General features: G+C 40.5%; 2 pseudogenes; both read left to right on the top strand.

Annotated features, from left to right (window-relative positions):
- The first annotated feature begins 31,292 nt into the window (after positions 1-31,292).
- Positions 31,293-32,220, top strand: LOC149141086 (aminomethyltransferase, mitochondrial pseudogene; annotated as a pseudogene).
- A 1,374-nt stretch (positions 32,221-33,594) lies between these two features.
- On the top strand, positions 33,595-43,971 carry LOC149141085 (aminomethyltransferase, mitochondrial pseudogene; annotated as a pseudogene).
- Positions 43,972-72,089: the final 28,118 nt, after the last annotated feature.

Genomic DNA, 72,089 nt, shown 5'->3' with positions numbered 1-72,089 from the left:
GGTATATCTCTAAGTATATGGTAACTGAGCCTTCATACCAGATGGGACTCCTACACCAAATGGTGTGAGGTCTAGTTGGGACTTCACATCGAGGAGATCCCCTTTGTTAGTGAGATCTAATCTTGATGATGAACCACAGAGGTTGGTTCAAAATGTCAATTCAAACAAACATGAATGCGATGACCCTGGAAGATAACACTACATAGAGTCCTACACCATCAACAAAATGGCGCTAGAAGGAGGGCAAGATGATAAACTAAGCCCATAGAGTCTAGTTTGTATCTCTAATGTAAAAATGGCTCTTCTTGACATTGTAATCCTAGGATTTCTTTCTACAAGGTTTGAATGTACCATTCTCATGGAAGTTATCTATGACATGTCCAAGTTAAAGTTCAGTGGTGAGGGTGAACCATATTTTCGTGTGTATGTGTGGCAAGTTATAAACTTTTTCCTATGTCACAAGATAGAGTATCAAGGTGTATGAACTGTATTACTCACCCTCACATTTGAAGGTCGTGCTCAATGTTGGTGTTACACATTACCCTTTGCCTCTATTGATTCATTTCATCAGCTTACCGAAATGATGACTAAAATTTTCGATGAGAATAACCACTGAGATTTATGTGAAAAATATGCCATTTAAGACTGGAGCCCAACAAATTAGTTCAGGAATTTGTTGATCACTTCCTTCACCTTTGTTACGAAATTCCTAAACAACTTGTGAACTTTGACTTCTTGAGAGAAGAGTTTAAACAATTGGTTTATATTTCTCAATACGGTGAACCTCCTAATTTACCTTCCTCTTCAACTCTTGTGGATCATGAGGCACCTCAAATTGTAGAGGAGGAACTCAACACACCATTTGTTCTTTTTCCTCCTCCCTTTTCGTTCCTGATGTGGGTGCCACCTTGTGGTGATTGCAAAGAAAAGAAATCTTCACAATGTGTCCCTTGCTCATCTTCTTATCTGTCTCCTACTTCAATGGAGGAAATTCCAGAATGACTTAGGAAGCCTACAATTAAGACTCACCCGTACATTCTGCAACAGGATGTCACTGTTCATAGCTCAAGTCTCAAATATAGTTTTCATCTCTTCCATCCTCCATCATCTACAAGTCATGACTCCTTGTCCCATGATTCACTTTATCAATCCACTTCACTAGCCAGTTGTCCACAGCCTCTTGATTCTCAAGCTGCTAGCTCAAATTACAATGAGCTGCAAGTTAGTCACATTACATAGGAAGAGGAGTAGAAATGTGAGGACACTCTCAATATTCCCTCCCTATTTCAATATTGTGTGCATCAAAACAATGAGCTTCCATTCTTGAACGATTTTGAATCTGCTAATATCGGTGGAATATCTCGTAGAATAATTTTTTTTATAAACCCCCAGTCTTGGGAAGTCATCACTCCCATGCTTCCATATGTCATGATGAATTCCCAAGCACATCATGTGATCTTCCGTTCTCTCATGAAGAGTGTAACTCAGATCTAGAATGTACTTTGGTAAAAGAAAACGTTCATATCAAAACTTCCTATTTACCTAACTTACTTGTGTGTCCCACCATTAACAACACATCCACATGTGTTAGAGATAGTCCACGTTCTCTTGTTTATTCATCTGATGAGTTATCTCCTTAATTAACACAAGGCAATGAGGTTTTCCATGATAAAATTGAAAACTATCTAATCACAAATTGTTATTCCCATTCCACGTCATCTCTTCTTTTGCATGAAGACAACTCTTCAAACCAGCTTGCTAAAGCTAAAACATCTTGTGAAACCTGTGACAGAAATGGCTACCATCCTAAGAACAATGTTGAAATTAGCACAACAATGAATGATCTGGCTCAAGCTTCAAAATATGATCTAAAATGATGGAATGTTTTGGGACCTATCAGGGATGCGAGGCACTTCAACATTCGTTGATGGTTATGTCAGGACCTCACGACTCTGGTAAGCCAGCCAAACTAAATTAGATATGGTTTCTCATGCACAATTTATCTATCTACATGGTTTCATTCAGTGCGGATCCCTGTGCAAAAAAGAATTGGTATTCCATGTGTGATCTTTCAAATTTTCAAAATTTTACTTACGACTACATCCGTGAATCTGTTACAGTACATTGGTCTTCATGCACATCTCTTACATCAAAATTGGGTTGGGAATGTCCATCTCTCATGAAATCATGGAATCGTGAATTTGATCATCTCAAAGACTGTCTTTTTCCCACAATCATACTTAAAAAAATTTCCCTCTCATGATCAACTCCTTAGTCTTCTTGTGAATCTTGGACTGCGAATATGCCCACCTATCAGACTATAAATCCCCATGTGTGATGATGCACACATGAGCTATCACATGAATCAAGTTCCTCACTCTAATTGATTTCATGCATTCACAATGATGGCATCTCTTTTAAATTCCTTTGATGACCATGATGCTTGCACAACTTTTCACCAGTTGTAGGAAGGTGGTTTGTCATGTCTAGCTTATAGCGAACATGGTTCCATTGTTCAAGGCATTCACAAGATTGTTCAAATGAATTTTTCTTAGTTCATTTCAAACTAGGAATATGACGTCTCAACTAGCTCATCTAGTCATTCCTCTATCTTGTGTAACTATCACTTGACTTATCATTTTCCCATCAACACATCCAATGAAGTTTCTTTGTGCTCTCTGATCTTGACTATTTAACATCTCTCTCTTCATATTTCCATCAAGAAGATGGGACACTCCAGCCTGTGATGATGGTTATGGAAGCTCCTCACTTTCTTGGCACGTCTTTTGAGGATGATTAGATTTAATTCTCCATACGATATTCCAATGATGATCCCCTATGTCAAATAAAAAATCCATATTTTCAAAGATCACGAGGCTTTCTAAAGAACCATCATGAATTTTATGATCTAATCACTGAATGGCTGGAACAATCTTACTTGGCAAGCCATGTTGTAGGAAACAAGTTTCAATCCTTCCTCATGCCTGTTGATAAGCTCAGTGCAGATGAGGATTCACCCGTAAGAATTTTTTGAGGTTTGTTTAGCAAGGTTATGCATCAAATAGGTAAGCACGTGTATTGGGTGGTTGTGATGTATATTTCTTCCCAAAAGAAATAACTTCCTTTCTGTGTGTAGCTTATTCTATTTTTTGTATTTTTTTTTGCACCCTACTTTTCATCTATTTTAATCACTTGTATCTTTTTGGATGCAGGTTGGGAGCAACTAAGATGGATTCACTAGAAATTTCATTTCACATAACCCTGATTGTTTAGTTGTTAGGATAGGAGTAGGATTAGTTACATCTCAATTTTCCCTTCCTTGCACTCATCTTGCACTCGTATTCCTCCATGGTTTCCTTATCTTACATCCTGTTGCTTTAGTCATTTTTCTTTCTTGTCTTCTGGTTTTGTTTCCTTGTTGTGTACGCCTTTCCTCTTGTCTTGTTTTCCTTTTGTGTTGAGTTGTTCGTTTGTGTACACTACGCGAATAAGTGTTGTGCTTGGACATATTTTCTAGCTGAAGTTCAAAGAGTCTTGTGACACTATAGCACTTGGCCAGTCCTGTGTCCGTCTTCTTTGTGCTTGGTTGTAACTTTTTGTAGATGAAGTCTTGATAGAAAATATGATCTGTCTATAAGGAAAGTTTTGGTCAAATCGTGAACCAATTCCTAGTCTCAGAAACCTCATGCCTATACTCAATTTTCTTCTCTATGTGTTCAAGCTCATCCAACTAGTAGAAAGGGAAAAGGGGAAAATCTAAATAAGAACACCTAAATAAGAGGTATCTACATGCTTCTTTGAAGGAACAACCTCTTCTGCTCTCAATAAGTTTGGATCCCTCTTCCGCCCCAAAAATAAATAAGTGCCTATTCACAGTCCTCTTTTGAAAATAACAAAAGTGAAAGAAGAGAAAGGCTTCCTACGCAGAGAGGTGAAGCAAGAAACTCCACCGAGGTACTATTGAGGCTCATTGGAAGTGGAGAAATGTTTTTTTTCCTATGTGACTCCATTGGGGTACTATCCAGACCTGTTGGAAGCAGAGAAACACCAAAGATGAAAAACTATACTCTAAAAATATTAAGCTCGCAAGCTAAATTACCCTTCCTTATTTGAAACATTATAAGCTTGTTGAATTTTTTAAGTGGAGAAGTTGAAATGATCTACACAATCAATTAATAATCCCTGAAAGGCCAAGGGCCTAAACTGAAATGAACCAAAACAGAGAAGCTAGTATTCAACCATTGTGTCACCAAGTGTTGTAGCAGTTGCAACACCATCAAAAATTTTGGCTTGCATCCAAATTTTAAAGCCTTCCTTGTTTTTTCCTTTGATGGTTGCAAACACTCGAGCTCACCCCATGAGCTCTTGTGAAGTCTTTTCCACCTTGCCTAGTGGTCGTCTTTCAAAATGTTGATTTCTTTTTCATGCTTGCAATCTTTCTCTAGTGAGTTTAAAGGTTTGTATTTGTGTGTTTGGGTTGTCTTCAGCATGTGAACACCTGTCCTACTCACACACAAAGTTGTAAGCACTATCGTGCAAGTGTTGTCACATTCTTCCAAAGGTATATCACAAGTGTTGCACTTGTATCTCTTAGCTCTAAGACAGTCTCATTGAGGGCATGTTTTGTCTTATGGCCTTGGTGTTCTATGTTGCCTCATCATCAAGTATGCTAAGTGTATGTTCAAAATTTCAAGTTCGTACAAGTTCACTTTCTTTTGAAACTTATCCATTTTCCTGAAAATATGTCCTACCAGACCCCAACTGAGCCGCACTGCGTAGTCTCAGCCCTTAGTGACCCTGATCTGTTGCCGGAACTGTACAATGCTTGAGGCTATCCACCAAGTCAGCTGCATTGCACAATACCAGAGGTTAGCAACCTGTCTGCCTCCTAGAACTACACATGAAACTGCCTACATGTCCAAACCGAACTATGCATTTCTCAAGCATAATCATCATGCCTCCTTCTTTCCTGCTAGAGTCCTACACTACTTTGAGACCTGGGTCTACACTATTCTTCAAAACTGTGCAAACATGCCGAGCTAGTCCTCTACTGCCTTACTCTGAATTGTTCTTAGAAATTGCGTAGAACTACCCAGTTGACCCTTGCTTCCTTGCTCCACACTGGCTTCATGAATTATGTAGACATGTCTAGTACATTCCCTATTGCTTTTCTTGCACTATTCTCCAAAATTGTGCAATCAAGCTTAGAATCTCCCATGCAACTTTATCCTGCACTTCTATTATAAACAACACTGAACTACCCAATTGTCCCTTTGCAGCCATGCTCTATCTTCCCTCTGGAAACTGCATAGAAATGCCTAGTTGTCCCTCTACTGCCCCACTCTATCTTCCGTCTAGGAACTGCGCAAATTTTCTCCCCCTTAGGGTCCCACATTGCAGCTGAAACTAGGGACCTTCACTACGTAATTCTACCCCTAGTGCTCACTGCACAGTTTTTCCAAATAATGCAGGTTGTCCTCCCAGAGTTCCTCAGTGAGCTGTCCTTCCTCCCTCTCACCTAGAGCACAAGAAAAATGCATCATGCTAGACTAGGAGGTTTTGGATTTGATGTCATCCCATCTCGAGTGAATTGTAGGAATAGGTACACTAATAGATCATGGCATGACAATAAATTAGATGAAGAATGAGAGCACATGCTAGAAGACTTGCTTGCATCTAGATGGGCGTACCAAGCACATAAAACAACAAGTGAAAGGAACACATGCATTGAACCATCAAGAAATACCAAGACCATCGAAGATGCTGCAACACTACAACATGCTGAGGAGAAAACAAAGCACACCAAGAGTACATAATCACTCAGCAGCATAGCATCTTGACACAAACACCACATTTAGCCAATACATGTCAGCAATATCATGTCAAGTTGTGTCATGAGCTGTCTTGGCCACATAACCACTATGGGCCATATTCGTTGTAAGTGAATGTAATGTAAAGTGAATTCCAATGGATGCACACAAAAGTTGAAGAGTCATGCGAGCTGAAAATTCATGGGAAGTTGAATAGTCACTAGGGTAGTCCAAGAGTCACAAGGGTCAAGCATCACCCTTGGCTATGTATACCCCTCCCATTGTATGAGCAAGGAGTTTTCACTTTGGCTCCTCCCACATAGCCTTAAGAGTCTGTAGTTTGTTCTTTGAGGATAAAGGAGCAGCTCCAATGTCCCACTATTGGGCCTACTAATGTATGGTATACATATGTGTCTTGGGACTTTTTATTAATTCAAAAGCTTGTTATGGTCAGAACATTTTCATGCATGTTTTGTAGATGTTTGTAAGACTACTCTTTAAACGTTTCTAATGCGTGTTTTCTTAACCTGTACTAAGATACTTGAACTACTTTGGTTATTTTAGTACATACATTGTTCAATATGTGTTGTATTTCTTATCATCGTTGTCCCATCCCTCCGGAATACTCTATGGGATAATAGATAGACCACCTTTGTGTATTGGCTATCACCACTGTCAAATCCTTGTGGACTACTTTGCAGGATACTCCACATACCCTCTTTTTTTTCTGGTTATGATGACCTTCACATCCGTGTGGACTATTCCATTTGGTGGTATACATGTTGTCCCCTTCACCTCAGTATTAACAACTTCTACATCCAATGTGGACTATTACACTAGGTGTTGGACATTCCTTTCTATTTCATGTGTCTCTCTTCCTCAGTGGTCCTACTACCTCTCATTTAGAGGCTCACTTTTCTCTCCCCCTTTGAAGTAAGAGAACCTCAACATAGTTACATTAAGCACTCACTAGGCACATGTACCTTGTTGTTTGAAGACACCAACATAACATTGTCATGTGCTGACAACTAGGCCAATGAAGATCTCTAAGTATATGGCAACTGGGCCTTCATACCAAATGGGACTCCTACACCAAACGGTGTGAGATCTAGTTGGGACTTCACATTAGGGAGATCCCCTTTGTTGGCGATACAACAATGTCAACACTACCCCACCATCTAACAGGAGTAACTCTTAGGGCTATATGCAGTGCTAATAATATTTTAGATTATGGTACCTATTCTTCATATTCTTCAAGAAAAATATTTATATCACCCAAATCATCATAGTAAGGAAAATTATATACCTTAGAGGTTATATAGTGAAGTGACTTAGTCACTCTTGCACATCGCCTTGTAGTCACTCTTTCACATCACCTTGTAGACATTTCATATAACTTGTTTTTCCAGTTTTATAATTCTTCTTCTGAGCTTCAAGCACAGGATTTGTCATGCTCCCAACTCAACTTTCCATCTGCAGTGGGGTTAATCCATTCTTCTTATTTGGTTGTCACTTTATATATGTTATCTATATCAGTTGCGTTGTACTCATCTTTCATTGGTTCAGTATACCTTGCTCCTTCTAATGGATCCAAGGGAACGAGCACTCTCATATTGTTGGTTTCAAATAAAATTTTCCTATTTTTCAAGTTGTTTATATCCATGTTAGAAAATTCCCAACCCAATCCAAGTAATGAAATATAAGGGTTACTTTCATCCACAATTTCTATTACCTCAAAATTTGTAGTGGTGCAGACCACTTCAATGTCCACTGTAATGTCTAATAATCTTCCTAGATGAACAATATTCTATTGATTCACCATTCTCAGCTGAATAGGTGACCATTGCAACTTCAGTTTACCCATTAGTTCCCATGTTTGCTTCATCAGTACATTAGCTTTAGATCTCATCTCTAAAATAACTTGGTCCATGTCATATTCTCCTATTTGTGCACTAAGCCTCATTTACTTTCCAGTTCTCTTTTTTCTATATGAATTATTTACTTCACACATTTCAATCCGCAGTACTTCCTTAGATGCACAAGGGTTCATCAATTCCTGTAGTTCTTCTACAACTTTCTGGTTTCTCAACAACTTCATACAAGTTTATAAGAAATATTATCAGATACCTGGATCCATATCTTGTGTCGTAGTTGCTATTATGTCATTGTTGTTCTTCTACTTCAACTGTGTGCTATATTTTGAAGCTCTTGCATCCATAAAGCTTTGCTTTGCTTCCACGAAATCTTATTTTTCCTTATGAATATCGAACATCGACTCTTTTTCTATATTCTTTCTAACCCATGTATCTTCAAGTATCTTCTTCCCATTTTGTTTATCATTTCCCATCACATATCCACTCCTTGTTACAATATTGATGTGAATTTCATCTATCCTTGATTCCGTCGTCATCATCTAGATGTTCTAGGTCAGCTGTGGATTATTCATTTCTTGCATTTTTGCTACAAGTACCTGAAACTCTTCTATTACATTATCAAATTGTTTGCAATACTTACATGTTGTAGTCATATTCTAGAAGCATCTTACGAAGTGACCTGGATGGCCACAATTATAACAAATAATCTGACCTCGAACTTGACCAGCTTCGCCACCTTGACCTCATCCTGCATTACCACCTCGGTCACCACATTGTCCACTTCCGCCATGCCCTTGTTCTTCAGCTTTCAATCTATATGTATCATCATCGCAATCGATCATCAATTCATAAGCTCGAAAATTATTTTCATCATGCCCCACCGACTTACAATCTTGCAAAATAAATTCTTCGTAGTCTACACATATTTTTGTAACAAATAGAAATTTTTAAAGCGATGTTCACCTTTATTTTTTCATATGTCGCACGATAAACTAGATACAACATTCAAAGGATTAGGTGCTCCACTAGCTATGTAATTTCTGAAAATAGGACATTTGTCTTTAGAGTGACCTTTTGGGTTACATTTTGTACACCATACCTCTTCGCGAACTGCTCTAATATTCTTCATGTCCTATAACTATTGAGTCCAATTCAAGAGCTGGTTTTGTATCCATTGCATACTCACATTTCTATCACCTATCGCTAAAGCTTATAATCTCATTGCTAACTCGAATGCTTCGGCTTGAGTCTCTAATTTTTGTCGTGTTAAAGGTAATCTTATGTGTGGTAGTAATGCAACTATAACCCACACATTGCGCTATTGTGGAACTATATTGAAGCTCACTTGATCCAAAATTACCTTGAAACTTTGATTAGATTCCCATACTAACTCAGTCATCCTTTGTTTGATATCCTTTAGTTCGGTGATGCACTGCAACTTAGATTTTGGTTTCTTGAATTCATTTATCAATGTTGATTTAATGTTTGCATAAGACCTAATCTGGTTGCTGAAGTATTTCAGATACCAACTTATTTCTCTATGAATTTTGTGGCGAGATGCACCTTTTTCACATTTTCATCCTAGACCTACTTCATGGTCCATATTACTTTGCATAAGAACCAGAACTAGTTTTGATCCTTTGATCCATTCCCTTTGAATATTGGAAACTTGATATCATTGACCATTATTCTTCTCAGGGGGGAGGGGGGAGGGGGACGAGGAGGGGGAGAAGGATTCACAAGGGGAGGGGGTAGGCAGGGTAAGGGGGCAGTGAAAACCAAAATTTGTTTGACTCTAGCTAGATTCAAGCTTCAACGCACTTTTAGACTAAAAGGGTGAATACTTCGGAGTTACTTCAAGATTCTCAAGGGAGTTTCCTTCACCTTCGGATTCATTCAGTAGAGGGCTATAGTCAGTCTCTAGAAAAAGTTTCGGATCTTGGGCACGAGATCTCTTCTTAGTGTCTACTCTATACCTTTCTTGAGCTCTGTTGCACTAGTTCCTTACTCAGATATTTTTCCAAACATAATCTATTAATATTAATACATTCGAAGAATTCTCTTTCCACAAAAAATCATTTTAATTGAGAATTTCAAAGATCTCAGGTACTTACCTGGCGGTCCCTTGAAACGTTTTTGTTCAACTTCACTTTAGGACACTATCGACTATACTGCGAAATCAGTAATAAATCCTCCCAAAATATTTTCAACCTAGAAATAAATAGCTCTTGAAATTCTGTTATCACTGCTCTTCAGTTGTCGTATCAATTCTAGAGTCCAATGTTTAGGTTCGTCTCCTTTAAAACAATTCTTTCTCTCTGTCAATCTTGAAATCCACTCATAGATTTCAATGTGAAATGAGCCAAAAAATATTTCATACTGATATTTAAATATATACTTCTCTAACCACCTTTTAGATGAAATTTTAGGGTTTCTTTCTCTCTTGATCTGCAAATTCCCGTTCATTTCATTCTACCCACTCTTGGATTTCTTTCTTTGACGGATGCCAAAACATATCCCTAAAACATTTCCTGGTCCCAAAAATGGAACCATTTGTTGGCTTAGGTGGGTTGGACCCAGGTTCAAAGTGTATTACGCACCAAAAAAACCCTCAACCACTATGCCTCTTAGCAACGATCTGCAGCCATATCGCAGTGTCACCCGAAGTGATTATGGGAGGTTGCAGAACCAGGTTTCTGCAACCTGAGGGATATTGCATCGTGGAACCTGTCTTTTTCTTTTATGTTTTAATTCCTATAAACAAATTCACATTAATAAATAACTTTACATGTAAACATTACTTCCCATAATTACATTCATCTGTTAAGCATAACATAAACATTCATAAACTGTGCAGTACAGAAACAAGTGTAGATAATAAGAAAATCAACACTGAGACACATATTTTACCGTGGTTCATCCTAATGTGGGACTACGTCCACAAGAACTATTTCTTATAATGTGAATTTGCTACAACAAACATTTTTTCCCTGCACACACAGTAGGAGCATGTCTGTGCACTAAGTTGCAGATGGTCTTCACACTACGTTGTAGACCCAGGTATTCACACACACAATTATGGAGCCTCACCCTTCCTCCAAATTACATACCACAAAATATCACATGAAGGTATATTTGGATCAATTCGATTGATTTGATTGATTCCTTCCTTCTTTATTATTCATCCCTATATATGTTATTATATGAGGGATTTTCATCGCTACATTACCATGGACCCGATACCATGGTTTCCAAAATACACGGGGCTATGGCACAAAACCAACAACTTTACAATATTTTAAAGCTTTTACAAAAAGGAAGGGGCTTCATCATGAAGCCTAATGCTGCACGGTGACTTTGTTGTCTGGCCTTCATCATGATCCACTTCTCCTCTATGCATTTCACTTCGTACTCCGTGACATCCTTTCTATTTTGCGCTTCTACAAAACTTGGATTTCTTCCCAAATTTTTCCCAAAATATGGCCAAGTTGCATTGTGCCCAACATATGCATACTTTAAAGAAAAGGAAACATAAAGGCTACCATCAATAAAACAACACACACAACTTGATAGCGGAGTTCACCCAACATGGGTTATCTATGTGAGTCCAATATCAAGAGTGGGGAGACCACTTCATTAAATGTTGTAAGATGATGATGAATATATGATGTATTCTTTGTCAATACAAGGAAGAAATCACTTAACTAGAGTGGCATGTCTCTCCATGAAACATTCTCCTATAATAACACTCACTCCTAAAAGCTCTCTATTTGCATGATAAAATATCAAACTCTAACATGAAGTGGCATACAAGGATCCTCTAACATAGTAGAAAATAAGGATCTCAACATCAAAGCATCATCTCAGAAAAAATCAAAAAAAGAAATGGCATCAGTGCATCTTATACCTCCATATTTGGGGATGGCCTAAAAATTCCCAACACTGTAGAAGAAATAGATTGCATGGTTGAATTCTTGGAAAAAACCCATGAAATGTCACTGTAAATATAACCCCTTTCTGACTCAGCCAAATTTGGGCTTATAGGGAATGTTAAATATTCCATAAAGATTTTCTTTTGTGGGCTAACTAAAATTTGTCTTCTTAGATGAAGAAACTGATCACACCATCACATTACTTGTAAAAAATTGAGAAGAATGAATATAAAGTCGGCCTGGTTTTGAAACTGTCATTTTCGGGCCTCTAGGGAATCTTTCAGATTCCTTAGGATTCCAATTTTTTCTTTTTTTTCTCTTTTTTTTCTTTTTTTTTTTCTTGCAAGTTGACTAAAATATTGGTGCTCATATGGGAACCTGACCACACCACCATGTTTCTTGTGAAAAATTGAGACGAATGAGTATAAAGTCAGTCTAGTTCTGTTACCTTCAACAATTGGCCTCTAGGGAATCTTTTAGATTCCAAGAAGATTCCTAAATAACGGTTCCACTATTCAACCACTGTCTCTAGAGAAAACAGTTTCTTATATCAGAAATTCATTTGCACCATCAAACTCTTAGTGAAATTATGAGAAATCTAAGTATAAAGTTGGCATGATTCTGTCACTATTAAAACTTCAGCCTCCAAGGGAATCTAAAGATTCCTCTAAACCATCAAAGGATATTGCCATCGAAATCCATGCCAACCATGGTTCCACTCTATGCTGGGTTCCACCGCTCGACCTCCTCTATCTTGGCACACAAATGATGGTGAATTAAATACAAGCACAAGTGATGGATAAAACAAACTCCCTGCCTAACAGCGTGGTTGGTGGATAGAAGATGAGGTTGTTGTTGTCATGTACATAGTCATATATTATGTAACAACATCTCCCCTTGTACTAGGTGGTAAATCACCTCTTGGTGCAACAAGTACTACCAAAATTGTGACTCAAACCCATGACAATCCGAGTTTGAAACAAATTTCCAAGTCAACGAGTTTTTCCTACTCATGTGAGACAAACATGCCCATTGATAGTTTAACTCAGTCAACATGAGTTTTACTAGAAAGTAAGAGTATGACTTGGTTGACTGAGTCAAACTCCACTTAACCAAGTTAAACTTGCTTGACAACCTACATAGACCCTTCATTACCCCAAATTTGGTCACTGTTTGGTCATTTTTATCTATGTTGGGAAATTTTATACTATGAAAATTCAACAAACCAAAAAAAAGATCAAGATCAAAATATTTTTAATACATTTTATTATCAATAAGAAGCAGTAGAGTTTAGGAATGATTTTTGAAACAATTTTGTGGAGAAGCACTGGAGAACATGCCTTTGGTCCAGTCCACTGTCTACGAGGTCATGAGACTCGAACCCCCGGTGCCCTACCAGTATGGCAGAGCCAAGGAAAATATCGTTCTCGAATCCCACGACGGGTGCTTCAAAGTTCGAAAGGGCGTGCTCCTGGGCGGTTACCAGCCCTTTGCTACCCGCGATCCCAAGGTCTTTGTTGATGATCCGGAAGAGTTCAAGCCCCGTCGGTTCATGGGCGAGAAGGGGCAGGACCTGCTGCGCTACGTGGTCTGGTCCAACGGCCCGGAAACAGAATCCCCGTCCGTTAGCAACAAACGGCGCATCTTGCATGGAACCCAAATCCTGGAACTCAATGTTCTAAATCTGCTCAATGGGTTCACAGATCTGCCTTTATTACAGATCTGCAGCCTTCGAATCCTCAAGATCCGATGTCAAGGGTCATGGATCTGCTCTGAATCGAGAGTACTGACTATGCATGGTAGTCAGATGATCAGATCTACAGTTAAACCATCAAATCAGGAGCCCAGAAGATCTTGGGGCCTTAAAAAAACCCAGATCGATGGACAAGCAGCTTGCAGGAGGCAAGTTCAGACGAGATCAACTCTGAAGCAGCTTTCGATCGTGAACCAGCTGGATCTGCCGGAAGAACCTCATGCATTCTAGATCCAAGTTAATCTTTCTAGCAAAACGACAATGTTATGGGTTCACGCAACAGATCCTGTGCAGGATCTTCTGCAAAAACTTGAATGCCGGCTGGGGATTCCCTCCTCCTGCCTCAGATTGCTGTATAAGGGTAAGCAGCTTATGCATTCCCTTCCTCTTTCTTTTTACAGCATTCAAAAGGACGCGTCTATTGGGGTTTCTTTCCATCTAAGAGGTGGTTCATTTGGGCAAACCTCCTCTGCCCCAACTTTCTCTTACAAAGATGCAACATGCAAAAACGCTGCCCAACCTCAGTTCTGTTCAAAAGCATCCCAGCTACATGAAGCTCCAAAGCCGTTTCTGGTAGACAAATCAGAGTAAATTCCCTCCATCGACTTCTCTAATCCTAGGGTTGAAAGCCACTACCAGAGCTTTGCAGAATCCGCACTCATTTGCAGATTTAATGGCCTATGGCCTCGCACAGCAGATCTTTATCAATGGGTCCATTCCTCTTGGACTAAAAAGTGTAAAATCTTCTTATGTTCAAAAGGTTTTTTCCTGGTGCTTTTTGAATCAAGTGAAGACTACCAAAAAGCCTTAATAGGAGGCCCTTGGTTCTGGGGTTCAGCTGGGCTTTTTCTAACCCCCTGGTTTCCTGACTTCGACCCCTCTACAGCAGTCATCTCCAAGCTTCCCATTTGGGTCAGGCTCCCGAATCTTCCGGCACATTTTTGGGATTTCTCTGTCTTCCTAGCTATTGGAAACACATTGGGATGATACCTAGCTACAGATACCTCAAGAAGGGAAAATGGTCTCTACACTTATGACAGACTATGTGCAGAAATAGATATCAGCAAAGGACTGCTGGATCAGATTAATCTCAAGTTTGGAGTGTTACACTAAAAAATGTCACCATGGCTATTTACAGTTAGTATGGCTCTATCAACAGTCATGCTATCCTCTTAGGCAAGTCTTATGCCTCTGCTCTCCATGTCAAACTCCAAAAAGAGAGAAAGTCTTTATAAATGTATTTATCTCTGGGTACGCAGGTTCTCTCAACCTTACCTGTGGGTACGCACCCAATGTTCACAAAAGCTGCATCCTTGGACGCTCTGTATGTAAAGGGGCAGGTGCGTCCCCCTGTAAAGGTCAAAATGCGCAAGTTTCATCTTTAAAAAGTTACTTGTGGTCATTTCTAGAGCATTCTAGAAAGTTGTTCGACGTGTATTGAGCACCTCCAGATGGTTCATGTACCCCTACCAAAGAGGAACTTATCCCATCAATAAGGGAGCTATCCCATCCAAAGAGGGGATTATCGCATTGATGGTGGACCTGATTAACTTCCTCTTGGGCACTATAAATACAGGTATTGGGCCAGAAGGAGGAGAGGCTGAAAGCTAAACATTTCTAAGGGTAGATGCTACAGGAATTAGGACTCCCATTTAGAAGCTTGTGAGGAGAGATTGCCATCTTTGCTTGTTCTATTTGGAAGTGGGTGAGCTTTGTCAAAGTAAAGGAGAACTCTTGATGGACCCTGGGAGGGACTTGCACAACACCAAGGCTCAGGTTGTAATTGTTCCTTTTGTTACCTATTAATGCAAATGAGTCCATTCTTCTCAATAACTTGTTATTTATGAGTTGTTTCATGTACTCCTTGGTCTATATGTTAAATATGTTTTATTCTATGAGATTATCAAGTGCTATTTAATCGTTTGATTGTTAGTGGATGCAGGTTTCAAAGTGAAGGAGGAGCTCATCCGGATCAGCGGAGCTGGACTGCTACAACAGCGTGGGACTATAGGTAGGATCTAAACACTTGATTTCTTATATAGTAAATGCATGTTTAGAGAAGGATTGCTCTTGTTTGTCTTGTTTGTCACTAGAGATTCTTAGGCTCCTAGGGAGGTTGATTTGTGTCCACACTATCGACTCTTTCCACCTAACAAATTGGCGACTCCGTTGGGGACTCCATTGATGTGAAAGTCTTTTCCTTTGTATGCAAATTTGCTCTGAGAAAAGTCATTTATTTTCTGCTTTTGGCTCTGTGACTTTGTTTTTGGGTGGGTTAGCTTAGGGTTAGATTCAATTTAGTTTTTCTTGAATTTTCCAGTAGGACGCACCCTCTGAATATTGCACAGTGCGCCTCTGCACGCACTGTTGCTGTGTGCACAGAGCGGGCCCGCACCTGTCTTAACTGGTTGCCTGCGTCCCCTGCTAAAATTTAAGAAAATTCCTTTTTTTTTGCATTTTTTTCTCTTAGATTTTGCTTTTTCTTAGTTTTTACTGCCCAGATCCATTAGTCTCTTGTCAAAGATCTTCACCTGAACTTGTTTCGATAGCATTGAGTGTTTTAGTGGATTTCATAGAAGTTTAAGCCCTAGGGTTTGATTTTTGAGTAGGTCTTGTAGTGACTTTGGTGGTAGAAGTTGTCAAGCCTTAGATCTCTCTGGTTTTGTCAGCCTTCTTAGAAGTCAGACCTGTCATAAAGTCTACCTGTGAGAGCAACTTACCTTTGAGTTGTCTCTTTGGCAAATTTCGAAGTGCTTGTTGATTGAGTATTGAATTCCATTTTACGAAAAGAACAAAAAGATTTGAGTTTTGTTTTGACTGGTCTTTTGATTCTGCATTAGCTGGTCCTTGACTTGATTTTGGTCAAGTAAAACATCCTAGAATCATCTTTGTAGGCTTTTGCCTCGTTAGGTTTGCTTAGAGTAAATTTCTTTTTGGTTTGCTTGTGAGTCAAGTTTTCATAGATTTTATAGCTTTTGAGATTGATTTTCGTTAAAATAGATTTATATGCTTTATTAAATAAGAGAAAATACAAAAACATCTCCTTTGAAAAGTTTTGTTTCAAGTAGCTTTGAAGAGTTTTGAAAGAAAAAGAGTTTTTCGTGCACGTAAGGAGTGGTCATGTTTGTATGCTTGGAAAGATAAAGAGAATTGTTTCTTTGATTGTCTTTACTAAGAAAGTTGTTTTCTATAAAATTTGCATCTCTCAACTCTCTTAGTTAGGAATTTCATTGAAAAAGGAAAGTAGCGTAAATCATCTTAGGTGCATTTTTGTAGTGGTTTGAGTCGAGTCTACACACCATTGGTTTCACTTCCGCTACCTTTTGTCTTTAAGAAAAACCATAAAATTAACGCTTAAAGTAAAATCAACGTAGTAACTTTTATTTACTAGGGCTCTGAAACACCAATTTAGATCAGGCTAGTGTCTTGGAGTAGGAGAGTAATTAACTCTCCAAGACAACAAAACCAAACAAGTAGCTTATCTTGTGATAGAATAAATCCAATTGTCTCATTTGTACTCTGGGAAATCTCCTCTTAAAGGAGAAGCACGAGCTCGTGTCCGAACCAGTGAGGGGATCAATCCTCCCTCGTTGGGAACGACGCCAGACACGCACGTATTACAAACGGTAAACCTCGGATTAACCATTGTCGAGGAGCCAGGGGTCACTTATCGGTAAACCTTGGATTATTGTCAAGGAACCGGCAAGGGGATTGAGCTTGATACTCTGCCCTTGCGTGCTGTCGGAGTGTAGACTATTCCCCCAGGTGCATTTGTTGCGGTTGGTAACCTTAGTGACCATTATCTTTAGGATTCTACCGAGGTGACGGTGGAGGGAAGATCCCACTGTACCTGGAGCAGACGTCGGCTAGACTCACTTGGATTTTCCGGGGGGTTCACTTCACTCGAGACGGTTAAAGTGGAGGAACTTGTGCCGGTCTATTCATTAAGCAGGTTGCCGGGGTAACTGTTCCACCCGCCACTTCTGTATTGAATCCGACGATGTTGGGTTTCATCACCAACTAGTGCTTTCGGTCTGGAAGGCTACTGTTTGTGCTTGGTTTGACGCCCTAGATTCTTTAGGCGTGTGATTCAAATTTGTTTGGTTCTTTAGAGACTTTAGGTGGTTTGATTTGAGATTTTACTTTGTTCTCGTGTGTAGTAGTTAAAACTTTTAGCTGTGGCGGAATTACTAAGACAGTCCCGTAGACTTCGGGGCAAGTCACCTGAGATTGTTACCGGAACTGATTTGTTGAGGAAACTCCGTAGATCGCGGGGTGGACCTCCTGAAGACGTCCCGGGTCATCACGAAGGTTTGAAAGTCCTCGTAACTCCTCCTAGTGGCAGTAGAGTAGGTTCACCTGAAGAAGGAGAGTCTTCGTTGGTAGTCCATCCGGATTACCAAGGTTTAGAGACAGGTTACAATCCTGAAGCTGTTGCAGTTTCTGAGCTTGTTGGTAGTTTTTCGTCTACCAGTGATATAGGCGAAGAACCTGAAATATCTGAGCCTGTTACTCCGACTTCTAGTGTTCCTGATTCACCTAGGATTGAAAGAGTCATAACCGAGAACCTGATAGCTATTGAAGAACTTATTCCAGAAGAGGAAGTAGGCCCTGTTCTTGAAGATCAACCTACTCTTGACTTAAGAGAGCGTGAATCTATCTTTTACAGTCCACCTAGGAGTACTACTTGGTATCTTTCGTTAACTAATTATCTGGACAACTCAGGGATAAGTTTTTCTCCACCTCGTACTCCTTATCCATCCGGAGGTATTTATACTCCTGTAAATATGTCTAGTTCATCGTCCGTGTCTACTCCATCTCCTGAAATTTTCTTGTATGGTGGTCCTTCTGTTCCTACTGGGTATCAATCACTTTCTGGTACCTTTGCGGGAGCATCTCCTCAACCCATTGATCATGGGTTATTAGCTGGAAACAATGGTAATATACCATTGGGTGTAGGAGACATTTACATGATGTCAGGTTCAGTTCCCGTTTCCCAACCTCAAGGTGGTCAATTTCCGCCTGGGGGGCAGCCTCAATTAACGCCTGGGGGGCAACCTCAAGGTACACAAATTGCGTCTGGGGGGCAACCTCAAGGTCAGTATGTACCTATGGTGCAATACATGCCTCAAGGCCAACCCCAGCCTCAATATGTACCCCAGGGTCAACCTCAGTATCAGTATTTACCTCAAGGGTATCAACCCCAAGGGTATCAACCTCAAGGGTATCAACCTCAAGGTCAAGGTCAACCCCAGTATCAATATTTACCTCCAGGTTATCAACCTCAAGGTCAATACTCGAGTCAAGGTTATCAACCGCCTCAAGGTCAGTCATATGTTCAAGGTATGGGAACTGCACCTTTCAATTATCAATCCTATCCTCAATCCGGTTATGGATCTCAGTATCCTCAACCTGTTACGGGTCAATACCCCGGAATGATAGTGTGGAATCCTTCGCAAGGTCAACAGGTGTTGCAGCCAAGTATACAGTCGTTACCTCAAACTGGACAACCTGTAGTTTCTGGTCCACCCCAGCAACCGCAACCTGTCCAGTCAAGCGTTCAAACTTCTGTAACTTCGGTAGTTACTCAGCCGCCAATCGCGCCTAGTACTCCATCTCAAACGGCTGCTGCAACTACCGCAACATCTACCACACTTACTTCTGGAGTATCGACAGCTCCGGTTTCTACTGTCTCTGCAACCACCCCTCAGACATCTGTACCGTTGTCTGGATCTACGATTCAAACCACGGTCCAGATGCCTGTAGGGCAACCTGGTTTAAGTACTGTTGTAACAACTCAACCACAGTATACGTATCAACAGCACCAGGGACAGTACCAATACGGGCCTGCTGTCCAACAACCGGTTTACCAGTATCAACCGTATCCTGGATATACTTATCAATAACCTCAGCAACCCCAGTACGGTCCGGTTAATCCTGGTTTTCCAGGAGGGTATAATATCCCGAATGCGATTCCTGTTCCAAGTTATCCTGGGTATCCTCCTCCTGGAGCTGGTCTTGTGACTCAGAGTTTTAGAGATCCTAACCGGCAATTTCCGTTCATTGCAACTTTGGATTTACCCGACTTGACGCGCCTAACGAACGATCCAATAAATTATCTTTCATTTTGGCCGCCAATGCCAAATAAGTTGCCCAGCGATATACCCAAGTTCGAAGGTAAGTCTGGAGAGGATCCATCAAATCACGTGATGACTTACCACCTCTGGTGTGCTTCGAATTCTATCTCGGATGATTCGATCCGCTTACGTCTTTTCCAGCGTACACTCATTGGTCTCGTGGCCAAGTGGTACATTGAGTTACCACGGGCCTCTTTTTACAATTTTAGCCAGTTAGCTACCTCGTTCTTAACTCACTTTCAGTTGCCGGTCAGATACGATAACGGCACGGAGTTATTAACTTCACTAAAACAATCGACGTCCACGTATATTTCTGATCACATTCATGAGTGGAGACGTCGAAGAAGGTTAGTGAAAGTTTTTATTCCGGACCAAATCTTAGCTGAATGGTTTGTCAAATCATTATTACCGAAGATTACTGAAGATGTAGCTAAGGCCGGAGTAGTTACTGAGGAGCAAGTCATTGCTCAAGCCCAGTATCTTAACTTAGTTTATACTCAGTCGGGTACGTTACACGAGAAGATCCCAGATCTTCCAAAATCAAATCAAATCACTGCTGCTCCTTCGGGATCTCATGCTGCTGATGGTATGATTGGTACGGTGAACACAAAGAGTAAGAAGAAATCTTCCAAGAATTCTACTACTCCTATAATCACCTTGCCCGATTCCCCGACAGGAGAGTCTTCTCCTGAACTTTCCGCCGATATTCACGCTGTAGAGTCATCTACGGCCAAATCAAAAAACGGTGGAAAGAAGAAAGGAAAGAAGAAGGCTAAAGCAAACAAGGCTCCGAAGGAGAAAACGGAAAAGTCGGAAACCAATGACGAAAAGCACAAACCTCGATATCCTTGTCTTATTTGTGAAGAAGATCATTTTACAAGAGATTGCCCGCATCGGGTCGAGGTTGCGAAAATAGTCAAAGGTTCTTCCACTCCTGCTGTGTTGAAAGATCCTTTTCCAAAGCAGGAGAGTAAGATGATAGGTTCTTCCTCGACTGCCAGTGAAGAACCCATTTTGATGATGTCTCATGTGAGGATTGCGACTCGATCGCAAGATTATGGTAGTAAGGCTCCTGTTGATGGTAAGGAAGCAGAATCTTCTCATTCTATTCCGTCAACCTCAACTCCTGGTCCCGATCCACTACAGATCGAAAAACCTAACCCGGACTTAGTAATCAAACCGCCCGCCAAGGGTGTACTTCGAAGGTCTGCTTTCTATCCACATGCGAGAGCGGCCCAGAATTACAACATTGTTGAGGACTTAGCTGTTTCACCCTTAGCAATGTCGGCTTTAGAAGTGTTGCAATCATGCCCAGCACAACGAAAATTACTTTTGTCGGCTATAGGAGCTGTTGATATTCAGGACCCGAACCTAATAATCTTCGATCTAGAAAATATTACACCGCATCTCCCTCATCAGATGGCTTTCCAGATTCCAGTGATAGTCAAAAATAGGCCTATTCATCGGACTGTGATTGATGAAGGAGCTTCTACGTGTATTATGTCAATTCAGTGTTGGAGATCGCTTGGTTCTCCTTCACTGAACCAATTCCCGACCATCCTTAAGGCCTTTGATGGCCGTGGGTTCCGTCCGTTTGGTATTCTACAGGAATTGCCTATAGGGGTAGAAGGTAAAACCGTTAGTCTGGATGTGGAAGTGGTTGATGCCCCTCAAGACTACAACCTTCTTTTGGGTCGAAGTTGGTCATATGCTATGATAGCGGTCGTGTCATCGGTCTTCAGAGTAATCAAGTTTCCACATAACGGTAAGATCGTGACGATTGATCAGCTGACATACTTTTCATCCGACCCAGCCTCTTCAGAGAGTATCCAGCATGTCGGTACGACGACAATCCCTTATAGGGATGTTGGCGTAGGTTTAGTTAAAGATTCTGGTTTACTAGGAACTTTTCCTTTCCCTCCAATCAACGCAGACCCTTCATTTGCATCAATTCATATGATTACATCAGAAAACATTATTTATGATGATCCTTGGATCGTCCCATCTGAATCTGAGATAGACTCATTCGGTGATGCTATGCCTTTGAGTCCATATGAAATTGCTTATGAAGCTATTGTGTCTTTTACCGACTCACTTTCAACCCAAATCGACCAAATGAATGTGGTCAGTGAAGAATCACTTTTCACACCAACCTTAGAACGGATAGCGTTTCCCGAAGTCGTGTCATCTGACGAACAACTTCACGAAATCCTAAGTGTAGATGATCTACCATGGGAAGATCTCCATCACAGATCTTCGTTTTTACCTAAGGATGATGCTTTTGAAAATGATTTTTCATCTATCTTTACCGCTGAATATGTCAAAGACGCTCAGAATCCAACGAAACATCCTGATTCAGAGTTGAATTTAGGGAATATTTCTCGTACTATTCCTGTTGACATTTCAGTGAAGCCCGGAATTGAGGAGAACATTCATATAGGTGCCTCGTGTACAGATGAGGAAATTCAAAGTTACAAGGCCCTATTCCAAGAATTCCGCGATCTGTTTGCCTGGTCTTACGAGGAAATGCCGGGAATCGACCCTGCCATTGTTGTTCATGAAATAAAGACCTACCCGGATGCTAAACCCGTCCGGCAACGGTTGCATCAGATTCACCCTCAGAAAGCGGCTGCGATTAAAGCAGAAGTCAAAAAGCTGTTGAAAGCAGGTTTCATTTATCCAATACCGTTAACGGATTGGGTATCGAATATTGTTCCGGTCAACAAGAAACAAGGAACAATAAGAATCTGTATCGATTATAGGGATATAAATCGAGCTTGTCCAAAAGACAACTATCCTACGCCTTATATCGATCAAATTATTGATGATTGTGCCGGAAGTGAGATGTTTTCCTTCATGGATGGTTTTTCGGGCTATAATCAAATCAATATTCTACCTGCCGACCAACCAAAAATGGCATTCATTTGTCCATGGGGAACGTTTGCTTATTGCAAATTACCTTTCGGGCTTAAGAATGCCGGAGCCACTTTTCAACGGGCGATGTCTTACGCATTTCATGACATCAAGCACATTGTGCAACCGTACCTCGATGATTTGCCTGCTCATTCTTTACATCGAGCTGATCACCTTGTCCACTTACGAGCAATCTTTATGAGGTGTAGGCATTATCGAATTCGGTTGAATCCCCACAAGTGTGTTTTCTATATAGAGACGGGTCGATTGCTGGGATTTGTTGTTTCCAAAGCCGGCATTCGCGTCGATCCCTCGAAGGTTGAAGCTATCATCAAATTACCTCCTCCTTCGAGTTTGCGCCAACTCCAAAGTTTGCAAGGGAAAGCGAACTTTTTACGCCGATTCATTCCAAACTACGCCGAGGTCACTAAAGGTTTTACACGGTTGTTGAAACAGAACGCTCAATTCTTTTGGGATGAGATTGCCCAACAATCTTTTGATGCACTTAAACACGCGTTGACCCATGCACCGTTGTTGCATCCTCCCAACTACAACCAAGACTACTTCTTATACCTCGCAGCTTCGCATTCCACCATTGGAATGGTGTTAGTTCAAGAAGATGAATTCGGAGCGGAACATGTGATATATTATCTTAGTAGGACATTAAATCCCACTGAGCTAAAATATTCGCATGTGGAGAAATTGGCCCTGGCAGCCGTTCAAGCTGTCCAGCGTTTTCGTCACTACATTCTTCTCCGTAAAACTATAGTCATTTCGGATTGCAACCCTATGATTTATATTTTGACAAAACAACTGCTAGGGGGAAAGTACTGTAAATGGATCGTTATCCTGCAAGAGTTCGACTTGGAGTTTGAGAAGTCCAAGTCTAAGAAATCCTTAGTTTTTGCGGAATTGATGTGTGATTTCCCGTGTGCTGACACAGAAACTGTGGCAGAGGAGTCCATTGCGAACAAATCTTTGTTTCTTATCAGTACTTTAGATCCGTGGTACGAGGATATAATCATCTATCTCCAAACCCAAACCTTTCGGCCTGAAGCTTCCAAGTCGGAACGTCGAAAAATTCGGTTTCAATCCCAGCAATACAAGATTATTGGAGATACACTTTATCGCCGAGGGGCAGACTTAGTTTTTCGACGTTGTTTAACTCACGAAGAGGCTGAGAGGGTTTTGAATGATTGTCACTCTGGAGCATGTGGCGGTCATATGTCTGGGTATGCCATAGCTCAGAAGGTGTTGCGTGCTGGCTACTTCTGGCCATCTATGTTTAAAGATTGTATCATCGCAGTCCGGAAGTGCCACAACTGTCAAGTGTTTGATCGCAAGATGCGCGCACCACCTGCTCCTCTCCACCCTATAATTGCCGTTGGTCCATTCGCCAAATGGGGTATCGATTTTATTTCTTGTAACCCTCACTCGGCCGGGGGGCATGCGTATATCATCCTCGCGGTTGATTATTTTACTAAATGGGCCGAGGCGATGCCTACATTCGACGCAAGCGGCAAAACAGCTGCAGTTTTCGTATTCAATCATATTATAACTAGGTTTGGTGTCCCACAAGCAATCATTACTGACCATGGGAGCCATTTTCGAAACATCATGATGACTGAGCTTACAAGCCAGCTTGGTTTGCGCCACGATAGTTCTACTCCTTATTATCCTCAAGCCAACGGTTTGGTTGAGTCTATCAACAAAGTTCTGGTTATCATGATCCGACGAACCATTGGTATTCATCGGTCAAATTGGCATAACATGTTATTTTCGGTGCTATGGGCATATCGAACCTCAGTGAAAACTTCAACAGGGTTCACTCCTTTCCAGCTAGTTTATGGCTTGGAAGCTGTGTTACCCATTGAATGCGAAATCCCATCACTTCAAATGGCTGTCGAATTACTTCCAGCTACTTCCGAAGAGGAGAAGAGTTTATTATACTTAGCTAAATTAGATGAGACTCGACGTGATGCTACATTGGCAATCGAGACTCACGCGAACCGAATGAAAGCTCAGTATGATAGAAATGTGACTCCTCGAAGTTTTTCGGAGGGAGACCTAGTGCTATTATATGATCAAGCTAACGATAAGCTAGGTGCTGGAAAATTCGTTCCTATGTGGCATGGACCCTACATTGTAAAGCGAAAGCTAGCAAAAGGGGCTTATGAGCTGGTAGATTTTGATGGGGACTCTTTGGGTAAACCCAGAAATGGACTTTACCTAAAGAGGTATTATGCTTAAATGGTGGGTATGGAGAATTTTTAGTTAGGTTAGGTTTTCTTTCTAGCTAGTATGTTTGTTAGTTTAGTCAGTGTGCTTAGCTTAGAGAGTGTGTTTTTCGTCGTTATTCTGGCTTATCTTGGTTTTACTCTTGATATTGCAGATGTCGAAGCCTCTCCAAACATACATCGGATTTGCTGATGGTGCTTGTCGTAGTACACGGAATATCTCTTCCGCAGCCTGGGTTATCTATTCGCCCCCTGACGAGTTAGTTTCTATGCATGGGGTAAGCCTCGGTCAAACAACGAACAACATTGCAGAATACAGTGCAGTGGTTGAATTATTATCCGAATCTATTTCATTTGGAATTCGACGTTTGATAGTGAGGTTAGATTCTGAACTTGTTGTATTACAGCTTAATAGAGTATATGCCATTAGAAATCCTGTGTTATTAAGGTTATTTTTGAGAGTGCGTCTCTTGGAACGTGAATTTGATTACAGCATATTCCAAGGTCTTTAAATACATTAGCAGATGCAATTGCTTCTCGAATGTTAGACAGACATTTACGATAATCATGCAAGTAAATTTAAAAGCATTTCATCACATATGTTAAACAAGATAAGCCGGTAATAGTGATATATATATAGATAGAAGTGTGTCAAAAAATATACATCGTCTTCGATCATAGGTTGAAAAACACCTTATGATCGGCAAAATGATAAGTACAAAAAGTCAAAAATGTCATATGTGTCTACAAAGTGACTAGCCAATCACTGGTGGTGCTCTCTATACGACACCACTGCACGGGCTACCTTACACAAGAACCTCCTAAACGGCCCAGGGACTGCGACTACATAGCGCTGAAGTCTGATAGGAATATCATCTATGGTAGTCTCAGGTATATCCACCGTCAGGCGCTCTAGATCCTGCTCCAACTCAGCTAGTGACTCTGTAGCCGCGTCCTGTGGAGCCAGTACCGGTGCAACTGGATGTCTCCTCTCAAAAGGCCGGAGGTTGGCTGGGCGCTGTGGACCAACATCTGCATTTTAAAAATTTTTACTGTCAGTTTTGAGACGATATATATAAAAAACAAAAAAATATATATATATAATTTGAAAACTTGTGGAAAATAAAGTACCTCTGTCATCCCATTGTTCTCCCTGTGGAAGAACCATGTCCAGATCACCTCGAAAATCTACTCCGGCATACGGAAAGTCCTGGATCGAAAAAACCTGGTCCTCTAACCAGTGAAAATAACTATCAGGGAATCGAACAACCGCCGCGCCCTCGTCAGGATGCCGAGCCATCACCGTAACCCATCGTATCAGCTTTGGCTCCCGAGGACCCAAGATTTCAACAGTGAGGTGCTGAGGGATCAGCATCAGAACTCTCTCTAAGGCAAAGCTCACAACTAGAGGCCCATATCCAAAGGTCTTCAGTTGTCCGTTCTTTACCCTAGTCAGTTGGCCCTTCATATTGGCCGACACAGCATCACACCAGTTGAAAATGGTGCCTTGGAAACAGTCAATCGCCATCCGCATTTGGGACCCGGTGGCAATATGTAAAGCGGCTACACCGCAAATTCTGGTAACCGTGAAAGCTATAACCTTGAGTTCACGCAGAGAGATGTGTTTGATTTCTACGCCTTTCGCATGGTGTGCATTGGGTATGCACCAATCTGCCCGGAGACTAGCAAGGGATTGGCCACCCGGCCTAGTCCCGGCTAGATTGAGTTGCTCACCCCTATTTGGCAAGCCAGTGAGAAAGTATATGTCAGAGGGCTCTATCTCGAGCTGGTGCCCTCCGATGTAAAAGCATTGCTCATGAATGTTCCATCTCTCAACCAGCCACTCCAAGAATCTCACCTGAGCCCTCATGCCAGGTATGGCCTAGTATTTATATAGTCCGCATGCTTTTAGGGCATCAATGGAAGGTTGATGATTAATTGCGGCTAAATCAACGTCCTCGTGCTCTCTTTCTCTCCAATCCAACATGGTGAGTGCCCTACACACCAAGAAATGAAGGTTAGAATTGATTTGGGAAAATTCAAATGGTTGTTTGTGGAGTTTGGGGTTTCAAATTCCGCCTTTCGCGAGGGACGCACCCCGCGTTCAGGACACAGAGCGTCGGGACGCAGCTGGCCTGAAGGTGGGCTGCGTACCCCGACCTTTTTCCTGTGTGGAAAAATTTCGGGGGACGCAGGGCACCCTTAGGGCACCTGCGTACCCCGCAGAGAGATTTTTGAAACCTAAAACCCCCCAAAAACCAAAACTAAAAGCTAAAACAAACTTTTAATTGGATGAAATTGAAGAGGGGGATGTTGTGAAATACCTGGAAGAGACGGCGTTCGATTCTAACAGTCGGATTCTCCGCAGCGACCACGGGAAGTTTCTTGCCAAAAGCCTTTTTTTCAACCTCAACAGTAAAATGGTAAAATGACATGGTAAAAAGTCTTTTTATAGGTTTTTTGGATGAGTGAATGCTAGGTTTGTTCATTTTTTACCATGGAAGGATACTTTTCAATGCATTTTTGCCTATCTTAAACAGGTATGAGTAATGTGTCGTTTTTGTGCAGGACAAAGGGATTTAGAGGGAAAATTGTCATTTTTCACGAACCAAAATATCAGAGTCATCTTTTAAGCTCTTTGCTGACTCCTAAAATATGAAAAGATTGCCGAGCGTTTCTTTTACACTCGTTAAAACGGAATTAAAAGACGGTCCCCTTATAACTCTTTTCTGACCGTAAAATCAGGAAAAGATTGCTGGGTTTTTGTCGTTTCAAACTCGATATGGAAATAAAACGACGTGTCCTTGATCGCTTTTTACTTTTCAGGTCAGTGGCACTAATTATGAAAGTACCCCTTGGTCGCAAGATCAAGCGGTTCCCCCAGGTATTATTTTATACTTTTTCGGGCTTGAGGGACACAAATCTACGAAAAAGTTCAACTTGGAGTCTTCTTAAGTTTTTCAGACTCTCTAAAATTGAAAAACGCCGAGTTACTCCTATACTGGGCTCGTTAAAATTTCACAGTAAAGGACCTATTCAATTACAAACAGGAACGAACCACTCCTTCCTAGGGTTCGAATCAAAACTAGGTTGGACTCATCCGAAGGATGAGCTTATAATCAAGCATATGTTATCCTCCTCAAGCTTGTTAAAAATAAAGAGGTACTTGCCAGAAATGGTGGGGGAAAAGAGAGAAGAATGAGCCTATTTGTTATCTTTTGTCTCAGAAGAAACTTTATTACCACTCTTGGACACGACACTTTTCATTCACCTGGGTTGGGAAATCCTTTACCTCACAGTTGATCAAACCACTTTGAAAGTCTTCAGCCGGGTTCCAGGGATTAACTTTGAGTTATTCATCACCAAGCCATCTGTCGTGTCGTTATGTGTTCAAGAGGTCTGCAAGCAAAACTTTCATCTGCAAAATACTTATCATCCATTTGACCATCCCTGAGTCAGTCCTTACAACAACATTTCTTCAACTTGAACAATGATTTCGTGTTGTGGGCTTGCCTACGACGGGTCACTTTCTATCGACATCAGCACATTATCTAGAGAGATGACTTAGAAATCGTCAGTACCTTGAAGTCTGCATGCATCAATGGCAGGTTTCTCGCCTTTGACGTCAGTTTACATCATTGACTTTCGATCGAAGGACTCCGTGAAATGTTCGACATCAACTCATTCATTCACATCTCATGGATTGTACTGGGTACTTTGAGAACCATTGACATTACTGGTGGTCTCTCTCACACTTGTTAACAGTTTACATCATCGACTGGTAATCAAGTGGTTTCTACCATGTTCGACATCAACTCATTTATTCGCATGGCTAGAATCGTACCAACTCGAGAAGTAGAAATGAAGACCCTGGATCTAGTTTCCACCATCCAGGCTGCGAGGAGTTTTGTATTCATTGTCTAAGTAGACTAATCATAAACAGATGGCTGCGCCCATACTGTGTCTACAAAAGTCTATGATTATGATGTACTACAAGATCATTCCTATATCAGAGTAGTTAGTCTGTTAGTTAAAGTTTTGGTCTGAGTATGGGAATGCCTACCTCAGTGATGATATAATATTATACATGTATTTTGTGTTGAAAATTGCAGGTTCTAACCAGGCTCTCCATGAGATAATCCTTGAAATGATAAAGTGCTTCACCCTTCCTAGATAACACAAAACCCTAATCTATTACAGGCTTCGCACTTTAGGGGGAAATCTGTTACACTAAAAAATGTCACCATTGCTATTTACAGTTAGTATGGCTCTATCAACAGTCATGCTATCCTCTTAGGCAAGTCTTATGCCTCTGCTCTCCATGTCAAACTCCAAAAAGAGAGAAAGTCTTTATAAATGTATTTATCTCTGGGTACGCAGGTTCTCTCAACCTTACCTGCGGGTACGCACCCAATGTTCACAAAAGCTGCGTCCTTGGACGCTCTGTATGTAAAGGGGCAGGTGCGTCCCCCTGTAAAGGTCAAAATGCGCAAGTTTCATCTTTAAAAAGTTACTTGTGGTCATTTCTAGAGCATTCTAGAAAGTTGTTCGACGTGTATTGAGCGCCTCCAGATGGTTCATGTACCCCTACCAAAGAGGAACTTATCCCATCAATAAGGGAGCTATCCCATCCAAAGAGGGGATTATCCCATTGATGGTGGACCTGATTAACTTCCTCTTGGGCACTATAAATACAGGTATTGGGCCAGAAGGAGGAGAGGCTGAAAGCTAAACATTTCTAAGGGTAGATGCTGCAGGAATTAGGACTCCCATTTAGAAGCTTGTGAGGAGAGATTGCCATCTTTTCTTGTTCTATTTGGAAGTGGGTGAGCTTTGTCAAAGTAAAGGAGAACTCTTGATGGACCCTGGGAGGGACTTGCACAACACCAAGGCTCAGGTTGTAATTGTTCCTTTTGTTACCTATTAATGCAAATGAGTCCATTCTTCTCAATAACTTGTTATTTATGAGTTGTTTCATGTACTCCTTGGTCTATATGTTAAATATGTTTTATTCTATGAGATTATCAAGTGCTATTTAATCGTTTGATTGTTAGTGGATGCAGGTTTCAAAGTGAAGGAGGAGCTCATCCGGATCAGCGGAGCTGGACTGCTACAACAGCGTGGGACTATAGGTAGGATCTAAACACTTGATTTCTTATATAGTAAATGCATGTTTAGAGAAGGATTGCTCTTGTTTGTCTTGTTTGTCACTAGAGAGTCTTAGGCTCCTAGGGAGGTTGATTTGTGTCCGCACTATCGACTCTTTCCGCCTGACATGGAGATTTCCATTGGACTCAACCACTGGATTATGAGAACACAGCCTTCCGCTGTCGCCAATGTCATCAAACAGGACACCTTCAGAGTACATGTTCACAGCTCAAAGATAAAAAGAAGAATATGAATCGTACGGCCAAATCCAAGAGATGGAATCCTTTTGAACCACCCCGTCTGCTGGACGATTTAGGCTTCTCGAGTTTGGAGGAGGAGGAATATGAGGCAGATGTGCAGGTTGATGAGGAAATTGAAGCTGATCTACAGAATGAGGAAAGTCGGAAGGACGCCCCCTTGGCTCACCGGGAGGCTCCCTCTAACCAGCATATTTCTTAGAAACGTACCCATCTCTCTTCGTCCTCAGACTCTGACAAGGATGATCAGTCATCAGGACAAAATAATCTACAACTTGTCATGACACAACCAAACTCCACTGGGTGGATAAAAGTGAGCAAGAAAAAAGGCAAAAAATGTCGATTTGCAGGAAACAACCCTTCAGGGTAGCCTTTTGATCAGTACTTTCCTTTGTATTCCTTTGCTTCTATGACCTGTCCCTTGTCTGTCTATTTGGAGCAAGGTTGATTCCCTATCACCTTCGGCTCCATTGCTTCTCTGCTAAGCCTGTTTCCAGGCTTGATTGTACTATATTTTCCATCACTTAATAGAATTAGTCTTTACTCACAAAAAAAAAGAAAAAGAAAGAAGCAGTAGAGTTTATTAGCAATAAGCTTTCTCAGTTGGAAGGCTATCGTCCATTGCCTTCTTTCCTAAAAGGAAAAAAAACCTTTGTCGCAAGGGAGTTGTTTTAGTAAATTTGATTGAGATCTCTGGTACCAACATGCTCAAACATGCAAGTAAAATAGATGTTGTTTCTTAAAAAGTATTTTACATTTTGTTCAGATTGAGATGTGCTAAAACAACCCACTATAAAAATGAGTCGTGAAAAGAAAATTCTGTTCAGTTTTTCCTTATGTTAAATAAATATTCATTGCTCAAGATGCAATAGAAAAAATAAAAAAATTATTGTCGCGACATAATTTTCTATAACATTTGTAGCATATTTTACATAAATTGCAAGTTAAAAGTTATTTTACCCCTTGTATTTGTTCTGAATCTGTTGAAAGGAGTTTCCCCTCAGTCTGCATCAATTTTGGTAATAATTTCTAAGTGCAAGAAAATGAGTTTCGTCCTTCCATTTGCATTGTATCTGTATTGTCCATTGCAAAAATTGAAAAAAAAAGGTTGATTTTTTTTAAATTCTTTCATGTTTAAAGAACTTAGGAAAATGCAATTTTTTTGTCCTATCACAATCTTCGTATTCTTCTTATTCTAGTAAGTCGATGGTATGTGAACGAAATTGGCAATATGAGGATGGGATTATGGAAATTGGGAATATTGGTAAGGAGGAGTGCCTCTCAGGTTAGAAACAAGGGAATATGTCCAAACATCGCCTGAAGGACTTACTCTGATGAGGCCTTTTTGCAGAAAACAACCCTGTATGACTTTCATGTTCAAAATGGGGTAAAAATGGTACCTTTTGCAAGGTGGAGTATGTTCCTCCAGTATAACGACTCCATAATGGACTCCATTTTAACTGTAGGACTAATGGAAGCCTCTTTGATGTGTCTCATATCTGTAGATTAAGCCTAAAGTGAAAATATTGCATTCCTTTCCTTGAATAGCTCGTGGTTGCATATGTGGCTGGGCTTTCTCCTGGAATTAGAACTCTCTCTGTTTCACCAATGAGAAAGGAGGATCCATTGATAATTCCATCATTACAAAAGTGAAGGTTGACCATATTTATATAGTGGTGAATGCAGGCTCCAGGGAGAAGGTTCTGCCACATAATGATCCCCATATGAAGGCTTTTAAGGCTCATGGACGTGATGTTGACTGGTAGATACATGATGATCAATCTATTTTACCTCTCGAGATAATTTATAATGCCCTAGAAGGTGACAATCCTATAGCACTGATTTCAGGAGTATGGTAAAGAGTCATGTTTGGGTTAATGGGAAGATTTTATGGAGGTACTGACCATCCTACTTTCCACACAAGACTTTTAATGTTGTACATGATTATTGAGGAGCTTATAATAAAAATAAATTTGTAATCCATTGTAAAAGACATACACAATGATCCTCTTGTTTCCCCACCACTTCAGAAACTGTCCAAAGAAGATTTGAGTAAATTGTACTTCAATAGTTTTTGAATGATTGATATCAATGGATCGCCATGTTATATTACCAGAATAGTGCAAGCGAAAGATATGTTTGTTATACCATTCAGCTGAGTCAATAATTTTGGTATTTAATGTGGAATTGGAACTTCTAAATGGTAAATGAATTAAAATTCATAAAGGTGTGTGGATAAGTTTAGATTCCAAGTTTGTTATTTGTGCAAAATTGAAACGAAACTAAAGTTTGAACCATTTAGCATGGCCTCGGTAGAAAATAGTTTAGTTTGATCCTAAAACCAAAGTATAGTTTTAGGATTGTAGGGTTTAGAAAGGTGATATTTGCCAAATGTTAATATTTTCACATGTTCCATCAAGAGTCAAGAGACTTCATCCATAAGAAATGCATTCTAGTTTGTAGAATTTCACTAAACTTATGGCATTAGTTGCACAAAGTAAGCAAGCTCTAGACGAGTAAATTAGAAGCATCACTTAAACAATTTGCTAGGTGGGAGTGATAAAAAAAGTTTCAAATAAAATCTATCGTGAATATCAAAAGTGGAATTTCAAAATTTTGTTATAAGGTTGGGTGTGATGAGAAATGTTTCACATAAAATCTCCATGAATTTTCTAGTGTGGGAAGAATAGAAGGAAAGAGAAATATTTGGGAAAAGGAACAAATAAGAGGGTACGAGTTTTAGGGTTAGGCAAAAAAATGAACTTGGCATATTTCATGAGATGCACATGGTAGGTGTTTTTGGTATGAAATAAGCTAATAGGTGTAATTTTGGATACACATAACCTTTTAAAAGACCAAAATGATTGTATCAAAATTTCAATATACGAATTTGAAGCTAGTATCTGAAAGAAAATATCTAATGTAGTGACAATTGGAAGTATGGAAGTGGTGGATTAGATAGGTACAATAAAAGTCTAGAATTTGGAAGAACACAATTTTGAATGAAACTTTAATCAAAGAGATAACGGTGTACACCATGAAGTCCAGAGGTGAATTATGGTGTAAGATGTAGACCACCTCTTACAATGAATTCGGATCTAGAAATGTGGATATGCATTGGATATTGAACCAATTAAACCACATATTTATTAGTATAAATATGATCCACGTATGGCAACAATTCTTATAAACGACATGAAGAATACCAACTCTACAATGGGCTAGTGCATCGTACATGTAATAGTGGTCAGTGAATTGTAAACTAGAATTTGGTCTTTGATCTGTAATATATTTTCAAGTATAGTATGAGTATTGTTATATTAGTTGTAATTCTCTCTCTCTCTCTCTCTTACAGATCCATTGGTATAGTATGTCACTTTGGTATTGACTATAGATCTCAGGTGGAAAACAATGGTATATGTTCAAGCATCGCCTGAAGGTCTTACTCTGATGAGGCCTCCTTGTAGAAAAAAACCCTGTATGACTTTCATGTTCAAAATGGGGGTAAAAGGGTACCTTTTGGAGGGTGGAGTATGGCCATCCAGTATAACGACTCCATAATGGACTCCACTGTTAACTATAGGACTAAAGGAAGCCTATTTGATCTATCTCATATGTGTGGATTAAGCCTAAAGGGAAACTATTGCATTCGTTTCTTTGAAAATATCATAGTTATGGATGTATTTGCTCTTTCTCCTGGAACTTGAATTCTCACTCTTTTCACCAATGAGAAAGGATGAAGCATTGATGATTTCATCATTACTAAAATCAAGGATGCCCATATTTATATAGTGGTGAATGCAGGCTCCAGGGATAAGGATTTGGAACATATTGAGCCCCATATGAAGGATTTTAAGTCTCATGGAGGTGACATTGATTGGTAGATACATAACGATCGATCTCTTTTAGCTCTCCAAATAATTTAAAATGCCCCAAAAGGTGAAAATCATGTAGAAATTATTTGAGGAGTATGAGAAAGAGTCTTATTTTGGTTAATGGGAATATTTTACAGAGGTATTGGCCATCCTACTTTGCATTCACTACAACAAAACCAGCGATTAGCGTCCCTTTTTACTTCTTTTTTTGCATCTAGAGCCCATTTTTGGTGCTATTTGCATCCATTTATCAAATATATTGCAAAACTTGACACAAAATTTGCATCAAGTTTTGCACCAAATCTTACACCAAGTTTAGCACCAGGTATTGCAATAGGTTTTGCACCACGTTTTGCACCAAATTTTATGCCAAGTTTTGTGTCATCCTTTGCACCAGGTTTTGTTCGAGGTTTTGCATCAATTTTGGCATCTATTTTTGTTTGACATACTTTTGCATCCTCATTTGCATCCACTTTTTGCACCTACACTTGCATCAACTTTTGCATCGACTTTTGCATCCTTTTTTGCATCCTTTTTTAAATCATTTTTTGCATCCATTTTTTCATCCATTTGTGCATCACTTTTGTGCCACGTTTTACATCGAGTTTTGTGTCTAGTTTTGCATATAATTTTGCATCTACTTTTGTTGCATCCACTTTTCCATCTTGTTTGGCATCCATATTTACATCCTCTTTTGCATCTATTATTGTACCCACTATTGCATCTAATATTTTTGTGCCACAATTGGCACCTCCTTTTGCACCCACTTTTGATTATAATTTTTAATCCACGTTTGCATCCTCATTTGCATCTAGGTTTTCATCAACTACTACATCTATTTTTGCATCCCTTTTTGTATCCAATTTTGGACCAGGATTTGCATCGGGTTTTGTGTCTCGTTTTGCATCTACTTTTGCATCGACTTCTATTGCATCCAATTTTGCATACAATTTTGCATCCACTGTTACACCCATTTTAAATTTCACTTTTTGCATCCCTTTTTACATCTTCATTTGCATCATACTTTGATTCTTTTTTTCATCTATCATTACATCCACTTTTGTTATACCATAATTTGCACCATGTTTTTCACTCACTATTGTATCCACGTTTGCTTCCAATTTTGCATCCATGTTCACATCCTCTTTTGCATCAAATATTGCATCTATTTTTGCATCCACTTTTGTGTCAGGTTTATGCATTGGGTTTTGCATCTCGTTTTGTATCTACTTTTGCATCTACTTCCATTGTATCCATTTTTTTCATCCAATTTTGTTTTGCCTGTTGCATCAATGTTTGCTTCCACTTTTACATCCATTTTTGCATCTTATTTTGCATATTTTTTGTCTATTGTTACATCGACTTTTGTTGCACCATATCTTGCGCCTACCATTGCAACCACATTTGCTTCCACGTTTGCATCCACATTTGCATCCTCTTTTGTGTTCAAGTTTGCATCAGATATTGTGTATGTTTTTGCATCCCCTATTGTATCCACTTTTGTTTCATTCATTTTTGCATCTACTTTTGTGTCCGTTGTTGCATCCACATTTGTTTCACCACAATTTGTGCCAAGTTTTACACCTACCATTGGACCCATGTTTGCTTCCACTTTTGCCTTCATGTTTGCATCCAAGTTTGCATTGACAACTGCATCTACTTTTGCATCCACTTTTGTGTTAGGTTTTTCATGTTGTTGTCCATCTACTTATGTTGTATCCACTTTTCATCCAATTTTACTTCTATTGTTGCCACCATTTCTATGTTCTCTTTTGCATCCCTTTTCCAACACTCATCATATTTTCTGCATTGATGATATTCCTTATGGCATTGACAATTATGAACAATTGATGACAATGTCAATAATATTGACAATGATGAAAATGAAGATGATGACGATGACATGAATTGTGATTATGATGATAAAGACGATAGTGGTTACAATGACATTAATGATGATGATGGCAATGATTATGACGATGGCGACGCTAATGACCTTAGCGAATCTTCCCAATTTTAGATGTTGTCATTGTCATAATCATAAGCATTATCTTTGGTGTCATCATCATCATTTTCATCTAGGTCATCATCAAAAACAATAATGGCACGAATGATGATGATGATTACAACAATGTTGATAGAAATTACATTAATGATGATGATGGGGATGATAAAAATGACAATGACGATGATAATGGTGGTGATGATGATGATCATCGATCATCTCTCAAAAATAGAGTTGTTATTTCTCTTACGTATATCAATGTGTCCTAAACAGCCCTTTTCTAGCACTGATCACATTTTTTGGGTTGATGATATTTCTTGCAACGTCTATAATTATAAACAATTGCAAACAATGTCCATAATGATGATGATGATGGAGCTGATGATGATGGCATGAATGGTGATTATGATGATAATGTAATGATGGCAATAACGATGACAAGGATGATGGTGATGATGATGACAATGATTATGATAATGAGAATGAACAATTACTAGTTTCACTACCATCTTCTGGATACATATTACTATCATACTTTTTAATTTTTCTGTCTCTCTTGAGGTATCTTACTATAATGGTGTTGTCAACACTAGAAAGATATCTTGTTGTAATGGTGGTTCTAATGTTAGCACTAGCAAAGTTTTTGTTAAATTTTGGTTAAAAAAAATCGATTTATGCAATTATTTTGACAATCTATGTAAAAAAGTAAATAACATCCAATTATTTCGACTGTAGTCCCATTGATTATCATGAATTCACCAATCTGAAGACCATCTTCTACATACATATTATTATTAAACTTTTTGCATTATATCCCTCTTATATCTCGTTGTAATGGCAGTATTAGCACTAAAAAAATATCTTGTTGTAATGGTGATGTTAGTATTAGCACTAAAAAAATCACTAAATTTTGGTAAAAAAAAAAGTTTATCATTTATTTATTTTTAATTTGGGAAATTTTTGTTTTTATTTTTTTTGTTTTTAATTCTATTTTTATGCAGTAATATTATTTTTGGTTGAATTTTGGTAGTAACTAGTTTTTGGTCGAATCATATGTATTAACCATGTTCTTTATGCTACAAGTCTAATTGTTGGGACAAAATTGCTCTTTCAAATAAGTTGCAAAAGCTATTTTACATCCATTGTTGCACCCATGTTTACACCCACTTTTACATCCCTTTTTGCATCCTATTTTTCATCTTCATTTGCTTCTTTTTTTGCATCTATCATTACATCTACTTTTGTTGTGACAAAATTTGTTCCATGTTTTGCACATACTGTTGTACCCACATTTGCTTCCAATTTTGCATCCATCTTCACATCCTCTTTTTCATAAAATATTTCATCTATTTTTGCATCCACTTTTGTGTTGGGTTTTGCATCTCATTTTGTATCTTCTTTTGCATGTACTTCCATTTCATCCATATTTTGCATCCAATTTTGTTTCTCATGTTGCACCCGTGTTTGCATCCACTTTTACATCCCTTATAGCATCTTGTCTTGCATCTAAGTTTGCATATTTTTTTGTGTCTATTATTACATCCACCTTTTTTGTGCTATTATTTGTGCCATATCTTATGCCTATCATTGCAACCCACATTTTCTTCCACTATTGAATCCTCTTTTGTGTCCAAGTTTGCATCAAATATTGTTTATGTTTTTTGCATCCCATTTCGAATTTACTTTTACATCCACTTTTGATTTGTCTAGTTTTGCAACTAATTTTGTGTTCACTATTGCACCCATGTTTGGCCCATGTTTACATCCCTTTTTTCATCCAAGTTTTCCTCCTTTTTGCATTCAAGTTTGTGTCCCTTTTTTTTTACATTCATTGGAGTATCCACATTTGTTTCACCACAATTCATGCTAAGTTTTATGCCTACTATTGTGCCCATGTTTTCTTCCACTTTTTCATCCATGTTTGAGTCCTATTTTGTGTTCAAGTTTGTATGAACTATTGCATCTACTTTTTCATCCACTTTTGTTCAATTTTTCTGTCTTGTTCTGCATCCACTTATGTTGTGTCCACTCTTCATCCAAATTTACGTCTATTTTTACCCCCATTTTTTTGTTTACTTTTGCATCCATTTTCCAACACACATCATATCTTTTGCATTGATTATATTTCTTATGACATTGAAAATTATGAACAACTGATGAAAATGTCAATAATTATAATGATGATGATAATGAAGATGATGACGATGACATGAATTGCGATTGTTATGATAATGACAATGATGATAAAGACGATGGGAGTTACAATGACAATGATGATGATGCTAATGACCTTGGCCATTCCTCCCAATTTTTAAATGTTATCATGGTAAAAATCATAATAATTATCTTTGGCGTCATCTTCCAAGTCATCATCATCTAATCATCATTATCATTATTTTCATCTTGGTCATAATCAAGAACAATAATGGCATGAATGATGATTATGATGTTCATGATGAAGATGACAAAAATTATGATAAAACTTATATTAGTTATGATGATGGGGATGATGAAAATTATAATGACGATGATAATGGTAGTGATGTTGATGATCATCAATCATTTCTAAAAAATAAAGTGGTTATTTTTCTTTCATATATCATGTGTCCTAAGGTTGGTGATATTTCTTATGATACCTATAATTATGAACAATTGACGACAATATACAAAATCATGATGATAATGATGATCATGAAGAAGACATGAATGGTGATTATGATGATAATGAAATGATGACAATAATGATCACATTGATGGTGGTGATGATGGCAATAATGAAGATGATGACCCTCCCTCTAAACTAGCGAGGTACTCATAATGAGACAAAAAAGTACTCTCAAGTTGAAATATTCATATAAGAAGGGATCTAGATTGATAAGCATCAATGATGATTTACATCATCATAGCCAAAATTTTCAAAATAGTAAGGCCTTGACTAACAAGTTTATCTCTCCATTAGATCAGAGCACAATGTCGGGAGGTATAAATTTGGACACCACTGCCTTTCAAGGCACTTACCCCACCAAGATGTTTACCAAGTATGTCCTCACATGATCATTTCCTAATCCACTATCATAATATTTGACACCAGAAAATGTCAATCCTCATGACTATTCTTATCTTGGATTAATGTACTTGACTTATGGCGATTAGTCCTAGTCAATGTCCAAATTCTCAAAGAATATTGGTCCCAGATGTTTATCCAATCCACCATTATCCCTACTAGTGCCTTTACTAGGCTTACGATTGTTAATCCTAGCCATAGTACATGACATATGGATAACATGGTGTCTACCCTCACTCCCTCTCAACCAGGGAGGAAACATCCACAAGCATAAGATTTTCTCAAGAATACCCATCATTTTCGTAGAGAATAACATCATTAATGTGTTTTCATCGCATGACTACTTTATGATTAAGCATTCATAGATTTGGCAAAATATTTCCCCTTTTGTATTTGTGATGAAATACAATAAAAAAGTGAAAGCCAAAATCATTAAACATACACTATATTGATTTATCTAAGTCTAAACTCTAAGGTTGAAGTGAAAATTCATGTAAATCTTATATCTATGAGTTGTGCCAAGCTTATGAAAACCTTATTCCCTAAGTCCTATATATAAGAAAATGAAAAAGAAAGAAAAATAAGGGCCAATAAATGGTAACTCATGTATTCACTCCCTCTTTGGAAAATATATGAATATATACACTCCTAGTCACACTTGATCACATGTATGTGATGGTTAAATCATGAATTCTTCTTTTCTCTTTGAATTTTCACTTCATCATTTAAGCACCTAATTGAGGATCTAAGGAATGTTTGTTTCCTAAGGCTTTCATGTCTACTCTTGGTTTACTTATGTCACACTACTGTCAATTTATGTGACAGAGTGAAATACATAAGTTTGTGGAGTTATTATAGAGGTGTATTGAGTTCGTAACCACACACACATGTATTACATCTCATTGATCCACATGTGTGGGTTGGAGACTCATTTCTTGACAACTTTAATGGAGACTACTTTGTGGCTTTAATGGTATAGCTTACAAAATATCTTGTTAAACATTTTGATTCATTCTTTCTTTTCCTCAAGACACTTATAATATTGAAGTCACTCCCAACAATCCATGGAGATGGGGAGTATAAATTACTTGTGCTAGAAATAGAATTGAGAAATAGAGGTTTTTCATTTGCGATATTGGAGTCATAGACATTGGATACATGGTAGTAGTCCTCAATGTCAATTAACTAAAATTGTATTGTCATAATGCGAAAAGAGGTAAACATATTGGTAACCTTGATGTCTTAATCATTTCAAATAATAACCATTCCACCCAAGTATCTCTATGCATCAATCACTACTACTTGGAAATTCCTCCCCCATTTTCTAATTATATGAGGTTGAACCTCACTTAATATTTTTGCTTCTTATATCAACATTATTTATGGGTGCTTTGCATACCATTTTTCTTTTAGGAGTTTGTTTTCACTTACTATTGACGCCCCTCATGTTCCAAGACTATTTTCATCAAAAATTTACATAGAAAGAAAGTATAAAGTGACTAAAAAGAAACATGTCTCAAGATTTAAGTGCTTGGACAATTCCACTTCATGACTCCTATATTTCCTTAACCTGGGACCAAATGGTGAACTTGATGGCCTTAAGGGAAATTGATCAATGAAAATCTAAAAAAGAGGTGATTTTTGACTTTATCACATACAATTTAATATACTAAAAAAAATATCCATAACAATTTCATCAATCAATGAATCATTAAAAAAAATATCCAAAACAATTTCATCAAGCAAAGAATCATTGCATTATAAAATACAATCTATAAACATTTTGGGAAAGTTTTGCTAAAACATGCTTAAAAATCAACATATTTAATATTAATATTTAACAATAATATGGACAATAACACATTTTGATAAATTAAATAACATATTATCAAGCCGAAAAAATGTCACTAACTGAAAACTACAAAGCATGCAACTAATGGAAGTGACCACTCAAGGCCACCACAAGACAATTAATCTATTAAGACCAAGATTAATGGGGACAAAGATCTATAAAGGACAAAGGACAACCTATTTTAACTTTATTGTTTTATTAGCCTGGTTCAAGATGAACATTTCAAGATATCATGAAGAACATAATTAGTTTTATTGCATTAATAAAACCCAAGCACATTCTATAACTTAGCAAGAAAGAGATGTATAACACCCATCTCAGCAACACAACACATGACATTAAGTTACTTTACTATATATAATTTAAACTCCTATCATAAAATCACAAATTTAGCATGAATGGAATGTTTAAAATCCATTTTTATAAAAACAAAATATAATTTTTCTTATAGAAAAATATACCAAAAACTAAATATATTTTTCTAGAAAAAAAAAAATACTAAAACTAAATATATATATTTAAAAAAAAACTAAAACATAAGCAAACTAGAATTTGAATTTGACATTCTTGGTCACTTTCGGAAACATATGGTGGAATGTAATCTCTTTATCCTCATCTTTAGCTTTTTCCTAAAAAATAAAAGCATACAAAAGTGGGAAAGAGCCATAAAGCATGGGGAAGCTTTTTCCTAAGCACAAAAGCATCTAAAAAGTGGAAAATTCCTTTTTTATATGAGGAAACATTATTCACCCAAAAGATTTTTCCCAAATTGAACTAATGAGGAATTTTGGAAATCTTAATAGCCTCCACTTTCCTATATATTAGAGGCTTGGCCATTGAAAAAATGATGGGAATTTTGTATTGTCACGCTCTTGAGATCTGTCTTGAGAGGGAGAGTTTTGGAGCTATGAGTTGGGGGAGGTGATGTTGCAACTATATCTGATTGTTGTAAATTTCCTCCAACTCCTTTATTCATATAGATCAGTTGTTCTTCCTTCCATATGTTTCTATTCATTCTTTACTTCTTCTATTTAACTAATGTATGCATGGCCTTTTGGTTTATATTTATTTATTCAATAATATTTATATGTTTTTTATAGTTTTGATTATTAAGATATTATGTTGTGAAGGTTGCTTTATTCTCTCTCTTATGTGTAGGACCAAGCTTTGGAGCTATCTAGGAGCACTTCTTGGCTATACAAAAAACTCCAAGAAGACTTGCATGCGAGGACTCACAAGAATTCATTCTCTTTTTCTTAATCTATACTCTACATCTTGATCTACTAAGAATCCTAAGCCTTAGAACAACCTTTCTCTTAATTGGTTTGTCCTAGGTTTCTGAGATAAACTGAGAGGGTTTTGTTTTCATCTAACCATGCATTAAATCCTACAGCAAAATGATATTTAGAAAATTTAATATATTTCACTATGTAAATGAAATTAGTAAAATGAACCCATAGAGGTGGTCATAAATGGAAATAAAAGTAAAACTCTAAACAAGAAGCCAAAAGTGGATTTAACCATGGATGAAAAATTGGGAGTAGAATTGGATGTTAAACTAGCCATCAAAACAATATGCAAAAAATGACACAAAAAGGTTTTTAAAGTAAAATTAAAAAAGGGTGCAACACTAGACACAAAGAAGGGAACAAAATAGGGCATATGAAAGGATACCGAATTGGGTGCAAACAAGGATGCAAAAATGGACACCAAAATGAGGATGCAAAGAATGGTGTAAAATTAGGATGCAAAAAGGATGTAAGAAAAGACACAAAACAAGATGCAAAATGGGACTAAAAAATGGTGAAACCAAGGATGTCAAAGATGATGCATAACTAGATGAAAATTCCAACTAAAATCTAGGTGCAAAATGAGATGCAAATGTGGACACAAAATGTGGCAGAAAAAAGGATGCAAATTTGGAAGCCAAAAAGGATGAAAAACTAGATACCAAAAAGGATGCAAATTTGGACATAAAAAATGGTGCAAAAATGGGCACAAAAATGGCTCAATTTTGGATGCCAATTGAGATGCAATATTGGATGTAAAATGATGCAACAAATCATTCGAAACTTGGTGCAAAAACAAATGCAATAGTAGACGAAAAAATGGCTCAAAAGTGAACGTAACAATAGACACAAAATGGGATGCAAAGGTGGATGCAATATATGGTTCAACATAGGATGCAAATTTAGATGCTCAAAAGGATGAAAAATTGGATGCAAGAAATGGTGTTAAAAATGATGCTAAATTGGATGCAACAAATGATGCAAAATTAAATGCAAAATATGGTGCAAAATAGGATGCAAAAAAGGGAGATAAATGAAATGCAAAAGTGGATGCAAAAAATGGTGCAAAAATGCATGCGAAATTTGGCAGTAAATCAGATTCAACATATGGTGCAAAATTGGATGGAAAAAATGGTGTAAAAAAAGGCACAAAAATTGGCACAAAAATAAATGTAAAAATAAGTACAAAATTAGAAGCAAAAGATGGCATAAGACCAGATGCAAAAATTGGCACAAATTGGATGTAAAAAAAGGTGCTAAATAAGATATCAAAGATGGTGTAAAAATCGATGCAAATTATGACACAAAAATAGAAGCAAAGAATTCCACAAAAGAGGAAGCAAAAAATGATGCAAAAATAGATGCAAAAAAAGGCACAAAACTAGAAGCAAAACCTGTTGTAAAACCAAATGAAAATATTGGTGCAAAATATGATGCAGAAAATGATGGAAAATTTGGCATAAAAAAGATGCAAAATTTGGTGCAAAAAGGGACGCTTTAAAAATTGTACAATAGAGCCAGATTTAGCGCCAGGTTGCTCATCCCAATTGAGAAAAAAAATGCACTAGAATCTGGTGCTAAATCTGGCGCAAATTGCCTGTTTTGTTGTAGTGATTCAAGACTTGTAATATTGTTGTATGTGAATATTGAGTAGCTTATAATCAAAGTATATTTATAAGCCATTGCAAAAGATGTACATAATGGTCCTCTTGCTTCCCCAATTCTTCATAAATTGGATAAAGAATATTTGAGAAAATTATAATTCATTAGTTTTCAAATGATTGATATCAATGGATCTGTGTGCTATATTACCAAAAGAGGGTAAGAAAAAGATATATCTGTTATACCATTTATCTGAGTCAATCATTTTATTGTTCAATATGGAATTGGAACTTCTGAACAGTAAATGAATTAAACTTCATAAGGGTGTGTTGAAATGTTTATAGTCCAAGTGTGTTATTTGTGAAAAACTGAAACGAGATTGAAGTTTGAACCATCTAGCATGGCCTCAGCTCAAAATAGTTTAGTTTGATCCTAAAACCAAACTATAGTTTTAGGATTGTAGGTTTTAGAAAGGTGAAATTTGCCAAATATTAATATTTCAACATGTGCCATCAAGAGTCAAGAGACTTCATCCATAATAAATGCATTCTAGTTTGTCTAAGTTCACTAAACTTATGGCATTAGCTCTACAAAGCAAGAAAGCTCTAAACGTCTAAAATAGAAGAATCATTTAAAAAAATTGATAGGTGGGCAATGATAAAAAGGGTTTCAAATACAATCTACCGTGAATATTAAAAGTGGAATTTCAAAGGTTTGTTAGAATGTTGGGTGTGATGAGAAATGTTTCACATAAAATCTCCAATAATTTTCTAGAGTGGGAAGAACAGAAGGAAAGACAAAGCTTTGGAAAAGGGAACAAATAAGAGGTTATGGATCTCAGGGTCAGGTAAAAGTTACACTTGGTATGTTTCACGAGATGCACATGGTAGGAGTAGTTGGATTGAAATAAGATAATAGGCATAATTTTGGCTAAACATAAGCTTTCCAAAGACCAAAAGGATTGTATCAAAATTCCAATCGACAAACTTGAAGCTAGTATCCGTAAGAAAATATCTGATGTAGTGAAAATTGGAAGTAAGGAAGGGGTAGATTACATAGCTACAAAAATGGTGTGGAATTTTGAGAACACAAGTTTGAATGAAAATTTGATCATAGAGTTAATGGTGTACACCATCAAGTCCATAGGTGAGTTATGGTGTAATAGGGAAAGCCACCATAGCCACCTCTTACAATGAATTGGGATCTAGAGAAGTGGATATGCATTGGATATTTAACCAATTAAGCCCCAAATTGATTAGTATAGGTATGATCCACGCATGAAAAAAATATTATAAACTACATAAAGAATGGAAGCTCTACAATGGGCTAGTGCATCGTACATGTAATAGTGGTAAATGAATTGTAAACTAGAAGTTGGTCCATGATCTGTAATATCTTTTCAAATATAATATGAGTATTGTTATGTTAATTGTAATTTTCACTATATATATAAAAATGATCCAATTTATAGATTTCACAACATTGGTATAGTATGTCACTTTGGTACTGACTATAGATCTCAAGTGGAAAGCAAGGGCAGATGTTCAAGCAACACCCAAAGGTCTTACTCTGATGAGTCCTTCTTGCAAAAAACAACCCTCTATGACTTTCATGTTCAAAATGGGGGCAAAAGAGTACCTTTTGGAGGGTGGAGTATACCCATCCAGTATAAGGACTTCATAATGGACTCCACTATTAATTGTAGGACTAACGGAAGTGTATTTGATGTGTCTCATATGTGTGGATTAAGCCTAAAGGGAAAATATTATGTTCCTTTCCTTGAAAAGCTTGTGGTTGCAGATGTAGCTAGGATTTCTCCTAGAACTGGAACTCTCACTATCTTCACCAATGACAAAGGAGGAGACATTGATGATTCCATTTGGTGGGCTCCAGTATTGTAGCAATAATGCTACAACTCCTGGAGCTTCCTATCTCTAATTTTATCAACCCGGTAGTTCGTAACAAACTTGGAAGCGACGGTGCTGTATGCACAAGTACTAGCTCTTGTCGCAGCTGTCACTTGGTCAGCTGGCACAAGTCTGCTAGGGCTCAAGCCAACTTCTATATGTTCTCAGAAGAAGCTTTCTAAATGATGGACGAAGGCTATCTCAAAGGAAATTAATCTACTTTGCAAAAATGAACTGAAAGCCAACCAAAACATGGAAACCCTAGTAAACCCTAATCTGACTAGTTTAACCTCTATGATGCAATAGTGAGAGTGCAAACTTCTAGAAATGATGCCATTACTGCTAGTGATATGAAATGCATGAACTTAAACTACTTCTATTGAAAAGAACATTGTTTTTGTATTTTTGCTTAAGTGGTTGGAGTTATTATGATTCTGTTTCTTATTAGGGTTTGACTGTGCAGGGGTAGTGCGAAGGGAGAGAAAGCTTGGGAAAGGTCAAGAGGGCTAGGAGAGGTTCCAGGGGATCCCTAACATCATTCCACAGGAGTCCACAATGTTCAGATGCTTGGAAACCGAGTTTGCAGGCTTCTACAGGATGTCTGCAGGGGATCCTACAGGAAGCTCGGGATTTCTACAGGAAGTCTGCTAACTTTTACAGGATGTGCTGTAGTTGGAGTTTTGGGTGATGGAGGAGTGGAGGAGTGGTATGAGTGGATGGGTAAGGTGAAGGAGGATTTCGTGGTGGCTCAGGGACAGAGATATGAGATGACGAAAGAGTGGGTACAGTTGGTTGGTGAATAGAAGGGTGGAAGCAAGGAAAAGTTGAAAAGATGGAGCTACGTGAGAAGTAGAAGGGTTGGAAGGCTAATGAGCTGAACAGAGGTCGAGCAAGTGGCTTCAGGCGTGGTTGAGAAGAAGAAGAACACGATAAAGTGATGCTATGTAGTGTAAAAGAAACAAATCCTCTATATCTTGCACAAAACCGAGAATTCCATCAACCTATTCTAGCTGTGTTATTAACCCAATGAACAACAATGTAAAGTGTGGATAAAAATCGTGCATGGTGTTGGAACGAAGCAGTAGTGCTCAAGAGCAAAGTGCATGGATGGATCTACAATTGAAATAACTGTGTGGCAGCTTGCATGAAAGCATAAGACTGCGTTTTTTGGTGGTTGGTACAGCCCACACCCCCAATCTCTAAACAGAGATGGCAGCGAGTGCACTATCAACCTTTTTTTGGAGCTCTAATGAATTACAATCCTCCTACTCTAATCTAAACAACTAAAAGCACTTGAACTGTAAACTAATCCTACTCAATCACATAAAAGAAATCAAATCAGCAGACTGTAAATTCTAAATGCATGTCAAAACAGAGGAATAAAGTGCTGAAAGGAAACAAGTAACAATACAAGGAAGAGGAGGTCTATTGCTCTCAGGTTGGGCCCTAACCTGAGAGCTATAGCTCCCTTAAAAACTCAGAATTGGATCCAAAGCTGCCTGCCTTTATTAAATAATCATGAGTCTAACATCATGCCAAAACTGGCTTACAAAGAGCAAAAACCGAGCTGTAGCTCGTGCTTAGAAAGTGCAACAGTAGTTCAAAAGTTCAAAAAGCTTCTATCAAAGGCTATGGCCTTCATATTTATACATAATGAAGATCAAGCTGGCTTCCTCCATTCGTGGAGCTTGGTTGTCCTACTGAAAGTTAAACTGTTGTTCCTGTAGAATCCGTTGGTTGCCTTTAAGCTCGGTGGTGAGAGCTGTTGGAGCTCGGAGTTAAGGTGAAAATCACGAGGAAGGTCATCAAGACTGTGGACAACCTCCCTATGAACCCGCAATGTCACCTTTGCTGTCTCCTTGTCTCCATTTGCGTGGTCTTTTGCTCTCTTTAATGCCAAAAACCTGAAATCATCATGTATTAGCCACATAGATATAATGCCTGCCCTTCTTCCTACAAATAACACGAATATACTAAGAAATGAATGCATAAGTGTTAAAAGATGAAGGGTTGAGCAAGGTGAGTAGGCCAAATGAGCCCAAATTGTTACCAAAAATTGGGGCTCATCATCACCCCCCAGCTAAAACATTTGCTCATCCTTGAGCAACTAGTCCAACTCTTCATCCTTCATTTCTTTGACTGCTACCCTTACATCCCAAGCCTCTGCAGTAGTGTCCTCCTTGCTGATATGAAACCCAGCTTTCCTGTTCACCTCTTCCCATTGTTCATTGTCATCCTCTTCTATGCTGCCTTCAGTCAATCCTAGCAGCAGTGGTGGGCTGAGTTTAAGGCCAATCCAGCTGGCCTGGAGGTTTTGCATGGATTTCTTGTAATGGGCTACTCTTACCAGAGCTTCCCTCATCCGAGTTGGGGTATGGTACTCTCGGATTTTCAAGCTGTATGCCAATGTATTCCATCTGCGTGTGCATGCTTGGACAACATTTTCTCCTAACAGTCTTTCCATGTCTTCAAAATGAGCTATGGCTTGGGCTTGTTGGTCCATATACCTCAATGAGGCTGTAGGATCAGTGGACAAATGTTGGTGTGCTGAGATGAGTGCCACTGGATCCTCTGGTTTTGCTCGAATGAGTAATGGCTCTTTCACTTCTCGGCTCATGACCGATTTTTCTTCTGCTGCTCTTTGATCCTCATGGTTCAACCATGAAGCGAACGCCATTAATTGCATATCACCCAAGGCAATATTGGGATCCCAGGAAACTGCATTAGGCAAGGCCAAATTGTGGAGGTAGAACTCTGCTAATTTAGCCTTATCCTCTGACGAACTAGTACTGCACAATTCAGAAAATTGCTGTGGGTCTTGGATCTGAGAAATACCTCTTTGTGCCAAGGTATTTATTTGGAACTGCAGCCATTGGTCTTTCAAGTATAAACCATAGGATTTTGCAGGTTGTCTGCACCTTATTGCCTCCATGGCCCAACTGGCCATGCAGGCCAATTGAGCCTCTTTTTGTTGCAGCTGTTGTTTTAAGACTTGCACTTCAATTTTTGCTTGTTGTCCTGCTTCCTGTAGGTGTGTCATTGGCTCCTCAAGACCGGTGGTCAGTTCCTTTCTGTCTTGCTGTTCCTCTGTGGTGTCCTTGGAGGATGTACCTGCCCCTGCCCTTAGCTCCTGTAGCTGCAATCTCAGCTTCTGGTTTTCTTCCTGTAGAAGCACACGTTGGCAATTAGCCACGTGTTTGGCCATGGACAATTCACTTCTGACCTCCTTGAGCTGCTCTTGTAAAGGTCCTATGTCCGCCACACCTTTTGACTTTGCTATCTTCATCCATGTGTGTACGGACTCTTTCTTCCTCTAATGCAAAAAACAGAGGCACAGTAAATTTCTGCGGTATGATTTTGCCCGCCTCTAAAAAGGTGTAGTATGAACTCAGACTAGGCGAAGGGCTAGGTTCTGGTATATGTTCTTTTTCTACCTCTTTAGGTGGCTCTACCTCACCCTCCCTTGGTGGTGATGAGGGTCCTTCTCCTTCCCTCCTTTCTGTTTCCTGTAGCCGGGTCAGAGTTTCCTGTAGAACATTTTCAGCTTCCTGTAGCCGAGCTTTTTCGATCAACAGGTCTAACCTTTCTTGACACTTAGTATTCTTTGGGCTCCCCTTCTCATAGGTGACTGTGATCCTTGAGGGGGACTTTTCCTTGGGTGAAGTAGGGGTATCTTCAATAACAATCGGGCTGCTGGACTGAGGCTGTGGTTTGCCTGTCTTTATTCGGACACTTCTTCGAGCTTTAAAGTATAGAGGGGTTTCCCTCTTTCTTTTATCTTTTGGCTTAGGTGGCGTGCTGAGGGCAGCCAGCACAGCTATTGCCTCCCTCTCACGAATATCAACCTTCTTCTCCTTGGGTTTTACTTTGTCAGGGCTTCCTGTAGAAGACCCTGTTTTAGCAATTTTCTGGCTTCCTGTAGAAGACCCTTTTTCAACAGCTTTCGGGCTTCCTCTAGAAGACCCTTTCCCAATAATTTTCGGGCTTCCTGTAGAAGTCCCTTTCTCAATAATTTTCGGGCTTCCTGTAGAAGACCCTTTCTCTGTTTTCGGGCTTCTTGTAGAAGCCTATTTCTGTTTTCCTGTAGACACAGGTGTCGCCACCTTGGCTTGCTTTGCTGCATGGATTTTGCTTTTTGGTTTGGTTGCGGGTGCTGATGAGGTACTTGGGCTGATGTGGACCGTCTCAGCTTTGTTCGTTCTGCTCTGCAACCTCTTCTCTCTTGCTGACAAGATGGGTGTGTCACCTTTTTCTTTGTCATCCTTTTTCTCATGCTTCTTCTTTTGCTCTTTCTTCTGCACTGTGGTCGGGGTCTTCTGGCCTATTTCTCTCTTTCCCGCGGCCACTGATTCTTTTCCCTCACTGCTGGAGGAACCACTTTCCTTGGTCAACATCCTTATGTCTCCATCTCTTGTCAAATTTCTGAATGCTTCCCATGAGAGGGGAACCTTATATGAATGAAGTGCATCCTCCACAAGAATTTTGATCAACCCATGGTGGGCTACCTGATCTGGTATGCCTTCTTTTAACTTTGTGGCACACTCAATTAAAGACTGTAGCAGGAAATAAGGGATGCTCAGTTTATTTTCTACAGGAAGATCAATCTGGTGCCTCAATTCAGTGAGCAACCTAAAGTGATACCCGTACACGATGCTAAAACGGCCTTCACAGGTTATATACTTCATGATGTGCAGGCTAACTTCATTCCATGGTGGCAACAAACTTGTTCTACGCACCCCATTTTTGTCCTCTGAGAATTCCTCCTCAGGTGGAAAGAATTCTTTCTTGGCCTGCTGGCTCAACTTCCTTTCTTCTTTATCCCATGGCAGACCCATTGGAAGTTCAGTAATTCGACTGATATATTGCGGGGTGAGCTTGAGGCTTAGGCCCCTGAAATTCACGGTGGCCAATGTTTTGGATTTCGGCCTCAAAGCTTGTAAAAATTCTTCTTCCACTTCGTCGTCATAACCCTGCAACTTGTCAAAAAAGGATATCCATTGTGCTCGTGTGAAGAGCTCCACCACTTCCTGGTTTTCCCTTAACTTTGATGAATCAGTGGGTTCCCGTCTAATAAACCCACCCGACATGATAAAAACTATGGTTTTAAATAGAGGTGGCAAATGTGAAGGAAGTTTAGCTTAGTGAGACAGAGCGTAGAATTACGCTTCTGTCATGCACATAATCCACGAAATTTATCCCTTAGGACCTTAACACATTTTAATTATACTGACATCCTGTAGAACGACAGTCTATGCATAGCAGACAATACTTGCAACAACTTCCTATGACCAGACTGTAGACGACAATTCTGCCACCTTGAAAACCAATTGCATCGAGAGTTCAGGGTTACCTTTTTAATCTACCACCTTTTTACGTGAGGAACCCGCCTTCCTGTAGAAACAACGTTCCTGTAGGAGTAGTTTTCCTGTAGGAGCAGCGCGTGATTTCTGGGAAAGACTGCAGTTGGTCTGCGCTCTCGATGATGCTTCACGAGCGTTCTGATAGCCAAAGGCTTGGGGTTCTGAACTGCAGAGGGATCCGAATGTTCACTTGAGGTTCAAACGGTGGATGATAAATGCATGCGGGCAATCTAGCCGATTAGATTTGAATCGGCGGAATCCGTGGCGCGGGGGTGAGCTGTCCCCGCCGGACCATTGGATGACGTTGCTCCATCATTTGTCTATGAGTTCACTTACTGCCGATCATCCCCCAGCAGATCCGCCGCCGCCATTCTCGTTAGACTCGTTTTTGCCGACGGGATTTTTCTTACGTGCATGCTGCCCATTCCTTTTGTCACGGCCGCCACCCAAACTTCCGACTGGACCATTAACTGGTCGACGTGGCCATTCAAGTGACCATACCACCGTTCAACCCGTTCACCTCACACTTTGCAAACAATTCAAAGTAAAATTCATGCAATCTGATGGAAGGAAGGGTCGAGACACTTACCTGCGCGGCTGCACACGATTTCCCAGCTTTTGGACGATGATGAGTGGATCTACCTGTCGCTGATGACTTTACACAAACCCGGAGGTTCATGTTTACATGCTGCCGACGATGGATTGGATGCTTTGGTTGCATGCGCTCGCGTTTCATTGCATATGGCCAGTGCTGTGAATGGTATCCACTCTAGCGGGCTTAACTGTTACAGGACTCCCGCGAGATGTCTTGTAATAGTTCTTCCTCCTTGGGTGCATGCTGCACGACGAAGGATCTGGCCTCACGATCACGCTCCCAGAGCTTCTGGACGACTGGGATGAATATGGTATGAGATCTCAGCATTTATTTACTCGAAAAATTGCTTTCTCCTTGATAACTCATCGATCTGCTTTGCTGGTGCAGGTAACTTCGTTGCATGTCGACAAGGATGGTGGAACAAGGTGACAACAGTGTGCAAGGATGACAATAGTAGCTTGCATGCTTCCAAACCGATCCTTAACTGTTAGATCTCCTCATAAAATGAATTCTGGCCCATCCTGAACTTCTACAGGAAGTTTCCTGTAGAAATACAGAGCTTCCTGTAGAAAGTTTGCGCTTCCTGTAGAAAATCTGCATCTTCCTGTAGAAAATCTGCATCTTCCTGTAGAAAGTCTGCATCTTCTTGTAGAAGACTCAAGCCATGATGAAATTGTGCACATACCTTGGAGGAACTGAATATTCTTGGAGGAGGTAGTGGTGAGGTCTCCTGGCAGTATGATAAGACTCCTTGGCTCTGAGTTGAGAGGCTCCCTCTCCTCCATAGAACACCTGCAATCTGCATGCAATTTCACATTATAAACTTGTTGTCTTTGTCTTTCTTGCTTATTGTTTTTTTCTTCTTTTTTCTTTTTTCTCTTTTTTTTTGAAAGATAACAGGGGCGCCTCAATGAGGTTTTCACCCTTGCCATCTGCCCTGAGCGCCTCAGAGAGGTTTTCACTCAAGGATCTTTTCCAAATTTTTTCTCTTTTTTTTTTTGAAAGACAATAGGGGCGCCTCAATGAGGTTTTCACCCCTACCACCTGCCTTGGGCGCCTCAGAAAGGTTTTCACCCAAGGATCTTTATTATTTATTATATATATATATATATATATATATATATTAGATTCTTCAGGGTATGCCCAAAGCAGAGGCAGAACCCTTCTCTATGACCAACACAAATTTCTCCATAGTTTTGATGAACTCTTGTCTTGAGAGAGGCTTCCTGTAGATCTTCAATCGATGCCCATTGACAAGCATGGGGATGGCTTCCTCATCAATGGTCTGAATAAGAAAAAAACCCTTGTCATAACATTTTTCCACTGCATATGGCCCTAGCCATCTGGTTCTCAGCTTCCCCTGGAAATCTTTGTATCTGGAGTCATACAACAAGGCCCAATCTCCCGGCTGGAATTGCTTGTCATGGAGGTGTTGGTCATGCCACACCTTTCTCTGAAGTTGAACCACTTCCGAGTGAAGGAGGGCCTACATTCGGTGCTCATCTAGTCCATTCAGCTGCAATAACCTTTCTTGTTGTGCATGGCTGAGATCTAGGTCCAGCTGAGCTGCCATCCTCAAAGTGTTGTATTCAAATTCAATGGACAACAAAGCTTTCTTCCCATAGACCAGCTCATAAGGTGTGAAGCCGGTGGTGGTCTTCCAAGTGGTGTTGTAAGCCCATGTGGCCTCAACCAGGCGATTCGCCCAGTCCTTTCTGCTGCTACTCACCACCTTAGTCAAGATCCCTTCTAATGCTCTATTGGTGACTTCCACCTGCCCATTTGCTTGAGGGTGATAGGGGGTGGAAGTCCTATGCTTGATCTTGTGATGAGCTAGTAGATCTTCAACCAGGTTGGAGGTGAACTGGCTCCCTTGATCGGTGACCAGCTCTCTTGGATAGCCAAACTTATAGAAGATGTTTTCTCTTAGGAACTCATCCACCTTTTCTTCTGTTGCTGCTTTGATTGCTTTGGTCTCTGCCCACTTTGTCAGGTAGTCAGTGCACACAATGATGTAAGACCTTTGCCTCGAAGGAGGGTTGATGGGGCCCACAAAGTCCATACCCCACTTCTCAAATGGCTCAAGAGTCACCTGAGGTTGGAGAGGCATCTCATCCCTTTGGGTCGGTTTCCCCATTCTTTGGCATTGGTCACACTGGCTGATATATCTTCTGACATCTTGATGAAGTGTGGGCCAATAGTAGCCTGCCTGCAGGATTTTGAAGGCAGTTCTCTTTGCTGCAAAATGTCCTCCACAAGGCCCATCATGACAGGTGAGGAGGATATCAAAGACTTCCTCCTCCCTTACACAACGCCTTAAGATCTGATCGGGGCCAAGCTTGAACAGATTGCCCCCGATCCAAGTAAATGAGGTACTTTTTCTGATGATTCTGCTCTTCTCTCTTGAAGATAGGTGCAGAGGGAACTGTGCTGAAACAAGGTAGTTTGCTATATCAGCAAACCATTCAGAGAGTACTGAAATAGCAAACAGGTGTTCATCGGGCATCTGGTCATCCACTGTTCCATCCTCATCTGCAGACAAATCCAATCTAGATAAAAAGTCAGCAACAACATTTTCTCTACCTGGTTTGTCAACAATGGTCAAATCAAACTGCTGCAATAAAAGTAACCATCTAATAATACAAGCATTCACATCTGGTTTATTCATTAAATATCTAATTGCAGCATGGTTTGTATGTACAAATGTTTGATAGCCAGTGATATAATGTCGGAACTTGTTCAGTGCATGGACCACAGCCAAGAATTCTTTCTCGGTTACAGTGTAATTCAGCTCGGCTTTGGACAAGTTTTTGCTAACAAATTAAATGGCATATGGAAGTTTTTGCTCAACTTGTCCTAAAGCTGCACCTATGGCTTTGTTCGAGGCATCAGTGTGGATGTGGAAAGGTAGGGCCCAGTTTGGACCTCTCAGGATTGGGGCTGACACCAACTTGTCCTTCAATTCATTCAAAGCCCTCTGACAATCGTCAGTCCATTTAAACTCCACATCTTTTGCCAACAGGCCAAACAATGGCGAGGCTAGCTTGCTGAAGTCTTTAATGAATCTCTGGTAATATCCTGCTAATCCCAAGAAACTTCGAACATCCCTTACCTTTTGAGGAGGTGGAACCTTCTTGATGAGAGCAATTTTGTTAGGATCCACCTGTAACCCTTGGTAGGAAATGGTATGGCCTAGCACGGTCCCTTCAGTCATTAGGAATTCACATTTTTCAGGACTAAGGGACAAGTTCATCTCAATGCATTTGGTTAGGACTTTTCCTAGATTGGACAATGCTTCCTGGAAGTTGGCCCCATAAGGAGTGAAGTCATCCATATAGATTTCCACTGCATCATGGACCAGCTCCGAGAAGATGCTCAAGACAACTCTCTGGAAGGTAGTAGGAGCATTGCATAGCCCAAAGGGAAGGACACAGTAGGCAAAGGTACCCCAAGGACAAGTGAAGGTGGTCTTATCTTGGTCTTCCGGGCTGATTTGGATCTGGTTGTACCCGCTAAACCCATCCAGGAAAGAGAAGAACTTCTTTCCTGCCAGTCCATCCAACACTTGATCTATGAAAGGTAGAGGGAAATGGTCTTTCTTGGTAGCTTTGTTCAGTTCTCGGTAGTCCACACAGATTCTCCACTTCCCATTTTTCTTGGGAACCAAGACCAAAGGGGACACCCACTCACTATCTGAGATGGGGTAAATGAATCCGGCATCCAACAGTTTTTGCAATTCTTCCTTGACAATGTCCTTAAGGGCTGGATTCATTCTCCTCTGAGGTTGCCTAACCGGCTTACAATCCTCTTTGATGTATATGTGATGGGTACAGATTGAAGGATGGACTCCTTTCATCTCCTTATAGCTCCAAGCAAAAGCATCTAGGTGACTGGCCAACAGGCTACACAACTCCTTTTCCTGGGAAGGAGATAGGGAGGAGCTGATCTTTAACGTTCTCTCAGGGCCGAACTCCACATTTTTGACTCTGGGAGTGACAGGGTTTGTTTTACAAAGATCCACTAAGGTGCTGGCTTGGGCATCCTCCACCAATTTTTCTAAGGATAGTGCACTGGAAGGTGGATTCTGGATCAAGGTCTCAATCAAGTCATCCTCGGTTGGGGGGTCTCTTCTAGTGGTATCTAGGGTGCACAAAGGTGCTGAGTACACCTCATCCTCTTCTCCTTCCTCCAACCACGATGGTAAGTCATGCTCTAAGGAGGGTTGGGCAGGAGGGTAGAGGACTAGCTGCTTGGACATAGGACCATTTTTGATGGTCATGTTTCCTGCACGACAACTTATGTAAGCATCTGCAGTGGCTAACCAAGGCCTTCCCAAAATAAGAGGATATCCAGTAAGCTTTGCCTTGGGTTGCAGAACCAAGAAATCTACAGGGTATTCCCAAGAGTCGATAGAAACCAAGACATCCTCCACAATCCCTTCGGGAGTCAAAGTGGAGCGATCTGCTAGTTGCAGTACTGTCGAGGTCTTCCTCAAGGAACCCTGAAGATTGAGTTTGAGCATGGTATCCCTGGTCATCACATTAATGGCAGCCCCCAGATCAATCAAGGTGTGTGGTATGATGGTGCCATTGATGTGGACATCTACTACAGGACTCCCAGGATCTAGATACTTTGGGCAGATGACTTGTCCTAACATAAGGTCAAACAGTTGTCCCAAGAAATTGATGGTTGAAGCATCTCTCTTTCGCCTGCCTGGGTGTTTGAAACACTTTTCCTTAACCAGTTTGTTGTATATTGGCACATCCTTGATGGCTTGGAGAAGTGGTATTTTCACACACAACTGCTTGAGCTCACCCAGAAGCTAATCCTCCTCTGGGTTGGGTTGTGTGGTGGCTGTTAATCTCTCAAGAAAGGGTGGAATAGCCTTTGGTTCACTTTCCTGTTTATCTTCCTCATCCTCTGGGGGAGGAGGTTGGCGATCTGGAAGATTCTTTCCAGATCGAAGATTGATCTCCTGGATCTCCACAGCATAGGTAGGGCATGAGGTTTCCCTAGTGTATACCTGCTGGGCCTATCTATTGTTGGGGTTTGGGTTCGGTTGAGCAGGCATTTGAGGTTGCCTTGGAGGAGCAGGAGGTAATGGCTGAGGTTGAACTAGTGGTGGAGGCAAAATGGCAGGAGGAGTGTTGTACTGGGGCCTCCACCCCGACTGAGGTGCATTCCACTGAGGCTGTGGCTGGGCATGTGAATGATATGAATGAGAAGTAGGTTGAGTAGGGTACTGAGGTGGATAAGATGATGGAGGAGGCATGGACCAGGAAGGATGAGCAGGGGGACCCCAGGAAGGCATAGGAGTCGATTGGTTGGGGCTGTAATAAGCTTGAGGTGCCCCTTGCATCCCCTACTGGTAAGGTCTAGGTCCTTGTGGCCTCCTTTGGTTGAGGTAGTAGAGAGGTTCAGTGGAAGCTTCTGTCCCTTGGTACATGGATTTGAATCCGGGTAAGGTTGGACATTGGTTTGTGGGATGGTCCTCCTCACAAACGAAACACACTTCAACCGAATGCAATGGACATTCGTTCTTAGGGTGTCTCCTTGTACATCTAGGGCAGAAGATAGCCAAGGCTCTCTCAGCTTCTTCCTTCTTCTGCTAGATCCTGAATGTGTCCAGTTGCATGGCGATGGTCTGTCTCACCTCACTCTTAAGATCTTCTAATTGATTTGCAAACTCATGCTTGGAGAAAGGAACACTAGCTAAGAAGCTGCCCTGGAGTGGTTTCTAAACACAGTCTTGATGTCCTCATAAGGCAGTTGGTAAATGTCCCCCCCATCTAACATGTGAAGGGTATCTAAGAGGTCTTCAGGGACTCCTCGGAGCAGGACCAACTTGAGGGATTCAGGGTCAAGTGTGCACCTGGCCCGCTTATAGCTGAGTTGGAACCTCTCCTCATAATCCTCTAAGGACTCATCATTTCCCATGGTCATCTGAAAGATTTCTCCCTTCGTTTCCTTGGACCTACAGTAATCCCAGTACTTGGTATTGAAAGCTTGCTGCATCTGAGCCCAAGTAGTGATACTATTTCCAGGTAAGCCCATGAACCAGTGTAATGCTGCATCCTTAAGAGTTGAAGGGAAGAGTTTCAGCTTCTGCTCATCTTCAGTATAGTCATAGGTTCTACAAAAGACAGCAAACTCAAACAAGAAGGTATCACGATCTTCAGTGGTCAGTCCATGGAAGTGAGGTAAAGCGGAGGGGCTAATGTTCTTCATTTTCATCTCTCCATTGGTCTCTCGGATGGGGAAGGCACCTTCTATTCTCTCATCTTCTCTTCCATTGTCAGCCATAGCTTCAGATGGGATGGTCTCTAATTCTTCTTTTGCTATAGGATCTTCGTATATCTCAGGAGGTTCACCTATAGGTTCTTCTCGATCACTGCCACCTAAGAAGAGAGAAGGGTGACTCAGTGATGTGGTGGGGGTATTGGGTAGGAATTTTCCTGTTTTATCTCGGTTCCTACGAGGCATGAAATGGAAAAGACTTTTTTTTTTTATTGCTTTTGCTTTTTTTCTTTGGTACCTGCAAAACTGAAACAGATTGATCTACAACTAACTATCTTACTGAAATAAAGATGCAGAATTGAATTGAAAGCAGAAAAGAACTAGTCTACTTTGCTCAAATGAAATTGCAGGAATGGAAATGCTAGTCTACGCTTGCAGAATTGAAATGCTAATCTACGCTTGCAGAATTGAAATGCTAATCTATGCTTGCGGAATTGAAATGCTAATCTACGCTTGCAGAATTGAAATTCTAATCTACGCTTGCGGAATTGAAATTGCGGAATTGAAAGGCTAATCTAGGAAAGCAGGATATGTCTATGCTACTTTTGCAGAATGGAAATGAAATAAACTAATTGGCAGAAGGCAAGAGTAAGAAAATAGAAGAAAAACAACAATTACTAATACTCTGACGCTTCCCCGGCAACGACGCCAAAAAGATGGTGGGCTCCAGTATTGTAGCAATAATGCTACAACTCCTGGAGCTTCCTATCTCTAATTTTATCAACCCGGTAGTTCGTAACAAACTTGGAAGCGACGGTGCTGTATGCACAAGTACTAGCTCTTGTCGCAGCTGTCACTTGGTCAGCTGGCACAAGTCCGCTAGGGCTCAAGCCAACTTCTATATGTTCTCAGAAGAAGCTTTCTAAATGATGGACGAAGGCTATCTCAAAGGAAATTAATCTACTTTGCAAAAATGAACTGAAAGCCAACCAAAACATGGAAACCCTAGTAAACCCTAATCTGACTAGTTTAACCTCTATGATGCAATAGCGAAAATAAAAACTTCTAGAAATGATGCCATTACTGCTAGTGATATGAAATGCACGAACTTAAACTACTTCTATTGAAAAGAACATTGTTTTTGTATTTTTGCTTAAGTGGTTGGAGTTATTATGATTCTGTTTCTTATTAGGGTTTGACTGTGCAGAGGTGGTGCGAAGGGAGAGAAAGCTTGGGAACGGTCAAGAGGGCTAGGAGAGGTTCCAGAGGATCCCTAACATCATTCCATAGGAGTCCACAACGTTCAGATGCTTGGCAACCAAGTTTGCAGGCTTCTACATGATGTCTGCAGGAGATCCTACAGGAAGCTCGGGATTTCTACAGGAAGTCTGCTAACTTCTACAGGATGTGCTGTAGTTGGAGTTTTGGGTGATGGAGGAGTGGAGGAGTGGTATGAGTGGATGGGTAAGGTGAAGGAGGAGTTCGTGGTGGCTCAGGGACAGAGATATGAGATGAGGAAAGAGTGGGTACAGTTGGTTGGTGAATAGAAGGGTGGAAGCAAGGAAAAGTTGAAAAGATGGAGCTACGTGAGAAGTAGAAGGGTTGGAAGGCTAATGAGCTGAACAGAGGTCGAGCAAGTGGCTTCAGGCATGGTTGAGAAGAAGAAGAACACGATAAAGTGATGCTATGTAGTGTAAAAGAAACAAATCCTCTATATCTTGCACAAAACCGAGAATTCCATCAACCTATTCTAGCTGTGTTATTAACCCAATGAACAGCAATGTAAAGTGTGGATAAAAATCGTGCATGGTGTTGGAACGAAGCAGTAGTGCTCAAGAGCAGAGTGCATGGATGGATCTACAATTGAAATGACTGTGTGGCAGCTTGCATGAAAGCATAAGACTGCGTTTTTTGGTGGTTGGTACAGCCCACACCCCCAATCTCTAAACAAAGATGGCAGCGAGTGCACTATCAACTTTTTTTGGAGCTCTAATGAATTACAATCCTCCTACTCTAATCTAAACAACTAAAAGCACTTGAACTGTAAACTAATCCTACTCAATCACATAAAAGAAATCAAATCAGCAGACTGTAAATTCTAAATGCATGTCAAAACAGAGGAATAAAGTGCTGAAAGGAAACAAGTAAAAATACAAGGAAGAGGAGGTCTATTGCTCTCAGGTTGGGCCCTAACCTGAGAGCTATAGCTCCCTTAAAAACTCAGAATTGGATCCAAAGCTGCCTGCCTTTATTAAATAATCATGAGTCTAACATCATGCCAAAACTGGCTCACAAAGAGCAAAACCCGAGTTGTAGCTCGTGCTTAGAAAGTGCAACAGTAGTTCAAAAGTTCAAAAAGATTCTATCAAAGGCTACGACCTTCATATTTATACATAATGAAGATCAAGTTGGCTTCCTCCACTCGTGGAGCTTGGCTGTCCAACTGAAAGTTAAACTGCTGTTCCTGTAGAATCCGTTGGCTGCCTTTAAGCTCGGTGGGGAGAGCTGTTGGAGCTCGGAGTTAAGGTGAAAATCACGAGGAAGGTCATCAAGACTGTGGAAAACCTCCCTATGAACCCGCAATGTCACCTTTGTTGTCTCCTTGTCTCCATTTGTGTGGTCTTTTGCTCTCTTTAATGCCAAAAACCTGAAATCATCATGTATTAGCCACATAGATATAATGCCTGCCCTTCTTCCTACAAATAACATGAATATACTAAGAAATGAATGCATAAGTGTTAAAAGATGAAGGGTTGAGCAAGGTGAGTAGGCCAAATGAGCCCAAATTGTTACCAAAAATTGGGGCTCATCATCACCCCCCAGCTAAAACATTTGCTCATCCTTGAGCAACTAGTCCAACTCTTCATCCTTCATTGCTTTGACTGCTACCCTTACATCCCAAGCCTCTGCAGTAGTGTCCTCCTTGCTGATATGAAACCTAGCTTTCCTGTTCACCTCTTCCCATTGTTCACTGTCATCCTCTTCTGTGCTGCCTTCAGTCAATCCTAGCAGCAGTGGTGGGCTGAGTTTAAGGGCAATCCAGCTGGCCTGGAGGTTTTGCATGGATTTCTTGTAATGGGCTACTCTTACCAGATCTTCCCTCATCCGAGTTGGGGTATGGTACTCTCGGATTTTCAAGCTGTATGCCAATGTATTCCATCTGCGTGTGCATGCTTGGACAACATTTTCTCCTAACAGTCTTTCCATGTCTTCAAAATGAGCTATGTGTTGTGGGGAAAAATGCCTATGCAGGACGATCCTATCCACCTAAGGCGTGATAGTGCCTTAGCAACAAACGAATGCAGCTACTTCGGTTTCTTTCCTTTATGAAAATGAAAGAGAGGAGATTGGTAGACTTACCGTTATCTTTCGGTTGTCCCTCGATCTAGATCCTCCCCTTTGTGTGTCCACAGCTACTTGCCTCCTCGCTTTTGCTCCCACGAGATCACAAGAGAACAGCTACCTGTGACAAGAGAACAGCTACATGCAACAAGAGAAGGACACAATACAAAGGCAAATATACATATTCATAAATGATTCAGGATTAGAAGTAAATCAAATACACTAATGCAAATCATACAATAAACACCAGCATATAGGAAAGAACCAAGAAGCTTTATTGATTGATAAACAGGGTTCAAGAAGAGATACAACCCATAGGGTTCCAACCCAGCATCTCCTTCCCAGCAGCAAGGAATTCCTTCTTCAGCCCCTTTCAAAAGCATAAACACCAAATGATCCAACCACAATCCAACAGCAATTCTTTGCAATACAATCTAGCCTCCTTAGACCTCATGAGAGAGCTCTATATATAGGAGTTTTGGAGAAAGGATGAGTCAGCTTGAGGCTGGCATGGAGCTGACTAGTGTCCTCTCTCACTTCAGTTCTTGAGTCCACTTGGAGGTTCTTACTTCCACTTGGAGATTTGGAACCTCTTACTCATCACCAGTCGAATTCCCTGATCCAAGTGTCATTTTGGAAGCTTCCTGGGCATTGACACCTTGAGGAATGAGTCTGCCACTTGTCCAAGTACGCTCAGCGCAGGTGGCCTTCTTTGCAGTTGACATTCAGCGTAGGTACACAGTGGAGCACTTGACATTCAGCGCAGATGCTCAGTGGAGCAGTTGACATGATCCAGAAATTGCTTGTTTTTGAGTGTTTTCAGGTGGAGAACTTTTATAACCTGCTGTGGTTTGCTGGCCTTGTTCTTCTAGGGGTAGGAACAACATGTTTAGGGACTTTGGATCCCTTAATTATTGACATTTCATGCTCAGTGATGCAAGGCACAAAAATGTCTATAACAGTTGCCCCCTAAAGTATGAGGCCGTTTATTGGGTGAAATTCTTTATCCAGGGGAGTCCGAAGTTCATCCATTTGCTGGGAGGAGACCTGTAATAAGATACAATACAATACATTATGATTCATTCTTCTTTCATGATCTAGCTGAGGTGGGCATTCCCATGCTCAGCTTTATAAATACATTTTGGTACATAGAACAGATGATTGTCTGATGGTAGACTGATAGTTCTGGCGAAACTATCATCCTTTGAGTAGGATGATCATCTCCTGTAATGATGTACATGTCAAATGTTTTTATTTTCCTGAATATATTATCGCAGCTCGGATGGATGAAACTAGATCCGGGGTCTTCAAACTCGTTCGATCTTCACTCTAAGTACAAGTCGATCCATGTGAGAATTGCGCTGAAGTCGAACATGGAAAGACATCGCTTGATTACCGGTCAATGATGTAAACCGTTAACAAGCGTGAGAGGAATCACCGATAATGATAATGACCCTCAAGGTACTGCAGTACAATTCACGTGGTGTGAATAAAGGACTTGGCGTCGAACACCACGCAAAATCTTCTGGTCGAAGGTCATTGATGTATACCTGTCGCCGGAAGTGAGAAACTTGCCATTGAGGCATGCAAGCTTCAAAGTACTGAAGGGGTTGTTCCTAGATCAACTTCTTGGATAATGAGCTGATGTCGACAAGAAGCGATCCATCAAAGGAGGGCCTTAATGAATCCCACATCAGTGACACGGAACGGAGCTAATGATTTTAGTGGAGGTGAAAACAATCTGTGATATATGATTCAGGGTGGCGATCATGAATGGATGAAGGATAATGTATGGCAGTGGATGGGACTTGGTTGACTTTTTCCGAACGACTTCTCTTGAACATATGGCGACACTGATGCGATGGATCGGTAGCATTACCCCAATTATGGATGGTGTGGCAAAGACCATGGTAGTGTGACCGGTGAATGAAACAACCCAACCCGATGTGATACGGAGGAAAAGTGTCATGTTCAAGAGTGACCTGCTACCATCAAAGACTTCTCGATTTTTTTCCCAATTTTTCCCCAGTCATTGCTGACCAGTACCTCTTTATTTTTGTCAAGCTTGAGGAGGATAACATATGCTTGTTCTATAACCTGCCCTTCGGGCAAGCCCATCGCTATGTTTTAATGAGCCTAGCGATAGGGAAACTCGTTCTCGTCTAAAGACAAGTTTGTCGCTATTTAATGATTTTAACGAGTCTAACGACAAGGAAAACTCAGCCCTTTTCATTTTTAGAGAGTCTGAAAAGGTACATAAAGTTAACTCCAAAATTCCTTTTTCATCATCTAATCCCTTAAGTCTGAAAAAGTATAAAATAATACAAAAGGGATGAGTTTTTGGTACTTTTAACGAGCCGAACAAAACAAGCGCTCGATCTTTTTGTGCAATAATCCCTCAGGTCCAAAAAGATTAAAATCTAGAGGAGGGATAGCTCTTCCTGTCCTTTAACGAGCTGGAAGGCCAAAACTCGGCAATCTTTTCATATTTTACGAGTCAATTGAAAAGAGCTTAAAGAAGACTCGTCTTTTGAGGAACGAGTGATGAACAGGGATAGCAACTGATTCCAGGTACAGGTTGGAATTTTCCAATCACGGCAGTGTCACAAGGATGGCTAGGTGAAATCACTCTTCGCAGCTGTTCCTCAAAATGGGTAAACAATCATATGGAGGTAAACGATCGGCCAAATGAACGGTGGAGGTGAGGCTGCAGAAACACGACCAAGGCTTTTTATGGTTGATCAGGTTACATACTCAATAGTTATTTACCGGTATGGGTTCATTTTTTAACGAGCTTGAATACTCCCAAAACACTGCTCAAAGCTTATGTTTATTTTTTAACGAGCATGAACTATGCTGCTAAAACTGCTCAAAGCTTATGTTTATTTTTTAACGAGCATGAACTATGCTGCTAAAACTGCTCGAAGCTTATGTTTATTTTTTAACGAGCATGAACTATGCTGCTAAAACTGCTCGAAATACCAGTCATATGATAAGATTGTCTCATTGTGAGATCCCTATTTTTTATGGAGCTTCATCTCACTACGCTCTGCTTCGCACCCTTCCTTTATGCAAGTTCGGAAATGACTAACCCCAAAAAACAGATAAATAACTGGTTCCGACACAGCTAACCCAAAAAACAGGTAAATAACTACTCTTTTCTTGCACTCCAAAAGGGTTTGCATGCCCCCAGGTATACAATACAATTTCAAGGTTGCCCCTCCTCCTTCTCACTTCTGTTTTTCTTTGGGTGTTCACAGCTACTTGTCGTCTTGCTAGTTCAGTTTAACGATACTTGTCTTCTCGTTAATTTTAACGGGTCTATACGATACTTGTCTTCTCGTTAGCCCGACTTTTAATAGATTTTTCGCAAGATCGCAAGAGAAGAACACTACTCAAAGACAAAACATTGGTGTTATTGAGGGAGGCTTACCTCTTTCTGGTTACCCAAAGATTGTCTCGTTAGATAAAACACTTCCTTGGCCTACCTTTTTCAGGTTACCTAAAGATTGTCTTGTTAAACAAAACACTTCCTTGGCAGTGCCTACCGAAATAGACAAAGATGGGAGACGGGCCCCGTCTCTCCCAAGTACCTTGACAAAAGAATCCTATTCTAGAACAACCCTCTTTCCTCCATGGACGGGGTACGGACTAGTCAGATTCTTTCGCGGAAATTCTACCTTATACCCAGAGTTCTCCGCCGAAGCAGACCAGGATGCATGCCCCCTGGGTTCCAGTCATGTCTTCCCGAATTACTCGCGCTTATCAGGAGGACGGACCGTGGGTTGAGACACTTCTTTCGTGAATAGACCATTTAGGGATGGTAAGCGACTATTTGCGATGTGTGATCCGGGAAACGAAAGTTGGTCCACGAGCTTGACCATTCTTCCTCCATCTGGAAAACACATTACTCTAAAGAGTGAGGAGACTACTGCTCCCATGCAATATATATAGTCTCGTCCAAGGAGTAGGTTATAATCCAAGGGTCCTTGAACGACCATCACGTTCACTTGAACGGTCTTCCCCTTCAGTGTTATTGGCACATTGGGGAGGATTCCTAAAGGGCGACTGGTTCCTTTATCAAAACCTGATAGATTTCTCATCTCAGGCAAAAGCGCAGGCGAACCAAGTGCTTTCCAAGAAATAGAGGAAAGGATACTCACAGATGCCCCCTCATCAATGATAGTACCAGCCATTACCATTCTGTATATTTGGCAAATAATTCTGAATGGTACACTGGCTGGCAACCAGGGTCTGCCTAGTTGGTTCCAATCAAAGGACACAACCAGGTTGCTTGGTGGTGGGACCGAGTAAACGGCCGGATAGCGCTCTGATGAACTTCCTTCCTGCGATAAAGGAATGGTGGCATTGCCCCCTTGATCATCAGAGTCGGTGCTGATGAAGAGAATCTGGACGGTGTCGTCTTGATTCTCCTCTGTGATGGTGTCATTCGAAGATGGAGCCTCTGAAGGCAAAACCGGGTCAACTGCCGTATCAACCTTTTGACTTTCGTCAGGCATGGATCCAGACGGTTCATCTTCAATGACAGGTGCTTCGGCTGACCACCTGGGCGGGTCAACCGGATTCTCAACTAGCGAGGGACTTGGCAAGAGTTTTTGATATCCAGGAGGAAGATTCGCTCGTAATATCAGGCGATCTTCCAGAACTCTTTTCGCCTCGTCTAAGAAGGGACAACGGTGGATGGCGTGATCGCCTTCACACAGTCTGCAGGGAAATTTAGCTTTCCCGCTCTGTCCTGGAGCTTCACTCCCACTAGTTGACGGTGAACAATCGACATGGCTATCAGAGGTCAATGCTACCGAATTGTGCAAACGGGGGGACCAGTCACTTAATATCCGAGGGATACATGGACAATCTCTATGGAAGTGGTCTCCCCTGCATATGATGCATGGCGATTTAGGCCTTACGAGTGTGGTGTGTGGATTTCTGTTAGATGATGATTGTTTGCCCCCAGTCACCTTAGGCTCCTTCTGCTTCTTTTCTTTCTTCTTCTTCTCCTTCTTCTCCTCAGGAACTCGGTTCTTTGACCGACCAATTCTGTCAAGCGAAGAGGAAGGAGGAGAGGAAGATGAAGTGGAAGGCTGGGAGGCAACTCTTGTCTGATCTAACTGTTGACTCGATTGCTCAGGAATGGTGGCATTCTAAACGACACTGGTTGAAAAGAGCCATACAGGTAGGCCAATTGTCAGTCCTGGAAGCGACAATGTGGCCATGTGGGGCGCACCAACATCTCCCCAAGAGGAGAAGGGACTAGGATTTCCACCAAGGGGAACTCCTTGACTGGTGTGCTCCATCTTTTCAACCCAAAGATCAACGCGGGAATAAGGGTGATTGTTCCGTTTAAAATAAATTGTTAACGACGCTTTTAGACACAACTTGCTTTTTCAGTTTTAAAGAGTCGAGAAAAAGCTAAAGATGACTCTAGTCTCCTTCGATGTTTTAACGAGCCCGAAGTGACAAATGCTCGGTTGGACTTTTTCTGTTATAGAGTCTGGAAAAGGCCAAAAGAAACTGCTCTGGAGATCTAGGCAGAGGGTGTGCCAAACCTTTCGCAAAACCACAGAATACGTTTTACGGTACGGGTGGTCGATCTTCGTGAATGCTGTGTTCACTGCATTGCGATCAGTAGGGCGGCCGACACGGCTTCCTAAGGATAAAGGATATATGCCTATAGGGGTCTCCCAATATATACGCGACGGTACGTGGGAGCACAAGTCCATATTAGTGCTATCGTCTCTCAGGAGGAATCACCCACCTTCGTAGAGATCGACAGTCACTACGTTTAACGACGCCGGAACACGTCTCTACCTAGACCTCTACTATGAGTGTTATGTTGCAAAGCGTTGTTAGGTTCATTCAATATATTTTAAGTTGATCTTTTTAAATTTTGTCTTTCAGGATCACCACGAGATGTATTGGTACAAATTCCTAAATGCAGTCTAAGATGATAAGCAAGCTTTACAATCTTTCAACTTTGAAAATCCTAGCTACTAAGGGAAAAGAGAGCGACTATCTTTTCTCAAAGAGCAATCAGCACACTCTAATGCACTCTTCCTAAATCCAACATGCAATCTTATCAAAATGCAAAATGCACAATGCAGGTGTTTGTTTTCACTTTCTTAGTATAAATGCCTACAAAGAAAGCTTTTTGCACAACTTCGAATTTGCTTTTAAATGACTGAAAATAAACAAGTTTACTTTTTCCCAAATCAGCAAGGGTAGAAGAGATTACAATCACTTTGCGATTTTTCGAAAGAAATACTTGTTTCGACACTTAAAAATGACAAATTCAAACCAATAAGCAAAAGCAAATGATAAATCAAACTGCAAACAGCCAATGAACTCTCTTCTAAGATCACAATCAATCACTCAATCAGATCTGAATCAAGGCTACAGGATGACTATTTCGCTCATGTAAAGGAAAACTGTAAATGACGCCACAAACACATAAAAACACTTACAGTCTTTTTGTACAAAAATGAGGTGGAATACAAGCAAAGAAAAGGGGTTTCAGATGTGGTACCTATGCTGGTTAAAGGCAGCAAAAACAGAGATCAAAACAGGAAAAAGATAGCAAGGAACCCCAGCTGCACAAGGCCACACTAGCTCAGCGTAGGTGCAACACTATCAGTTTGACATTCAACGCAAGTATCCTTCACGGGACCTGCGTTGAAATGCAAACTGCCTTCACAGTGCCTGCGCTGAAAGGAGAAACTCTCGTTTCTCTTGGTTTTCGGGTCATAAAATGCTCAAAAATCAACTGTTTCAGGCCAAATCAGAAACGCAAGCAAGGTATAAACAGAGGGATATTTTGAAAGGGTACTAAAGACTATCACAAAGGATCATCAAGTCATTTATGAGTCCATTGTTAAGATCATAGACAAAAACCCAGTAAAGGATCAAAGTAGCAACATTCTACTTTGCAAAGCAGTTCGATTGTTGCTGTTGAGTCTATGAAGTAAACAATGATGCAAGCTCAAAAAAAATGACTAAAACAAGGTTCTTCCCCAGCGGAGTTGCCAATTTGTTGTGGGGAAAAATGCCTATGCAGGACAATCCTATCCACCTAAGGCGTGATAGTGCCTTAGCAACAAACGAATGCAGCTACTTCGGTTTCTTTCCTTTATGAAAATGAAAGAGAGGAGATTGGTAGACTTACCGTTATCTTTCGGTTGTCCCTCGATCTAGATCCTCCCCTTTGTGTGTCCACAGCTACTTGCCTCCTCACTTTTGCTCCCACGAGATCACAAGAGAACAACTACATGTGACAAGAGAACAGCTACATGCAACAAGAGAAGGACACAATACAAAGGCAAATATACATATTCATAAATGATTCAGGATTAGAAGTAAATCAAATACACTAATGCAAATCATACAATAAACACCAGCATATAGGAAAGAACTAAGAAGCTTTATTGATTGATAAACAGGGTTCAGGAAGAGATACAACCCATAGGGTTCCAACCCAGCATCTCCTTCCCAATAGCAAGGAATTCCTTCTTCAGCCCCTTTCAAAAGCATAAACACCCAATGATCCAACCACAATCCAACAGCAATTCTTTGCAATACAATCCAGCCTCCTTAGACCTCATGAGAGAGCTCTATATATAGGAGTTTTGAAGAAAGGATGAGTCAGCTTGAGGCTGGCATGGAGCTAACTAGTGTCCTCTCTCACTTCAGTTCTTGAGTCCACTTGGAGGTTCTTACTTCCACTTGGAGATTTGGAACCTCTTACTCATCACCAGTCGAATTCCCTGATCCAAGTGTCATTTTGGAAGCTTCCTGGGCATTGACACCTTGAGGAATGAGTCTGCCACTTGTCCAAGTACGCTCAGCGCAGGTGGGCTTCTTTGCAGTTGACATTCAGCGCAGGTACATAGTGGAGCACTTGACATTCAGTGTAGATGCTCAGTGGAGCAGTTGACATGATCCAGAAATTGCTTGTTTTTGAGTGTTTTCAGGTGGAGAACTTTTATAACCTGCTGTGGTTTGCTGGCCTTGTTCTTCTAGGGGTAGGAACAACATGTTTAGGGACTTTGGATCCCTTAATTATTGACATTTCATGCTCAGTGATGCAAGGCACAAAAATGTCTATAACACTATGGCTTGGGCTTGTTGGTCCATATACCTCAATGAGGCTGTAGGATCAGTGGACAAATGTTGGTGTGCTGAGATGAGTGCCACTGGATCCTCTAGTTCTGCTCGAATGAGTAATGGCTCGTTCACTTCTCGGCTCATGACCGATTTTTCTTCTGCTGCTCTTTGATCCTCATGGTTCAACCATGAAGCGAACGCCATTAATTTCTTATCACCCAAGGCAGTATTGGGATCCCAGGAAACTACATTAGGCAAGGCCAAATTGTGGAGGTAGAACTCTGTTAATTTAGCCTTATCCTCTAACGAACTAGTACTGCACAATTCAGAAAATTGTTATGGGTCTTGGATCTGAGAAATACCTCTTTGTGCTAAGGTATTTATTTGGAATTGCAGCCATTGGTCTTTCAAGTATAAACCATAGGATTTTGCAGGTTGTCTACACCTTATTACCTCCATGGCCCAACTGGCCATGCAGGCCAATTGGGCCTCTTTTTGTTGCAGCTGTTGTTTTAAGACTTGCACTTCAATTTTTGCTTGTTGTCCTGCTTCCTGTAGGTGTGTCATTGGCTCCTCAAGACTGGTGGTCAGTTCCTTTCTGTCTTGATGTTCCTCTGTGGTGTCCTTGGAGGATGTACCTGCCCCCGCCCTTAGCTCCTGTAGCTGCAATCTCAGCTTCTGGTTTTCTTCCTGTAGAAGCACACGTTGGCAATTAGCCACGTGTTTGGCCATGGACAATTCACTTCTGACCTCCTTGAGCTGCTCTTGTAAAGGTCCTATGTCCGCCACACCTTTTGACTTTGCTATCTTCATCCATGTGTGTGTACGGACTCTTTCTTCCTCTAATGCAAAAAACAGAGGCACAGTAAATTTCTGCGGTATGATTTTGCTCACCTCTAAAAAGGTGTAGTATGAACTCAGACTAGGCGAAGGGCTAGGTTCTGGTATATGTTCTTTTTCTACCTCTTTAGGTGGCTCCACCTCACCCTCCCTTGGTGGTGATGAGGGTCCTTCTCCTTCCCTCCTTTCTGTTTCCTGTAGCCGGGTCAGAGTTTCCTGTAGAACATTTTCAGCTTCCTGTAGCCAAGATTTTTCGGTCAACAGGTCTAACCTTTCTTGCCACTTAGTCTTCTTTGGGCTCCCCTTCTCATAGGTGACTGTGATCCTTGAGGAGGACTATTCCTTGGGTGAAGTAGGGGTATCTTCAATAACAATCGGGTTGCTGGACCGAGGCTGTGGTTTGCCTGTCTTTATTCGGACACTTCTTCGAGCTTTAAAGTATAGAGGGGTTTCCCTATTTCTTTTCTCTTTTGGCTTAGGTGGCGTGCTGAGGGCAGCCAGCACAGCTGCTGCCTCCCTCTCACGAATATCAGCCTTCTTCTCCTTGGGTTTTACTTTGTCAGGGATTCTTGTAGAAGACCCTGTTTTAGCAATTTTCAGGCTTCCTGTAGAAGACCCTTTTTCAACAGCTTTCGGGCTTCCTGTAGAAGACCCTTTCCCAATAATTTTCGGGCTTCCTATAGAAGTCCCTTTCTCAATAATTTTCGGGCTTCCTGTAGAAGACCCTTTCTCCGTTTTCGTGCTTCTTGTAGAAGCCTGTTTCTGCTTTCCTGTAGACACAGGTGTTGCCACCTTGGCTTGCTTTGCTGCATGGGTTTTGCTTTTTGGTTTGGTTGCGGGTGCTGATGAGGTACTTGGGCTGATGTGGACCGTCTCAGCTTTGTCCGTTCTGCTCTGCAACCTCTTCTCTCTTGCTGACAAGATGGGTGTGTCACCTTTTTCTTTGTCATCCTTTTTCTCATGCTTCTTCTTTTTCTCTTTCTTCTGCACTGTGGTCGAGGTCTTCTGGCCTGTTTCTCTCTTTCCCGCGGCCACTGATTCTTTTCTCTCACTGCTGGAGGAACCACTTTCCTTGGTCAACATCCTTATGTCTCCATCTCTTGTCAAATTTCTGAATGCTTCCCATGAGAGGGGAACCTTATATGAATGAAGTGCATCCTCCACAAGAATTTTGATCAACCCATGGTGGGCTACCTGATCTGGTATTCCTTCTTTTAACTTTGTGGCACACTCAATTAAAGACTGTAGCAGGAAATAAGGGATGCTCAGTTTATTTTCTACAGGAAGATCAATCTGGTGCCTCAATTCAGTGAGCAACCTAAAGTGATACCCGTACACGATGCTAAAATGGCCTTCACAGGTTATATACTTCATGATCTGTAGGCTAACTTCATTCCATGGTGGAAACAAACTTGTTCTACGCACCCCATTTTTGTCCTCCGAGAATTCCTCCTCAGGTGGAAAGAATTCTTTCTTGGCCTGCTGGCTCAACTTCCTTTCTTCTTTATCCCATGGCAAACCCATTAGAAGTTCAGTAATTCGACTGATATATTGCGGGGTGAGCTTGAGGCTTACGCCCCTGAAATTCACGGTGGCCAATGTTTTGGATTTCGGCCTCAAAGCTTGTAAAAATTCTTCTGCCACTTCGTCGTCATAACCCTACAACTTGTCACAAAAGGATATCCATTGTGCTCGTGTGAAGAGCTCCACCACTTCCTGGTTTTCCCTTAACTTTGATGAATCAGTGGGTTCCCGTCTAATAAACCCACCCGACATGATAAAAACTATGGTTTTAACTAGAGGTGGCGAATGTGAAGGAAGTTTAGCTTAGTGAGACAGAGCGTAGAATTACGCTTCTATCATGCACATAATCCACGAAATTTATCCCTGAGGACCTTAACACATATTAATTATACTGACATCTTGTAGAACGACAGTCTAT

Source organism: Pinus tabuliformis, chromosome X (genome assembly GCF_031772625.1).
Source record: "Pinus tabuliformis cultivar Carrire ecotype Pingquan chromosome X, CPIR1, whole genome shotgun sequence".
In the NCBI taxonomy this organism is placed as follows: Eukaryota; Viridiplantae; Streptophyta; class Pinopsida; order Pinales; family Pinaceae; genus Pinus; species Pinus tabuliformis.
This window is presented reverse-complemented; position numbering and strand designations above follow the sequence as displayed.